The sequence below is a fragment of the Myotis myotis genome, unplaced genomic scaffold, assembly GCF_014108235.1.
Source record: "Myotis myotis isolate mMyoMyo1 unplaced genomic scaffold, mMyoMyo1.p scaffold_m19_p_1, whole genome shotgun sequence".
Lineage (NCBI taxonomy): Eukaryota > Metazoa > Chordata > Mammalia > Chiroptera > Vespertilionidae > Myotis > Myotis myotis.
The window spans coordinates 109,052,065-109,124,153 of record NW_023416313.1 but is presented as its reverse complement, the minus strand read 5'-3'; the positions used below and the strand labels follow the sequence as shown (position 1 = coordinate 109,124,153).

The 72,089-nt window shown below is 38.8% G+C and overlaps 1 pseudogene; it reads right to left on the bottom strand.

Moving 5' to 3' along the window:
- Window positions 1-49,956: 49,956 nt before the first annotated feature.
- On the bottom strand, window positions 49,957-59,243 carry LOC118668126 (annotated as a pseudogene).
- Between the last annotated feature and the right edge of the window lie 12,846 nt (window positions 59,244-72,089).

The following is a 72,089-nucleotide window of genomic DNA, read 5'->3' as shown; positions in this document are numbered from 1 at the left end:
AAGGTGGAAGAGAGCATAGAGGGGATGAATGGTGATGGGAAAATTATATTAAAATATAAGAAATAAAAAAGAAATACTATTCAAAATTAAAATGCAATAAATGGAAAATGCATTATTCAACTCCACTATTAACATTTTCAAATATTTGTGACTGCTCATGGGTAAAAAGGAAAAGGATACTAAAGGAAGATAATAGAGAAAAAAAATAAAAGAGATTCTGACCAACATTATATCATAGGAAATTATTCTGTATAAAAATTAACATTGGCAATTTTCAAAAGCATATTTAATAGAACAAACATATTGACACTATAAGAATCGATCATAAATTTGCTCATCTAGAAAAATTGCCATTCAGATACTCTCACAATGCCAAAGAAATGTATTTTGAAAGGAAAAAGAGAAATGTTGATAGCTAGTAATAAAGAACAACTGTCATGTATAACTATAAAAATATGAACAGGAGAGAAATATTAAATAAGAGATATTAATAATAACTCTATTAGAGGTACATTTATTTAAATAATATTAATATGTTTTAATTCATAATTCACAAATGTTATCAAAGCATGAGAAATAAATACAGAAACTATAAATTAATTTTAGTCAAAACTGAATTTATTTGAAAACACATAAATAAAAAAAATACTAAACTTCAGTTATTCCAACATCAAACCCTTCTCAGAGGAGCATTCTCTCAAGCCACAGCATCACCTGGGCAGGCTTAGACATCAGGTTCATCAATGGGACAACTAAGGCAAGAGCAGAATTTCCACCTTTAAACCACAAAGCAAATTCAGCTATATCACTAAGCTACATAAATTTTAATGAGAATGCACAGTCTTCTCTAATTTATGACAGTTTATAGACTCAATCACATATGTTAGTACACATTATAACACACACACACACACACACACACACACACAATGCCTCCAAAAGTGAGTAAAAGAGAAGTAGGGAAGTAGTTGCTTAAGAGTAAGGTAGGAAACTCATGATAGAATTTTTAGAATTTCCTTATGCTCTTACTTGGTACAAATTGTTACCTCTGAATTGACTTTTCATTACTTACTATCAATAAATTTTTAAAAAGCATATTTTGCAGTGTTGATGACAGAACCCAGTGTGCAAATTCTTTTCGTTAAAACAACAACTTTCAGAGTCGTCTATTTTATGGATGGCTAAGTGAGCAGAATCAAATTTCTGAACTTAATGACAATGTCATTGTAGATTATGAAACCATAACATTGTAAGAAGAGACATCTGGTGTGCACCATGCATGTTACATATGTGTAGCTTCAGTGAGTTTTCTGAGTTCTCCTTGCACTATAATATATGTGTGGCAGAGTGCCACTCAAACTAAGTAGAATCATTAAACTGTCTTGACTATGAAGTAAAGAATGCAATGCTTGACTAGGCAACATAACCACAGGTTTTTTGTTACATTCCAGTCAGTACACTGGAGCTGATGTCTACAAGCGACAAGCTACAATCAATACAAACAAAATAAGATGTGGAATAATATATATGCATACATACACACACAAATATATGCACATATAATCATAAATATTTGGAAAAATATATGTATGTAATAATAAATATGTCTAATGTCTGTGCATATACATACTTGCATACATGTTTGAAATAACACCACATTATTTACACAGTTCCCAAAGAGGAAAAAGGCACATGCCCAGACTTTGAGTAAAATGCTATTGTTTTTAAAAAATATATTACTTGATTGTAACATGCAGTTTTTCCTATCTTATATTTTTTCTTCCTAATCTTTGGGACAATGGTCATCTTGATTTTTCTCACATCCCTCCCTCTATGATATGCCTTCTTTTCTAGAACAAGGAAGCTACTGACTATTGGTGGGTGGGTAATAAGGTCTAGGGCTCCATGGGAATCCCAGTAAGGAAAGATGGCTAAAGCACTTTCTTCCCTATATGTCAACCAATAATTGATAGAGAACATCCCATTACTAATGAAATCCTATCTAATAAAAAAGAAACATGGTAATTAGCATACAACCGCTACCCTTCCCATTGGCTAATCAGGGTGATATGCAAATTAACTGCCAGCCAAGATGGCGGCTGGCAGCCAGGCAGCTGGAAGCGAACATGAGGCTTGCTTGCTTCAGTGACGGAGGACTCCAACATTCCCCGACTGCCTTGCCGGCCTCTGAGCTTGCAGTTCCAAACATTGTAACAAATATAGAAGCTAAACAAAACCCCAGAAGCCTGCTTTCAGCCCGCTAGGATCTCAGAGCTGGAGTTATACATTGTTTCGATTATAGAACCCAAACAAACCAGATACCTGCTTTCAGCAGCAGAGGCCTCAGAGCTGGAGCCAGAGCTAAAGCATGCCCAGAATAAAAAAAGAAAAGAAAAAAAGGAGCAGTTGGGAGCTTCAGTCAACTGTCAGCCTGAAAACGGCCCTCAGCCCCTCACCCAGACTGGCCAGGCACCCCAGTGGGGACCCCCCACCCTGAAGGGTGTGTGACCAGCTGCAAACAGCCATCATCCCCTCACCCAGGCTGGCCAGGCACCCCAGTGGGGACCCCCACCCTGATCCAGGACACCCTACAGGGCAAACCAGCTAGCCCCACCCATGCACCAGGCCTCTATCCTATATAGTAAAAGGGTAATATGCCTCCCAGCACCGGGATGAGCGGAGCCGAGAGGCCTCCTGGCACCGGCATCAGCGTGACAGGGGGCAGCGCCCAAACCCCCTGATCAGCCCTGCAGCTCTGTGTGTGACAGGGGGCAGGGCCACAACCGCCCTATCCGCCCTGCTCTGTTCATGACAGGGGAAGGCGCCCCAACCTACTGATCAGCCCTGCTCTGTTCCTGATACGGGGGAGCTCCCCAACCCCCTGATCGCCCTGCAGCTCTGTGTGTGACAGGCTGTGGAGCCCCAACCCCCTGATCGGCCCTGCTCTGTGTGTGACAGGGTGCGGCACCCCAACCCTCCCCACCCCCCCACGGGCCCTGCTCTGTGTGTGACAGGGTAGAGTCATAACCTCCCCATCAGCCCTGCCCTGAGTGTGAGAGTGGTGGCGCCCCAACCCCCTGATGGGCCCTGCTCTGTGTGTGACAGGGGGCGGTACCCCAACTCCCCTATTGGCGCTACTCTGTGAGTGACAGGGGGGAGCTCCCCAACTCCCTGATGGGCCCTGCTCTGTGTGTGACAAGGGGGAGCTCCCCAGCCCCCTGATCGCCCTGTAGCTCTGTGTGTGACAGGCTGTGGAGCCCCAACCCCCTGATCAGTCCTGCTCTGTGTGTGACAGGGTGCGGCACCCCAACCCTCCCCCCCCCACGGGCCCTGCTCTGTGTGTGACAGGGGGCGGTACCCCAACTCCCCTATCGGCCCTACTCTGTGAGTGACAGGGGGGAGCTCCCCAACCCCCTGATGGGTCCTGCTCTGTGTGTGACAATGGGGAGCTCCCCAACCCCCTGATGGGCCCTGCTCTGTGCGTGACAGGGTATGGAGCCCCAACCCCTCTGATGGGCCCTGCTCTGTGCATGACAGGGAGCGGTTCCCCAAACCCCCAATCGGCCCTGCCCTGAGCGTGACTGAGGGTGGCATCGCAACCTCACAATCCGCCCTGCTCTGTGTATGACAGGGGGCGGCGCCCCAACTTCCTAATCAGCCCTGCTCTGAGCCCGACCAGGGGCTGCACCTAGGGATTGGGCCTGCCCTCTGCCACCCGGAAGCAGGCCTAAGCCAGCAGGGCATTATCTCCTGAGGGGTCCCAGACTGCGAGAGGGCACAGGCTGGGCTAAGGGACCCCCCTGCCCCCCGAGTGCACAAATTTTTGTGCACCGGGCCTCTAGTTTTATATAAATCAGAATGCTGGGGATTATGGAAAGAGTTTGGCCTATAAAACCATCATCCTTTTTGGGTAAGGTTGGCACTGCCCAACATGAATGGGTCTGATTTCATAGACTACCAAGAACCCAAGGAAGGTCTGAAAAGTGGAGCTAGGGTTCTGCTAGGGGAAGTTAGGGAGCTGGGGAAGTCCCAGAAAGCTGGGAAGCAGTATGACTTCCTCCTGGTGCCTTCATGGAGGAATAGCAGCATGGATTCCCTTCATTTTTAGTCATCTACAAGACCTGACTAAATGAATAGTGTTGGCATTATTGATAACTCATCTTGGGGAAAAAGTTGGGTCCATCTTCCACATGATGTACAAAAATAACTTTAACATCAATAAAAGAAGGTTTGGAAAACAGTAGAAAACTATAGGAAAAATAATTGGCATATATTAGGTGAAGTACATGGATTTCCATGAGGTTTTTAAAAATTGATTTTAGAGTGAGAGGCAGAGAGAGAGAGAGAGAGAGAGAGAGAGAGAGAGAGAGACCAATGTCAGAAACATCCATCAGTTGCCTCTCATGTACTCCCCAACCAACCAAAGATAGAACCCACAACCTAAGTATGTGCCCTGACTGGGAATGAAACCAACAACCATTGTAGTCTACAGGATGGCACTCCAACCAATTGAGCTGCTCAGCCATGGCAATTACATTTTGGGTGAGAAAAATAAAATGTAGAACAACATATATTGATTCATTTTGTCAAATACTGACCCACAAATCATTAAACTTATAGAAGCTTTAATAGGATTAAAATAGTGAGTAGAAAAATACATAATGACAGATACTAGATTATTAGCATGAGCTACTTTATGTGGGTGGAGGGAAATTAAAGATAAAGGTGAGAGAAAGGAAAAAATAAAAAATAATTCTTTACCAAAATTACTTCAAATCTGTTTTAGATTTTATATACTTAAAATTTTAAATTGTGTATACATAATGACACTAAAATAAGTACAGAAAATGGCAATACTGAATGAAGTATTACAATGCCTTCATGATTTTTAACTACTAAAAATAATGTATATATGTAAGTAAGATTTACTAAGAAAATATTAATCAAATCACATCATTAAAAATAAAAAACCTCAAAATGTAATTGTGCTACTGATGAATACTAGTACATAAGATAATATCTAAATTAATAAATACAAGAAATATCTAAAATCTTTCAAGGTGCATTATGGGTTTAAGTTCAGAGCAGAAAATCTTTAAACAGTTAACTTCAAAATAAGCATTAAGAAGAAAATATTGCAAGGAGAAAAATGCCGGAAGCCGGTCCACCCTTGCTGCTTGACACAATCACTGCAGGGAAAAAACATCTGCACAGCTTATTTTTCAAGGGACCTGGTGTATATGGCATATGTTTGCTCCCCCTCTTAGCGCTATGTGTTTTAAACAGGACCACCTTCCCGGGAAAGGTTGTTTCCCCAAGTGAGGATTTTTCCCTGGAGTTAGGGATTAACAGTACTAAGGAAGAGAATACATCAGTAAAAGCCCCTAGTGTTACAGAAATACCATGTACTACTTATGAAGAACTTGGACTAAGACTGTTGGCAATAAATTTGGGATTTGTTGGGCCCACATCCCCAGGGGTCTGCCCACCAGGGAAAGCACCAAAGCCTATACCCCTAGAGACCCACCGACACAGGGCAGTCCCAGGGAAGGCAAGCAGTGAGGCTGGGAGGTCATAACCTTTAGTGGGTAGGATAATCTCCTTTGGTCACTTCCTTGTAGCTTATCAGTAGATCAGTGACCTTGGGATAGCCCTTATAATGGAACACAGAGATTAACCTAGATAAGATTAAAATCAACAGAACTAGATAGAGACAGGATTTTTGGCAAAGGCCAGATAAGAAATTATGGAAATAAAACAAGGAACTGTAGAAGGTTACCCAAAACATACCATGATGTGACTATGGAGGCATGCTTATAGGATCAAATGGTATAAATACAGATGTAACAGTACAATAAAGAGAGAATCGGGCTATGTTGATCAACTGAACGCTGTCTCCGTGTCCTTCCTTCTTCGTTGTCTCCATCCACACCTTTGGGAACCCCTGGACCTGCTGGGGCAGGACCCCAACAGAAAAGAGCAATAAAGATAAAAACATGAAAGCAGTCAGAGAGATCTTAAAGGCACATATTATTGCCCCATTTATACCTCTGAATGTGGGAAGTATATTCTAGATTTTTGAAAGCCTATTGCATTTTCTCCAGCTTCTTTGGCAGTGCCAACATTGGTAGATATATATGAAAAAAAATTGCCTCACCATCATTTATTCTACCTCTAAAATTTAAAATAACTATTTTGAAAATGTTCAGTCAAAAATTCTTTGCTAATTTCTTTCTGAGAAATCACCTACATGACTGATGACTTTAAATGTAATTAAGATGAACTTTCAACAATGTGTTTCTTTGTTTGTTTTTCCCTATAGAAATCCTAGGCACTTTGTTCTTTATTTAAATAAAATTATCAAAACAACAGAACAATTTCCAGTACTGATTATGGAAAGGAGTTTGGCCTCTCTTCTCGTTTTTTTCAGAAGTTTAAAATAATTTTAAATAAAGGTAATTATGATTCTAATAGGTTCTAAGGCTAAACACAAAAGATATATTTGTTCATACTTTACCTAAACTCTAATGAGAGAAGAGTGAATAATAGACCTTTGGACTCAGAGAGCTTAAATCACAGTTAAAAAATACAGAAATAATGGTAATTCCAATGAAAGATTATTTTAAAAATAAAAGAGTTGTTATGATGAAATATAATGGGATGCATGTAGTGGATTTCATTTAACGGGTTATTAAGTAGTAATGGTAGCCTTAGCCAGATTGGTTCAGTGGGTAGAGTGTAGGTCTGCAGACTGAAAGGTCAAGGGCACAGGCTTGTGTTGCGGGCTCAATCCCCAATAGAGGCCCAGTGCATGAATTCGTGCATGGGTGGGGTCCAGCGGGCCTGCTCCAATGGGAGCCTATTGGGCCGGCCAACAGGGAGAGAGGCTGTGGGCAGTCGGCCAGCTGGCCCTGCCCCTGATCATGGTGGGGGTGGAGGAGATTGGGGGCGGGCTGGCAGGTAGGGAGGGGCTGTTAAAGGTTTGGGGGAGCAATTAGGGTCCCAATCGAGCCAGTTGACCACTGCAGTTTCATAACAACTGGTCATTCCAAAAATACCTGTTGCTCAGGTCGCTCCATCGTTCAGGTCGCTTGGCTTTTATATACCATCTATATATCTATATATATCTATACCTATCCACAGATAGATGATATAGATATAGATATAGGTATAGATATAGATAGATATAGATATAGATATAGATATAGATATAGATATAGATATAGATAGAGATAGAGATAGAGATAGAGATAGAGATAGAGATAGATAGATAGATATAGATATAGATATAGATATAGATATAGATATAGATATAGATATAGATATAGATATAGATAGATATAGATATAGATATAGATATAGATATAGATATAGATATAGATATAGATATAGATATAGATATAGATATAGATATAGATATAGATATAGATATAGATATAGATATAGATATAGATATAGATATAGATATAGATATAGATATAGATATAGATATAGATATAGATATAGATATGAAGAAGTAATGGTAGCCCAAAGTGGTAGGGAATATCAGGAATATCCAAAGTCATAATATTAGATAGAATATCATGAAAATAAAACTGTTGTACCAAGATTAAATGGCACCAGACTTTAATTCCTTTTTGTAAAAGTCCCTTAATCTCTATCCACATAAAATTAAAGGGTTTGAAACTAGGAATATGAAATATAATATTAATATTTTCCATATTAGTGGATAAAATGTACCTTTAAGATTGCTCTGAGACTCAGAAATTAGCATAGCAGCACATACAATATGATTGATAATAATGTGTTAATACTCTTGATATCAAAAAGCTTATTTTTGGTTATTTGTGTAAGTTTGAACTGTAATATAATTCTAATAAGAAAAATATATTTTAAAAGTTGGCATATTTCTACATTTACCCCTGTTTTATAACATTTATAGAAAAAACACTATTTTTTCTTAAATTCAATAAAGTGTTAATATTTGATTTGGTTTAATTCAAATGTTTAAAAATAGGAAGTTTCTGCAAACATTTAATTTTAATCATCATTTTGTAGGCTCTAAATTATTCATATAAGGGAACTAATAGTCTTTAAATTCATAAACTTAACATAAAAATTATTCATTTCCAAGGAGAATCATCAAAGAAATATTTAATAGATTCATGACAAAAGAAAACATACTCATGAATATAATATATGTAAATTATGTTTCTCTCTCTCTCCTACACACATATAGATATTTATTTACTAGGGGCCTGGTGCACAAAACTCGTGCACTGGGTGGGGGAGGGGGAGTAGAGTGTCCCTCAGCCCAGCCTGCCCCCTCTCACATACTGGGAGCTCTCAGGCTTTGACCCCCATCACCCTCTGATCGCCTGATCGGCCCCTTGCCCAGGCCTGACGCCTCCGCCAGAGGTGTCAGGCTTGGACAGGGGACCCCCATCTCCCCCCGATCACTGACTCTGGCCCCCGCCCAGGCCTGAGGCCTCTGGCCCAGGAATCATGCCTGGGCAGGGGACCCCCAGCTCCCCGCGGTTGCAGGCTCCGCCCCTGCCCAGGCCTAACGCCTCTGGCCTAGGCGTCCGGCCCGGGTAGCGGGGACCCACAGTGGCAACGGGGGGCGCCGTGATTGTGGGCTTCGCTTTAGGCCCAGGCAAGGGACCCCTAGCTCCCAGGACTGCCAGCTTCGACCATGCCCAGCTCCCATAGCTGGCTCCACCCCTACTTCCTGCTATCACTGGCCAGGGCGGCAAAGGCGCCTGATTCTCCGATCATGGCTGGGGGGCAGGGCAAAGGCGGCCCCAGGGCCGCCTTTGCCCTGCCCCCCAGCTCTTAGCTCCCCCCTGGGTTTCCGATCACTGTCAGTGGCAGGGGGCTTCTTCCTGCTTTCCCTTTCGCCTCCCTGCATTGTGCCTACATATGCAAATTAGCCGCCATCTTGTTGGCAGTTAACTGCCAATCTTAGTTGGCAGTTAACTGCCAATCTTAGTTGGCAGTTAATTTGCATATAGCCCTGATTAGCCAATGAAAAGGGTATCGCTGTACACCAATTACCATTTTTCTCTTTTATTAGTGTAGATATATATATTCATCTATATTTATTTATATATATATCCATTTATTTATTTATATATATTCTCATTTTATATATGTCATAAATAAAATTTTTAAATGTGCAATAGACACTATTCTCTGAACACTACATATATATTATGCACTGGTTGGGGGGTTCCCTCAGCACAGCCTGCACCCTCTCCAATCTGGGACCCCTCAAGGGATGTCCGACTGCTGGTCTAGGCCCGATCCTGTGGGCCTAGACCAGCAGTCGGACATCCCTCTCACAATCTGGGACTGCTGGCTCCCAACCGCTCACCTACCTGCCTGCCTGATTGCCCCTAACCACTTCTGCCTGCCAGCCTCATCATCCCCTAACCACTCCCCAGCCAGCCTGATTGACGCCTAACTGCTCCCCTACCGGCCAGATTGGCCCCAACTGCCCTCCCCTGCTGGCCTGATCTCACCCCCAAGTGCCCTCCCCTGACAGCCTGGTCTCCCCCAACTGCCCTCCCCTGCCGGCCTGGTCTCCCCCAACTGCCCTCCCCTGACAGCCTGGTTGCTCCCAACTGCCCTCCCCTGGCAGCCTGGTCTCCCCCAAGTGCCCTCCCCTGCCGGACTGGTTGCTCCCAACTGCCCTCCCCTGCTGGCCTGATATCGCCCCCAAACACCCTCCCCTGCCAGCCTGATCACCCCTAATGGCCTCTGCCTCAGCCCCCACCACCATGGCTTTGTCCCGAAGGAAGTCAGACATCCAGAAGATGGCCGGTCAACCTGGTTTAATTAGTATATTGCCCTTTTATTAGTATAGATAGATTATATGGTATAGGATTGCTTAAATGGGGTGGGGGGAGCCTTTTTCAGCAGGAGGAGACGCTCTTGGCAGACAAAAATACATAATCCCTATACGGACTGATAGCCAGCCATATGCACTATACTGCCAAACTGGTCATTAAAAAATTGAACCGCTTTCTTACACCTTACACCATTCCCATTTTACAATTTCTGGTTAAATTTTGTCATTGTCAATTTCTACTCCTCCCTTTATATCCAGTGTATTTGTTAAATAATATTTGTTAAATATGGTTTTTTGAAAATATGTAAAATTTAATTATATGCATATTTTTCTTTATTTTACTGTAAATTATAAAATACATACAAAATTATTAAAAGGCACAATTCATTGGGCCAATATAACTATAAAATTATGTTAATAAAATAAATGTCCTGAATATATCTAACAAAATTTATAGAAGTATAGTGACTATTCAACAAATCTGTCACTGTTTTTAGTGTTTTCCACAGTTATTTCAATTTTTGTTTCTTTAAGCATATAGGAGAAAATATATAGAGAATGAACTATGTAATTAAGCAATTTAATAGGCATTTATAAAACCCTGAATCCAAATACTAGATAATATAACTTTGTCCAAAAGCACATAGAACATTTAAAAATAGTCATGATATAAGAATACTTGGTTTCTGATATTGAAATATAGGAACCTAAAAGACTTCACACAATCTCTTTAAATAGAAACTGAATTAACACCTAGGACACACGTTAAGAAAATGACCAAAAAAATAAAAATAATAAAATTGATAGTTCCCTTGAGGATTTGTATTAAGAAAATAACATGATCTGTGAATCATGACAATTTTGTTACTTCTTTTCCAAATTTTGTCTTTTATTTAATATTCCTAAATTATTACTTGGCTAGATCTACCAATACATGTTCAAAAGGAACTATGTTGGATATTGACTTTTTCCTGATTATGAAAGAAAACATAATATTTCACATTAAGAATAATAACTGTTGTAGGTTTTGGTAGCTACCCTTATCAGATTAAGAATGTCACCTTCTAATAGTTTTCTAAGTTTTCATTTGTTTATTTTCAAGATTCAAGGGTGAAATTTATCAAATGCCTTTTCTAAATCTATCAGACTAATTTTTCCCTTTAAGCTTGCCATATAATCAGTTACAATTTTGTAATTGTTTTATTGGTTTTTGAAAGTAATACTACATTGGGTGATAAAAGTTTTCCATCTATATCATTAGTGAAATTAATTTATAATTTTGTTTGTTTTTTAACTCAAGATTATTTTAGCTTAGAAAGAGTTGAGATAAAGTTCCTAATTTTCTTTCCTATGTAGAAGAGTTGGTTTAAGATTAGAACTGTATCTTTTCGGATATTTTGCTAGACTTCCTCTCCAAACCCACCTCAGTTTTTACTAATTCATTAATGTCTCTGTAATTGCTATTTATGATTTCTAATTCTTTATATGATTTTTGAGAAATTTGTTCTTTTCATATGTTTTTAAATTTCTTGACTCAGGTTTTTATAATATTGTCCATCAGAATTGTTTATCTTTGAAAACTTTTCATTTTCAACTTTGTTTATTTGTTCCTTCAATCATTCATCAATACACCTGATATTGAGCTTCATATCTTGTTTTTAAGAAAACAATCCATATATGTTTTTATCATCTCAAGTGTAACATTTTTTCTCCATTAATATCTACTCCATTCTTTAATTTTCTTTACTTAAAGACAAACTCAACCATCCTTTTAAAAAGTAATGGTTCAATTATTTATAAGAAAATATCTTATCCTCAAAATATCACTTACTTGGAATTCATACTTTTGATTTTTTTATTTTAATTTTATTCAGTACAAAATATTTTAACACATGAGCTATTTAAACATTAATGTTTAATTTTCCAAAACTATGGTTATAATTTTTGACTTTCATTTGATATTAAATTTGATGTCATTGTGTATTAAAGTGTGTATTACACATTTCAAAATTTTATTTATTATTTTATTTACAGGAACTTAGTAGATCAATGGGGCCAGATTTTTAAAGATGACTTATTAATTATAACTTTTCTCATATTGATGTTTCTTTCTCCCTCTCTATTCCTCTTTCTCTACAAAGAAAAATAAATTAAAAAAGAAGAACCTTGTTCAAAATCTTAATAGCATATTGTATCTGGATTTTAATTTACAATAAGCAAATATTGGAAACAATAATTTCTACAGGGATTTAAGAGGACTATTGAGAAATATGTCCAAGAACATAAGAATACTATAAAACTTTTAATGACATTTAAAATAGTATATTTAATTATGTTTTTTAATGTCTTTGTTGGTGTTTAGATATGTAAAATAGAAATATTGGTCTTACATTAAATAACTAATAAAAGTACTATCATTTCTAATCAGCTGCCTCCTGCATGCCCCGTACTGGGGATCTTGTCTGAAACTAGGGCATGCGCTATGACTACGAACTGAACACGAAACCTTTAAATGCACAGGACACGCCAAGGTTTTTATGGTTTAGTTAGCCTGTGAAAGTTTAATTCTCCTTTATGGAAATTATAATCCTATAAAGCATTGTCTTTTTCTAAAATGTTATATAGGATGATTAAACTTTCTAACAGCCAGTAGCTCTACACTTATAAAACACTATAAGTCCCTTTCTAGGGAGCCAAGCCTGCCACCAGAACTGTTATGGAAATAATAATTTGCCCAGGAGCCCATTCAATATTGGTCCATGACACTTTGGTTCATTCCAAATATACTATACAGTGGGGCCTTGACTTACGAGTTTAATTTGTTCCGTGACGGAGCTCCTAACTCAAATTACTCATATGTCAAATCAATTTTCACCATTACAATGACACGTGATGCTGGGCTGATGTTGTGGCGTTCACTATGACGTTCGCTGCGCCAACTAGCGGTGGGGTATCTGAAGCTGGCTCGTAACCTGAATTTTAGCTTGCAACTCAAAGCAAAAAATCGGCCGAGAGACGGCTCGTATCTCGAAAAACTCATTAGTCGGGACACTCATAAGTCAAGGCCCCACTGTATATCAATCCCAATTTCAGAGATAGTTACCCTCAAGCTTATTCAGCCTATACTTTACTGTTCTATTCTGAATTCATATTCTTCATTCCCTAAGCAGTCATAATTAAAAATAAAAAAGAACCAGAGTGCTCCATATGGGTAGTTCTTGCCTAATGTTACCATAGATGTCATTTCAATTCCAGTATCAAGGAGAGCTCACATTCATTCTTAAAGGATTTTAAAATGTGCTCCAGCCTTCCACAGATCACATTTAGAAGAATAAAATGAAAAAGAGTCTTGGCGAACTCCAGCTCACTCCAACTCAATGTTTAAAAGTTGTACTGACCCATCCATACCAAAACCCAGTGTGTGGGCACCATGTAAAAAGCTATCCTGTAATATACATTTGTTGAATGAATGACTCAGACTGCTCAATCAGACTGATACCTTGCCCTTGTTCCTATGTCCTTACATTCCAGTGCACTGATCTCACTGCTTATTCAGCTGTTTGCTTCCCCTCTAGACCTCTGCACGTAACTGTCTGCTGATTCGGAACACAGAAATTCTTTTGAATATAGCCTTGTGTTTTTGTTTCAAAAATATACTCTTGATTTTATTTTGGGATGCTGCTGCATAGCTGACTTTATCCATTGTGAACCTCCAAAATCAAAAGAGACCCAGAGGCCCATTGAGCTGAATTTCGATCCTCAGAGAAAAATCCTAAGTAGAGAAGAGCATTGCAGCTAGCGTGAACACAGGTAACTACTAATCAGGAAAGCTTGTGAGCAAGCGAATCAACCATTTGATGTCTATTTCTTGTCTTGAGAAGTAACTTAAAGTTTAACCCTGATAGTAATAAGATTAATAGGGTTTTTGAAAGATGTAGAATTACTTAATCAGACATTTTTATAAACCAAGTCAATCTAGAGGTGGCTTGAGAAATAAATTAGAAGAGAAATGAAGAAAAATGAAATCAGAAAGATTAATCTGTACAAAAGAAATGCTTCTGCTCATGAAGGCACTGAGAGACTGAAAATAAATTAGAAAAATGTAATTTTCCCAAATTATATTTTAGAGAATGCTACAGTAATAATGTGTTTCTGTGGACTATACATGTCATTATTTTTAAAAATATAAACAAATTGCACTGGATATTTCCACTTATTAAAAACTAGAGGCTCAGTGCATGAATTCGTGCATGGGTGGGGTCCGGCCAGTCTGGACCCAATCTTGGCAGATTGGGGCCGGAGCTGTCAGGAGGCGGAGATGGTTGGAGGTTGGCCAGCCGGCCCGCCCCATTCAGGGCCTGATCAGGGAGGGGCTGCAGGTGATTGGCCAGCAGGTCCTGCCCCCGATTGGGGTGGGGGGTAATTGGTGGTGGGGCCAGCCATGAGGAGGGGCTTTGGGAGGTTGGCCAACCAGCCTCACCCCCGATTGGTGTGTGGGGGAGATCGGGGCAAAGCTGGTTGGGGGGAGGGGCCCTGGGTGGATTGGGGTGGTGGGGGCCCATCGGGGATGGGGCCAGCTAGGGGGAGGCGCTTCAGGAGGTTGGCCACACCCCCTATTGGGGTAAGGGGGGAGATAAAGGGTAGGGCTGGCTCTGGAGAGGGGCCACGGGAGGTTGGCGGGCTGGCCCCACCCCCCCATCGGGCCGGTTCGCTCACCACAGCGAGCATCATAGAGACCGGTCATTCTGGTCGTTCCAGCTTTCCAGTTGCTGACTTTTTAAATATATATAGGTACTGTATATGGAAATAAAATGAAAGTCAATCTTAAGGTGTGTGATAATTTTGAAGATGTAAAAATAAAAGATGGAGTGTTATTAGTATATGATCTCCCAATATACCGTGTAATTTTTCATTATCAAGACAATGATTACTTGAGTATTAACCAACTCAGCTTTGGTATCCAAAAGAAGATAAGTAGAACTGCATTGCTGGAGGAAAAAATGAGAAACAAATACTGTCATGTCAACTAATAGCTAAGAGAGATTCCTGTCACAGAGAAGTGATAAGCCAGCAATTACTGGCTTTACTCATTCACCAAAGTACACCCAGACTCTAAAATTATATTCTAAAGTAGAGTTTTTTTTCTTTCACCAAAGACAGGAATAAGAGAATCTATTGCAAAAAGAAAAAAAATAGATGGTGATTTAGTTATTATTATTATTATTATTATTATTATTATTATTATTATTGCAACAATGTTTTAAATACCTCTATGCAAATCTAATTTCATCTATGTGTATAATACACACACATATATATATATACATGTCTGTAAACATATGTGTCTGTGTATACATTTTTAAATGTGTAATTCTGAGAAGTCTTGTAATTATAAGTCTCAACCCAGCTAATCAACATATTTGCATAAGGATCAACAAATGTGTCTTTAAAAGTCAATGTTTACAACACCAAGAGTGAACCAACCATACACTATGCACTTCAGATGATTATTTTTTTGTCAATGGAGGTTCATCAATTGTAACAAATGTAACACTTTAGTAGGGATATTGACAATGGGGAGGCTAAGCATATGATGAGGGCAGAGGGCATATGAGAAACTTCTGTACTTTTTTCTCAATTTGGCTGTAAACTACTATAAAAATTAAGTCTTTATAAAAAATTAAAAAGGAAAAAACTGTTTTTAAGGACAGTTTAAAAACTGTTTAAAAACAGTTTAAAAACTGTTTTTAAGTAGCTGTATACCAGCTACTCAGCAATCAGTAGATCATTTAATCATTTAAGCATATTGAATGTCTGATCTCGTTTTAAGCACTATGTTAGGTATCTGGATTGCACAGATCAATAACTTGATGACTTTACAATCTCTTCTATATAGTGGTTCACTGTGGTACTAAAGTTCAATGAACAACACTGATGTCATGACTTTGAGTGAATACATTCAAAAAGAAAAACAGCAGATTGCTTGACATTATGGATATTGAAGCAGACAGCCTGGATATGATTCCCACCAGCAATATAAACAGATTTTAGCACTTCAGCCCTAATTCATCTTTTTACACTTGTATTTTCCTATCAGTAAAATGCTGATGAAACATTAATATTTCTTCAGCTTGTATTAGTATTTAATTAGATAATCTAGGTAAAATTCTAAAAATAATACATGCTGCATTCTAATAATGAAGGTTTATCATAGCTCTTAGATCTATTGTGTTCTATTTTAGATACATTTTTGTACAAAAGTCTAACTGTAATGATAAAAAAATGGATATCCTGTTGACAAATATCCATGTTGTGATTAATAATTCTTATAACATATCTCTGCTGTGCATACCAAGTGGTCATCAGATATAGTAAAATTCATAACTTTATAACCCATCTGCTTTGGTGTTTATTACTTAGCACCAAGTAAAATGTACTCAAGACCAAAGACAGAATATTACACATCTGCATCTGCTTGTTTACACACACAAAGCAAAATATGTCCTACTGGTAACATATGTTAGGGTGAACACCAATCTGTTATGGTAGTAATTTCATTGTTGGCTGTACTGCAGAGGCTTGGTCTATAATGTATTTTATCAAGATGGATGTGCTTTAGTTTTTTCAACCAGTCATGGTAAAATATTTGGCTGGTGTTATTATTGCATGCCATCTGTGTGGGCTGTAAGGTTGTCTAATAACACATGAAATGTCACTGTTTTGAATAGACATCGAATTGAGATTTAATCTGATGGATATTTTACATTAATTAAATGCCAGCTGATGAATGAAAACGTATTTTTGATATTTAATGACTATGTAAAAAAGGAATGCGATTAGCTCAAAATTTTATAAATTATGCACAAAATGTCAGCTTTCTCATGAATACATGCATGTAGACCAATGTGGTAGAATCTAGATGAACTTAAATAGCATTAAAATTAATATCACCCTGCTATTTAGTAAACAGCAAGCCCTATGTGTTTGGAAATGATTCTCGTTAATATCTGGAACTCTTTGACCCCTTTTTGTACTGTCATAAAGCAGCACTTTTTTTCCCCACAGTCAGGAAAAATCAAATATACCTACTACTCCCACTGTGACAAATAATCAGTTCCTTATATGCAAACCCAGAAGCAGTGCTAATTATCAAAACTATTGTGAGAATCACAGGAGAACAAAATCAGGCAGATATTTTGAAAACAAAACAGTTTGTTGAAATTTAGCTTCTATCAAGAAAATTCAGAGAAATGAATCAGCTAAATTTTCCATTTTTCTTTCCTTATCACTTCCCATCTTATATACTGGCAAAGCCGTTTTTATCAGTCTGACTACATTTCACTGTAGGTACCCATCTCCAATTCACTCAGAAATGACTGTGTATGGGCCGTGTCCCTGTTCCCTGGAAGGTGTTTCCTCACTTGAGTCTATTAGAAAATTCTGTGCAGAAGAAAGGACAGCTCTTACCTGCCATTCTCTTGTCACTTGTATCAAGAAAATTCATTTCTCTCCTCTTTCTGGGATTTTCCCCTGGAGATTAAAGAGAAATCAAGGTATAGGATCAAAAATTGGATGTGTCTTAGAAGCAGCCCCAGGACTTTCCCTAGAGTGGAGCCAGATTGCTAGTGCCTCAGAGCATTCTTTCCCAAAGATACTAGATAAAAGGCAATTTGGGGCTTTTACATTTAGTCTTCACCTGGTCATGGTTGAAGCCATAAAAAAGAAAAAGGGAGCGATGTAATATATACCTGGGTATTTGCCTCATTTAACGTCTAATTGTTTGACCTTTGAGAACCAGAGCTGTTTTTTATTTGTTGTCTGTCTTCAGTAACTAACACACCAAATGGAGATTAAATACACTATTGTCTAAATACTCATTGTTCTCCCAACCTTTAAGATTTACTTCCCTTTCCATGTATTTATGATGTGGTGATAAAATTATCGAGGGGGAGGGTCCCTCCGCCCAGCCTGCACCCTCTCGCAATCCGGGACCCCTCAGGGGATGTCCAACTGCTGGTTTAAAGGTTAGAAAAAAACCTGGTGAGAGAAAAAACAACAAAACAAAACAAAACAAAACAAAACAAAACAAAACAAAACAAAAGAAAACAGAGGCCACTCCAGAAAGGGTGGATTCTGAGGAGATAGGGTGAACTTTCTGCATGAGATTCGCCAGGCCAGGGAAGAGGGGAGGAAGGAGTGAGTGAGTGAGTGTGTGTGTGTGTGTGTGTGTGTGTGAGAGAGAGAGACAGAGAGACAGAGAGACAGAGAGACATCCCCCCCCCCCAAGACTCCAGACTCTCTTGTTCTAAAGCACAACACTTTGCTTTCCCCACGTTTATCGCATGTTTAAATACAAACCATCGTGAACTTCAAGCAACATGTATTAGGGAAGGAGGCTGCAGCCTTAAAGCAAAGGGTGGGGTGTCAGAAGTGAGTAACTCATCTTTTCCTCCCAGATGAAGCTCCTCAGGGGCCTGCCCCTCTGCGAATCCACATTTATCTCTTGGCGCATGGGAGGTTATGGAGCGCAGCATTATCCTGGGAGGGGAAGGTCACAGGGACCCATGGTGCTCGCCCCAAGTTTCATGTCCTCACCCTCCCAGGTTGCTTTCCACCCCACCAATGATCCAGTTAATGGGGTTGGAGGTCTTCAGGGGACACCTCCAGGCGGAGAGCACGCTGGGGGCGGGCGGTCCAGCTCCAAGGCCCCTGTGTCCACGCCCCACTCCGGCTTTCCGGCAACAGCTGGGGATGTTCTGCCCCAGCTCCAGACTCAGTCCTACGGGGTAGGGGAAAGATTGGGTGGCTCCACAAGGGTCGTCTCCGTGGCTCTCACCTTTGAATTGCGCGCTGCTGAGGGGAAAAGAAAAGCCTCCCCAGAAAGAGGTTTTTCAAAAGCCTTCAGGGACCAGGAGGTTGGGGGCCAGGGCCTTCCTTCCCGGGCTGCTGGCTGCTGGCCCCACCCCCGCACCCTGTCCGCACCTGCCTTGGCCTGGCGCTGCCCACGTCTGCTGCCACCCACCCCTGGTTCCCCACTTCCCATCGCGAGATTGGCACCTGATGGCCAGGGGGAAGGACCAGGAGGTTGGCCAGCAGGCCCCGATCAGGAGATCTGGGTGGTCAGTGTGCTTCATAGCGACCAGTGATTCTGGTCGTTGGGTGGTTTCCGCAGTAAGAAGAGTCAGTTAGACTTTTATATATATGTAGATGACCATATAAATAAATTTCTTAATGGTGTCCTGTTTCTCATCAATTATTCATCTTGCCCAGGGAAATTACAAGGTTTACAAGGTTTAAGAATTTTCAAGCATCCCCAACTTTGTTTAAAAACTAATTCATGAATAATTTCATTGTTTTTGAACCTATATTTTTAACCTTCAATAGCACTGATTTCAGTGTGAGATTTTAGTTCTGTGTGTGTGTGTATACTCATGCATGTGTGTAAACACATTTGACAATGACTTATAACATTAAATCTGTCATCTAATCTCCAAAACTTTTTAAGTTATTTTATACCTGGGAGCTTTACTATTTGTAACCTATTTTTTTATTAATGTTTAAAAATAGAGATAACACAAGAAAACATGATTTGCAGTGAAGCCTCATGGTTGACACTTTGTCATCTAGATGTATGAACTCTTTTGTAAATCCTGTCTCTAAGGAATACAAATGATAAAAATGCCCCTAATAGAAATATTTCATAATCTTTGGCAGAAGAGCATGTCAAAAGACTTTTGAAATTCTACATAAATTAATTTAAAATTAAAAGGTTGAGTAAGGTATATTTTTGATTATAGAATTCAAATTGCTTCTGCAAAACATAAAAACCCATCATTTATTCCATCAGCTTGAACAACAAAGAATCAAATCTCAACAATTGTGTATATGGTGTCTTCTAGATATCAGTCACATTGGAGGCTTTTTATTCATCAACACTGCAGTTTTTGCTCCAACAGGTAATGCACTTTAGCTAACAATTTCACAATTTCACCCATGAGTTCTTTCAAATCTCTTTGGGGAAATTCTATCTGGTTCTGGGGATTTATTTACTTCTAGTTTGAAGAATTTTTTTGTGATTTTTGTTACTTTTTAAAAATTTAATTTGAAAGAGAGAAGCATTGACTTGTTATTCCACTTACTTATGCATTTATTGGTTGATTCTTGCATATGCCCTGATGGGGGATTGAACCCCCAACCTTGGCATTTTGGGATGATGCTCCAGCCAACTGAGCAACCTGGCCAGGGTGTTACTTTTTAACTAATCTTTTCTCCTGTGTGTGTTTTCTTTCTTTAATAGCCATTTATTAGGAAGTACTACTGAGAAACAGATGATGAGAATATAAAAATAATAACTTCCAAAACATAACTTATTATAGCATCATGAATGTAAAAAGTGGCTCACTTGTCCAGATTTCAAATGATGGACTAGGAAACAGAAGCATGGCAAAAATGCGACTTTTAATAACACTCTCGAGAACAGGCACCCATTTTACAGGAACACACATGGGGCAAGGATTATAGCCTAGTTTTTAAGACCCTCCTCAAGTTCCTCATTGGTTGAGTACGATTTGATCTCCTGTTTCCTAACAGGTCGCCTAGGTCTGCTGTCTCCCCTTGGGTTATTACAAAAAAGAAAGGTCTGGGCTGGGTCCTTCTCTAGTTGACTGCACCTCCCTTTGTCTAGGACATGTGTTATCAGCCACGTGTACGGCTCTCATTCTCTCTTTCCACCCCCACTGCCGATTTGCTCTGGGGAAACTCAGCTACTGCCTGGCCACATGCTGTATCTATGAAGATAAATCAGAGGCATAATTCTTACCTGAAGCACTTCAAACTTAAAGCATATTACTAGTATGTTTTCAAATGTTTGAATTATACTAGCAGAAATAGAAAATGCACACATATTTTGGTAAAAAAAAAAAAAGGCATTTCTTCCCCCACATATAGATATGAGCACACACAAAGAAATATACACAAATTCAACATAGTTTTTAAAGAAAGTGTATAGTAGACATAATATATTTGATAGAAATTAGAAAAAATAAATTTTAATATAATTAATGTAACAACTCTTCAATTTTTAAGTACTTTTCTACATCTTATTCAGTATTTTTAAACAAAGTACATATCAAAGCTCACTTATGTATTAAACCTAGAAAATTATTCTTAAAATTAGAGTTAAAAATAACATTAATTGTTAAACTTTTTAGATCTAGAGTAATTTTGATCATCAATGATCTTTATTTTTTTTCTTATATATTTTTATTGATTTCAGGGAGGAAGGGAGAGGAAGAGATAGATAGAAACATCAATGATGAGCGAGAATCACTGGTCAGCTGCCTCCTACATGCCCCCCACTGGGGATTGAGCCCACATCCAGAGCATATGTCCTTGACTGGAATTGAATCTGGGACCCTTCAGCCCACAGGCCGATGCTCTATCCACTGAGCCAAACCAGCTAGGGCATCAATGATCTTTATTAATACATCCTTTAACAATTTCCCTGTATTGTTAAGAAAGATTAAAAGGCCTCTATCAGAATGTTCTTCTTCAAAAATGGCATTTAATAGTAAGATTCTAAACTAAGTCAGTCATACTTTAAATAAAAAAGTGAAAATTAAGTAAAAACACAATGATATTAATATTGTGATAAACAATAAATTTTTCAAAACATTGACTTAGAATTTTGTTAGCCCAACAATTATGTTATAAATGTTCCAATTAGATTATTTTTCACTTTACTATAATTAAATGTAAGATATTCATTTAATTTCACCAACCTACTAATTCTAAGATTTATTTAATACTAGAGACCTGGTGCACAAATTTGTGCACAATGAAAAGAATTAATTAGAAGAAATATTTTAATATCGCTATTTGCCCTTTCTTTATAATAGAAGTGTCAACCAAATTCACAATCGACAATGACAGATTGAAACACACACATGCGACTGGCACCAGCAAGAGCTTTATATGTATTGCGCATGCACGAGGCAATTTAGCCTTTTATATATATATATATATAAACTTGCTTAATTAGACCTGTTTTCTGATGTAGCTAAACTTTTTCCAGCCCAGTGAAGCACCCCAACTTCTCTTTCAGGTATTTATCAGCAACACAGCAGTAATATCAACATGAAGCAGGTTATTATTGTAGATCATGCAGGGAAAACAAAAGGTAAAATATTTAACTGCAGCAGTGTTTGACTATAATCTGTGCAGTGAAAAAACCTGAAGTCATTTTCAAGGTCCACCATTTCTTACTTCTTTTAAGTTGGGTCAAGTTTATAAGCTTTCTAAATCTCTGTTTTCTGGATAATGAAAAGAAAATAGGATTCCACTGAGTCTCCTATCTACTTACTCCAGGACTTCTGTGAGGATCAAATGAGATGAGGCATGGGAAAACAGTTCACAGACATTTGGTTAAAGTGTGAAATGTTCGCACCTGGCTATAACGTAAGTTGTGTTCCTGGGCTGAAGAAACTTCAAGGAGGCCAGTCATTGCTAGGCAGAGAAAGCGGGCATTGTTATGTAATCTCATCACCCAGCACTCACAGCCACGGTTTCCTGGCTGGGCTGGGCTGGGCTATGGGCCACATTTTGTGCCATGGGGTCTTAGCAGCATCAGCTGCGATTTGGTGGACTATTGCTCCAGGGTGGTGGTGGGGCCTGTGTGGGTGGTGGGGCTTCCCCACTGGGGGAAGCCAAGTGTTGCTTTGTGGGTGCCAGGTCCGTGGTGCTGCTTCTCTGTGCACGTCATGACAGCTCCTGTGTTGAGCATCTGCCTCCTGGTGGTCAGTGCGCTTCATAGCAACTGGTCGGACAGTCGGACAGTCGGACACTTCATATATTAGCCTTTATATAAATAGATTAATTTAATTTTACTCACGAGAAAACCAATGTTAACGATCACCTTCACACAGCCACTAAGATCTAGAACAATGATTTTCAAACTTTTCCATCTCATGGCACACATAAACTAATTACTAAAATGCTGTGGTACACCAAAAAATATTTTTTTAATGATCAGAAAAAATATAGGTATAATTTTGATTCATGCACACAGATGGCTATTGTGTTTGCTTATTGTCATTATTTTATTTGACAATATAAGGAAAAAGAGGTCAGTGGCCCTAAGTGGTCAGACAGTGCATGTTTTAAAAATTCTTCCGGCACAGCAATTGAATATTACTGATCTAGACCCTATATTGGAACTCAGCTAGGACTAATGCTGAGTTCCACACTTTGCATCGTGACACATTGCCTCCCTCTATTAACCTCACACTTTCTTTGCAGTCATTTACTGCACTAGAGGCCCCTTATCTTCAGGTATGCGTGGAACACGTGGAGCAGGAGGCAGCAAGAAAATTAGAAATTAGGTAAGATGAACTGCTTTTTTCTCACAAGTAGAATTAGAACAAACAAAATTGCTTTTGTATTGGGTGGGGATGAGTGTGGACTAAGGTGGCCAGTAGAACTGTACTGAAAGAAAAATTAAAAGACCCCTATCAGAATGTGTTCTTCAGGCAGGGAAATAAATCAGTAACCAGGATGAACAATTGATCTCATCATCCCTTTCACTTTTCAGTCCATTTTGAACACTCTATTTCATGTATAATTTTCAATCTCATGTTCCGTTTATCAGATCCCCTCCCCAGATTAGAGCCATGCATAACTGAAAGACTGATGACTTGTCTCTGGAAAATCTATTTTAGTTATAGAATCCCCTTGAAATGTTGAACAAGAGGCTGTCATAAAGAGCTTGGTTAGATTATTTAAGTCATCAGCTGTGAAATTAGTGTATTTGGTTTAAACCACTCAGTTCCTAAGAGGCTCTCGTCTCCATTCATGAAGATTTTTGTAAATCATGAACATAATGTCACTGGTCCCTCAGAGATCTAAGTCGATTGGCTCTATTGGACCAGTGTAACAAATATCAGAACATCATTTAAGAAGAAAATGTAACCAAGATATCAAACTGGAATTACTAGTTTGTTGAGGTAATTAAGGAAAATGTTATGTGTTTCTAAATTATGTTCTTCCTCCTCTTATATTTTTCATCTCAGTGAATCATAAAACCATTCAACCCTCAAAAAACAACACAGAAATAAAAAAGGAAAAGCCTGTGAATCTGACCTCATTTCTCCCAGGCCTTGTCCTCCTACATGTAATCAAGCCCAGTAGTTTAAATCTTTTAATAGTACTCAAATTTTCACCATTTGCCACTTTGTTTCAACTACTACTTAGTCAGCTTCTTGCTTTGCCTTCTGCAAAGTATTTTGTTTTTAAGTGCAATCTAAAGTATCTTTGACAGTCTAGCCGGTAACTGTTAAATTACATTACTAATAACATCAATTTGAAAATATTTCCAGTTTCTTATGACTTTTGGATAAATTTCTAGTTTTTAAAGATGACCTGGTGCTATTATCTGCTGCTTAGTCTCTTATCACAGAAACTTATATTTTCCTTGCACTTCCCCATAACCTCCAACCCACTTTATTTTAAACATATAGAACTTGCTATTTAATAAATCTATGACATACCAGGAATTCTTGTTAATTAGTGATAGAGCAAAAATTATAAAACAAAATTGTGTAATTTAGAAGCCTCCCCAATCTATTCTCTCCAAAATGTTATTGACTTATAAATTAAATATAGTTATCATGCATTATTTTATTAGTTTCAATTGTAACAATATAGTGACTTAACATTATATACACCTTAAGACGTGATCGTCATGATAAATCTAGTAATTATCTGTCACCATACAAAGTCATTTGATATTATTGCCTGTATTCCATATGCTGTATATTACATCCCCACGACTTCTTTACTTTATAAGAAGTTTGTACCTCTCAATCCCCTTTACCTTTTTGGCCCTTATCCAGCTTTTGTTCTCTGTCTCTATGAGACTTCTTCTGTTTGTTTGTTTGGTTAGTTTTTCAGAATCCAAATGTAAGTAAAATTATACAATATTTGTCTGACTTATTTCACTTACCATAATACCATTTAAGTCCATTCATGTTGTCTCAAGTGACAATATTTAATTCTTTTTTATGGTGCATTAATAGTCCACATATAATGTTCCATATGTATTATAATATACTAGAGGCCCGGTGTATGAATTCATGCACAAGTGGGGTCCTTCAGCCTGGCCGACGATCAGGGCCTTGGGAGGTTGGCTGGGGGGGAGGGGCCATGGGAGGTTGGCTGTGGGAGCGTACTGACCACCAGGGGGCAGCTGCTGTGCTGTGTTGAGCGTCTGCCCCCTGGTGGTCAGTGTGCATCATAGCAACCAGTTGACTGGTCTTTTGGTCATTAGGTCTCTTAGGCTTAGATAGATAGATAGATAGATAGATAGATAGATAGATAGATAGATAGATATAGATAGATAGATGATATATAGATATAGATATAGATATAGATATAGATATAGATATAGATATAGATATAGATATAGATATAGATATAGATATAGATATAGATATAGATATAGATATAGATATAGATATAGATATAGATATATACCACATCTTCTTTAACCATTCACACATTCATAGCTACCTTGGTTGCTGCCATGTCTTGGATAGTGTAAATAATGCTACAATGAACATGGGGTGAATATATCTTTTTGATTAGTGTTCCCCTTTTCTTCAGACAAAAGTCCAAGGATGGAATTATTGGGTCAAATGGTAGGTATACTTTCAAATTTAAGTTATATTGCCTCTATACTCACTTTGGTGAGGGTTTTATCATAAATGAAACTGAATTTTGCCATGTTCTGCATGTGTTATGATGATATGATTTTTATCCTTTGTTTTGTTAATGTGGTATATTACATTGATTGGTTTGCGGCTATCAAACCATGCTTGTATCTCTGGAATAAATTCCACTTGATCATGGTATATAATCTTTTTAATGTTTTCTGAATTGAGTCTGCTAATATTTTATTGAGAATTTTTGCATCGATGTTTATCAGAAATATTGGTCTGTGGTTTTAAATTTTTTGGAGTGTCTTTGTCTAGTGATGTTATAAATGTAATGCTCATTAAATGAGTTTGGAAGAATTCCTTTCTTTTCCATTTTTTGTAATAATTTAACAAGGATAGATATAAATTCTTTTTACGTGTTTAGTAAAACTGAGCTACAAAGACATTTGATCCTGGACTTTTATTTGTTGGGAAATTTTTATTACTGATTCAATTTTGTTACTGGTAATGAGTATGTTCAGATTTTCTGTTTCTTCTGATTTAATCTTGTATGTTTCAAGGAATGTATCCATTTTTTCTAGGTTGCCTAATTTGTTGAGGTACAAATGTTCAAAATATTCTCTGATAATCCTTGGTATTTCTATGGTACCAGGTGTCACTTCTCCTCTTTTATTTCTAACTTTATTAACTTGGGCTCTCGCTCTTTTTGTCTTGATAAATCTAGCTAAAGGATTACCAATTTTCTTTCTTTCTTTTTCTTTTGTTTAAATTATTTTTTCTTTATTGATTAAAGTATTATATATGTGTCCTTATCCCCCTGGTGTCTGTGTCCATTGGTTAGGCTTATATGCATGCACACAAGTCCTTTGGTTGATCTCTCCCCCTTATCCCCACCCTCCCCTACCTTCCCTCTGAGGTTTGACGGTCTGATCGATGCTTCTCTGCCTCTGGATCTGTTTTTGTTCATAGGTTTATGTTGTTCATTTTATTCTATAAATGAGTGAGATCCTGTCATATTTATCTTTCTCTGACTGGCTTATTTCGCTTAGCATAATGCTCTCCAGTTCCATCCATGTTGTTGCAAATGATAAGAATTCCTTCTTTTTTACCATAGCATAATATTCCATTGTGTAGATGTACCACTGTTTTCTAATCTACTCATCTGCTGATGGGCACTTAGGCTGTTTCCAAATCTTAGCTATTGTAAATTGTGCTGCTATGAACATAGGGGTGCATATATCCTTTCTTAGTGGTGTTTCTTGGGATATATTCCTAGTAGTGGGATCACTGGGTCAAATGGGAGTTCCATTTTCACCTTTTTGAGGAAACTCCGTACTGTTTTCCACAGTGGCTGTGCCAGTCTGCATTACCACCAGCAGTGCATGAGGGTTCCTTTTTCTCCACATCCTCACCAGTGCTTGTTGTTTGTCAATTTGTTGATGGTAGCCATTCTGACAGGTGTGAGATGGTACTGCATTGTCATTTTGATTTGCATCTCTCGGATGATTAGTGACTTTGAGCATGTTTTCATATGTCTCTTGGCCTTCCTTATGTCTTCTTTCAAAAAGTATCTATTTAGGCCCATTGCCCATTTTTTGATTGGGTTGTTTATCTTCCTTTTGTTAAGTTGTATGAGTTCACTGTAAATGTTGGAGATTAAACCCTTATCAGTGATAACATTGACAAATATGTTCTCCCTTGCAGTGGACTTTCTTCTTGTTTTGTTTATGGTTTCTTTGCTGTGCAAAAGCTTTATATTTTGATGTAGTCTCATTTGTTTATTTTCTCTTTAATTTACATTGCTCTAGGAGCACCAATTTTCTTCATCTTAAAAAAAAAAAACTAACAAACAACTTTTAGTCTCATTAATCATCTCTGTTGTCTTTTCATTCTCTATTTATTTCCTGTATGTGCTTTATTATTTCCTTCCTTCTACTAATTTAGCAGTTTGTTCTTATTTTTCTAGTTCCTTTAGGTGTAAGGTTTACTTATTTTTCAATTTGAAAATGTTCTTGTCTCTTGAGGTAGGCCTATAGAATTATAAACTTCCCTCTTATAGGCCTACCTATGCCCTATAGATTTTGAAATTTTGTGTTTTAATTTTCATTTGTCTTAAGATATTTTTTTTCTTCTTTGATTTCTTTGTTCCACTTTTGGTTTGTTTAATCTCCACATGTTTGTGTTTGTCCGTTTTCTTCTTATAATTGACTTTTAGGTTCATATCATTGTATTCAGAAAGGAAGCTTAATATGATTTCAGCCTTCTTAAAATTATGTGAGACATTTTGTGGCCTAATATTCGATCTATTCTAGCTCTATGTGTACTTGAGAAGAATGTGTAATGTGTAATGATACATAGTTATTTTATGACTAGTATATGTATGTATAAATACACACACACACATACAAATACATGTGTGTGCATCTCAAATATATTTTAAGCATAGTTCTCAAAGAGGTTAACTAATTTATCTAGGTTAATATGAACATATTAAACAGCTAAATATCACAAGTGTAAGGAATTAAATCCCACATATTCTTGCTCCAAACTCATTACTTCCACTATTTAATATTTTATCTATGATTTTTTATAAAAATGCTGTTTTCCATGTATGATATTTGTTTCATAATAGCTTTTCCAGAGTTATTAATTCCCCAGAATTTTTCTGAAACCAGTTCAACCCTTTTTACTGCTTAGCTTTATTTTAGGCATTGTTGGAATCTAATGGCCAGGGTGATCCACATGCAAGTGGAAAGCTGCCATCTATCATTACACCCTGCTATTTATCAGTAAACCAGCCATAAGGTAAAGCAGTAGACATTTGATGGTACATTTATGAGCATGAACCAAAGCTAGGCATTCACTATATCTTACTTTCAAATCACATGAGGAGTATAATTTAATACAACCAATAAGCTGATATATTTCAGGTACACTTACCATGATAATCATAATCATACTTCATTAGATGCTTCTAATTAGAAAATAAAGGACACTCATGCATCTTTATAAAAAAAATCAGATGAGTTATAATTGCATTTGCAACCCTGATACAGTGAGCATGTTACAGCTAAACACCTGTTTAACCAGGTGTGACAAAATATGGTAAACCTGAGGGAATAAGATGATTGCTTCACAAGATGGATGCTGATGGTGAAAGACAAAAAAAAGCAATAAAGCTGGGATTTCCAATTTAAATGCATACAATGTCCACACAGTTATCAATCATAAAAGGCCAAAGCAGGTTGTTTTGGGTTTACAATAAGGAGTAGTAGAGAATGTAGTGAACTGTGGAGCTCATTCCTTCATTTATGTAGCAGTTACAACTCATGGTCAAATGTTGCTTTTATTGTGAAAATTCTAAATTTTGTGAGAAAAATAGAAATCCATATTTCTGAGAAATCTCCCAATTTTTTGAATTTTGGAAGTGGATTAAATGTCTCCTAGAAAAAACTGAAGAGACCAAGTCTGACAATTGTGATCCTTATACCAGAGCAGTGTTTTGAGGGCACCAAAAAGTGTAAAACATGGACAGGTGTTTTTTTTTCCAAAACCCCACAAATTTCCACAAACACATTGAAGGTTTATATAACAGAAATAAACTTGAAGTAAATCATAATGCTTATAGTCACATCTGATTTTTCTCATTGTAAACTTTGTGCAATAGGAGTTATAAACTGAAATACTGATTATATACATGGTAGATGTATTGGGAAAATGTTTTTTTTTAATAGAATAAATAGTAGCTAGACATTTCTTTAGAGAATTCAAACATCCTATAGTAAAAATTTAAGCACTTATATTAAAAATAATCATAGCAACATGATCAGCAGAACACTCAAAATAAAATATTCCAATATAAGAAATTCAACTATATATATAACATATAAAACCTATATTGTATATGAAACTTTATATTATTTTACTAATGTATTTAAAGTAATATTTTCCATTGCATAAAAATAAACTCAAATGATATACACCAATTATTTACAATCTGTATATGTAGTGTTTGGTGTGTGCATTTTAATTATTTTTTTTATCTACATTTGTTATTTTCTCTACAACATTGCAGAGATTTTAAAACTCTCAAATTGCTCATTTTTTCTACTTTAATTCTAATTACATATATTTTAAAAGAGAGAAAAAATAAATGATTTAAATTATATATCAAGTGCTTCCAAACTGAAAATAAATACTTAGCAAGAGACAAAGAACAAATTATTTGGGAGTTTGGGAGACATTTTTATTTTAAATAAAGTTAATCATACAAACTAAAAGTTATATCATATTACAAAATACACTTCATAGATACTAAGACAAAATGTTACATTCAGCATAAAAGGGAACTGAATTAAACTCATATATATGTAAGACAATTTATCATTGCTCTCTCTCAGGTTACCAAAGATCAAAGTGAAAAATGGTAAGAAGAATCAATTAGAAAATATCTGAAGAGCCAGACCTTCAGCAGAGCTCAGCTTTGGGGAATTTCACAAATAAGTGCTAGAAAGAAAGTTTAATTAAATTATTTATGAAATAATAGGACAGATATTTCCCAGTTTCCTCATGGAGAAAGAGAAGAATCCTGATTTCTATTACCCATATTTTCAGAGCTCTTCATAGTATGGGCCTGTGGTCAGCAGTGAAGTTGAGACCCCTTCTCCATTAATTGTGGAATAATGAGCCCAGAAATCATGGGAATCTTCTGGAAAAGCAGTTCTTCCACTTATATACAGATTCTCCAAGTGCTGTTTAATAAGGGAAGATACTCAAAATCTATGGTCTTTCTATATCAGATAGATTTTTTTTAGTTTTATTTTTCAATTATAGTTTACATTCAGTGTTATTTTATACTAGTTTCAGGTATACAGCATAGTGGCTAGCAACCATATAATTTACAAAGTGATCCCCCCACACCCTATATCTCAACTACCCACCTGGCACCACACGTAGCCATAACAACACTATTGACTATAGTTTCTGTGCTGTACCCAACATCCCTGTGACTATTTTATAACTACCAATTTGTACTTCTTAATCCCTTCACTTTTTTTATCCAGACTTCCAACTGCCCTCCCTTCTAGCAACTATCAGATAGTTTTCAAAACACAGAGATACCAATAAAGATATTGGATGGTGAATAATGATAAAATACAACACTACCTGGCCAGTGAGGTTCAGTGGTTTAGTGTCAACCCCATAAACCAGGAGATCACCAGTTTGATTCCCAGTCAGGGCACATGCCTGGATTGAGGGCTCAATCCCTGGTAGGGGTGTGGAGGAGGCAGCCAATCAATAGTTCTCTCTCATCATTGATGTTATCTTTGCCTCTCCCTTCCTCTCTCTGAAATCAATAAAAACATATTAAAAAATAAACACAACACTATAGCCATTTATGTGGCCTATATGGACTGAACATATCATGAATCTTCAGAACAGATCTTGAAGTAACTAGAAAATTTTCTATCTGATATCCTATTGTGTTTTCTTTGCTGGCTTGCACAAGGTATATTTTACTGAGAAATAGACATAGAGTTTTAGGGATTAGATAGGATGGGGAATTAGGTCTTAAAATTCATCATCCCTAAATCTTTTACTCCTATATCTCTACTGAGAATTTGGGTAAATTTTGATAATAAACAGTAAGTTCAAAAGTATTTATAGCCCTAGCTGTTTTGGCTAGAGAGGTGGTCGGCAAACTGCAGCTCGCGAGCCACATGCGGCTCTTTGGCCTCTTGAGTGTGGCTCTTCCACAAAATACCACATGCGGGTGCGCATGTACAGTGCGATTGAAACTTCGTGGCCCATGCGCAGAAGTCGGTATCTTGTGGAAGAGCCACACTCAAGGGACCAAAGAGCCATATGTGGCTTGCGAGCAGCAGTTTGCCAACCACTGGGCTAGAGCATTGGTCACAGGTTCAATTCTGGTCAAGGGCACATACCTGGGTTGCATACTTGGATCTTCGGTCCAGGTCAGGGCATGTGCAGGAGGAAACCAATCAATGTGTCTCTCTCACCTCAGTATTTCTCTGTCTCTCCCCCTCCCACGCTTTCTAAAACTCAATGGAAAAATATCCTCGGGTGAGAATTAACAAACAAAAAAAATCTTTACAGTAAAAAATAAATGCTGCAAAATAAAATAATAACAAAAATAAAATCAGTGCACAAAAATTAAAATCTAACAAGTTTAAAGAAATACAACAGTACCTCCAAAACGGTTATGAGGGGTTTGTTTTTGTTGTTGTTGTTGTTGTTTTTTAAGGAAATGGAAGAAATGAGATGATGATGTTACAGAATGAAAAAATATGACAAATGGACTATAGCATTTGGGAGAAAAAAAAATGGTGGCCAAATAGGCAGACCTTTCTTCAACCTCCTCCCAGAGCCAGACTAGAAATAAAATTAAAGTGCGGAACATACACCAGGAATTACCAAGGTCCAACTGAAAAGGACACATATATCAATGGAGGACAGAAAACACCTGGAAACTGGTAGGAAGGGTGAGGCTGTGATACGGGCTAAGAGTGAGGAGGGAGCTCTGGGATATGGGAGGGTCTGTTCCCTCAGAAGATAGAGGCCTGGACCCAGGCGGGGATCCATAGCCCTGAGACCCAGAGCCGAGACCAGAGGCCCCCTTAACATCCAGCCATGAAGGGCCGCAGGGCTGTTGGCCACCGGGGAGTCTGGAGTCAGTAGACTGGAGCTGGTTGGAGAGAAAGCTTTAGTTTCTGGGTGGGGGGGAGAGGATGTCTGTTTTATAAACCCAGAACACAGGAGTTTTATTTGTAGCTACTCACCCGAGGCTTTGGTGCAGGGAGGGCTGTGGGGATTTAAGGTGCCTAAAAGGAGAGGCTGGTGTGGGAAGCATTGTGGGGAGACATGGGAAAGCAGTAGCCAGGAGACCTGCATTCCGGCGTATGCCCCCAAACTGAAAAGGCTATTATTCCTAAGAGGGGATAGCTGCTCCCAGAAGCCACAGCTCAGAAAAAAGAAAAATACCCCACCCTAGCTGATACAGACAGCCCTATCCTCAGGAGCCCTGCCTACCAAGCACTGCCTTTTGAACTTTGCAGAGGAAAGAATAGCAGAGCCAAGCCTTTGAACAACCTTAGGAAGCATCAGTGACTGGACTGGCGGAGGGGCGGTCTGTCCCACTCTCTAAGGAACATGACTAGTGGTTCCCCCACACAGGAGAGCTGATAGAAACTTCAGGTTTCCAGCTGATCTTAATGGACTGCATGTGAGGATATCTGCGCAGCCAGGGGCAGAGTTATATTCAGGACCACACACAGAGTTATCACCACCAAACCAGCAATGCAAGAAATGCTAAAGGGTCTGCTGTAAAAAGAAAAAATAGGAAACGAAGAAGGAACACAGGGGTAAAGAATAAAAAAATGGCCACAAACAAGTATCTATCAATAATAACTTTAAGTGTAAATGGATTAAATGCCCCAATCAAAAGACATAGGGTAACTGAGTGGATAAGAAAACATGACCCATATATCTGCTGTCTACAGGAAACCCACCTCAGAAAAAAAGATGCACACAGACTGATGATGAAGGGATGGAGAAAGGTTTTTCAGGCGAATGGAAAAAAAAAAAAAGCTGGGGTAGCAATACTTATATCTGACAACTTAGATCTCAAAGTGAAGGACATAGCAAAAGATAAGGAAGGCCACTTCATAATACTAAAGGGAGCAATCCAACAAGAAGAAATAACTCTGGTAAACATATACGCACCCAATATAGGAGCACCCAAACACATAAAAAAAACTTCTGGAGGATATCAATGGAGAGATTGACAGCAATAAAATCATACTAGGGGACTTTAATACCCCACTATCACCATTGGACAAATCCTCTAAACAAAAAAATCAGCAAAGAAACATCAATCCACAATGACTCACTAAATCAGATGTAATTAATTGACACCTTCAGAACATTTCACCCCAAAGCCACAGAATATACATTCTTCTCAAGTGCACATGGGTCATTTTCAAAGATAGACCATCTATTAGGTCACAGGCAAAGTCTGTTCAAAGCCATTCAAATGGAAATCAATAAAAAACTGGAAATCAACATATAGATCAATGGGATAGAATAGAGTACCCAGAAATTGACCCAAATCACTGTGCTCAATTAATATTTGACAAAGGAGGAAAGAGCATACAATGAAGTCAAGACAGTCTCTTTAATAAATGGTGTTGGAAAAATTGGACAGATACATACAAAAATGAAACTAGACCACCAACTTACACCATACACAAAAATAAACTCAAAATGGATGAAGGACTTAAATGTAAGATGGGAAACCATAAAAATACTGGAGGAATTCAAAGGCAACAAATATCAGACATGCTGAAGCAATTTCTTCACTGATACAGCTCCTAGGGCAATGAAAACTAAAGAGAAAATAAACAAATGGGACTACATCAAAATAAAAAGCTTCTGCAAAGCAAAAGAAACCATCAACAAAACAACAAGAAAGCCCACAGCATGGGAGAACATATTTGCCAATGTTACCACCGATAAGTGTTTAGTCTCCAACATTTATAGGGAACTCATACAACTTAACAAAAGGAAGATAAAAAATCCAATCCAAAAATGGGCAAAGGACCTAAATAGAAACTTTTCAAAAGAGGACATTCAGAAAGCCAAGAGACATATGAAAACATGCTCAAAGTCACTAATCATCCGAGAGATGCTAATCAAAACAACAATGAGACACCATCTCACACCTGTCAGAATGGCTATCTTCAACAAATCAACAAAGGACAAGTGCTGGAGAGGATGAGGAGAAAATGGAACCCTCTTGCACTGCTGGTGGGAATGCAGACTGGTGCAGCCACTGTGGAAAACAGTATGGAGTTTCCGCAAAAATTTAAAAATGGAACTGCCATTTGACCCAGTGATCCCACTTCTAGGAATATATCCCAAGAAATCAGAAACACCAATCAGAAAGGATATATGTATACCTATGTTCATAGCAGGCCAATTTACCATAGCTAAGATTTGGAAACAGCCTAAGTGCCCATCAGCAGATTAAAGGATTAGAAAACCGTGGTACATCTCCACAATGGAATACTATGCTGCTGTAAAAAAGAAGGAATTCTTACCATTTGCAACAGCATGGATGGAATTGGAGAGCATTATGCTAAGTGAAATAAGCCAGTCAATGAAAGAAAAATACCACATGATCTCACTCATTTATGGATAATAAAGACCATTATAAACTGATGAACAAAAATAGGTACAGAGGCAGAGCAGCCTCGAACAAACTGTCAAACTACAGTGGAAAGGCCAGGGAGAGTTGAAGGGGGGTAAGAGATCAACCGAAGGACTTGTATGCATGCATATAAGCATCACCAATGGACACGAGACACTGGGGGGTAGGGGAGACCGGGGGAAGGTCAAGGGGGAAAAAATGAGATATATGTAAAACTCTTTGTAATACTTTAAGCAATAAAAAAATTTTTTTAAAAAAATGAAGAAATAAAGAGAAGAACAGTGGCATAAAGAATAACCTTAAATGTAAATGGCTTAAATTCTCCAATCAAAAAATATAGGGTAGCTGAAAAGACAAGAAAACTTGACCCATATATTTGCTTTCAGAACAGAAGACTCACATAGAATGAAAGTGCAGGGATGGGAAAATAATCCAGGCAAATAAAAATGGAAAAAAAAAAAAGAGTAGCAATACTAAGATCTGATAAAATGGACTTCAAAATGAAGACCATAACAAAAAAAACAAAGAAAGCCACTTCATAATACTAAAGGGATTGCTATAACCAGAGGATATAACTCTGGTAAACATATATACATGCAATACAAGAGTACCAAAATATATTTAGAAAACTCCTGGAGGAGTTTAAGGGAGAGAGGGACAGCAATACAATCATAGTAGGGAGATTAATACCCTACTGACGTCACTGGATAAATCTAGACAAAAAAAATGAATAAGGAAACAGAAACCATAAATTACACACCAGAAAGATGGATTTAATGGATATTTACTGAGTAGTTCACCACAAAGCTACAGAATATACTTTCTTTTCAAGTGTACATGGATCATTCTCAACAATAGAACACATGTTAGGACACAAAATAAGTCTCTATAAGTTCAAAAAAATTGAAACCATATCAAGAATCTTCCTGGATCACAATGGCATGAAATTAGAAATTAACTACAATAAAAACACTCAAAAACATTCAAACATGTGGAGGCTAAATAGCATGTTATTAAACAATGAGTGGGTTACAAATAGATGGAGGAAGAAATGAAAAAAAAAAAAATTCTGGATACAAATGAAAATAAACACAAAACAACCCAGAATCTATGGGATACAGTGAAAGCAGTCCTGAGAAGGAAGTTTATAACATTGGAGGCCAACCTTAAAAAAAAAAACAAGAAAAGCTTCTAATGAACTATCTAACCATACAACTTAAAAAATTAGAAAGAGAACAAGAAAAGCCTAGAATGAGTAGAAGGAAGGAAATGATAAATATCAGAGCAGAAATAAATGACATAGAGACTAAAAAAGCAATACAAAATATGAATGAAACCAAAAACTGATTATTGTAAAAGATAAACAAGATTGATGAACAAGAAACAAAGAGAGAGGACCCAAATAAACAATATCAGAAACAAAAGAAGTAAAGTAATAACTGACCCCAGAAATACTAAGGATCATAAAATTATTATGAATAACTATATTCTAAAAAGCTGAAAAACCTGGATGAAATGGACATCTATATATATAAAAGCCTAAGCGACTATTAGGACCAGATGACTGGCTGATAGCTATGGGGAACACTGACCACCAGAGGGCAGATTCTCAATGCAGGAGCTGCCCCCTGGTGGTCAGTGTGCTCCCACAGCCAACCTTCTGCAGCTAGCCAACCTCCCATGGTCCCTCCTTCTGGCCAGCTGGCACTGATCAGCCCTAATCAGGACTGGATGAGATAGTCCTAAAGGGCCCTGATTGCTGGCCAGGCAGAGAGACCCCACCTGTGCAAAAATTTGTGCCCTCGGCTTCTAGTATTCCTATAAAAATACAGTCTTCCAAAACTGAATTAATCAGGAAGAATCAAAAAACCTGAATAGGCCAATAACAACTGATGAAATTGAAGCAGTAATCAAAAAACTCCCAATAAACAAAAGCTCTGGTCCAGATGAATTCACAGGAGAGATTTACCAAACAATTAAAGAAGAACTAACACCTATCCTCCTCAAACTATTCAAAAAAAATCCAAGGGGAAAGAATACTTCCAAGCTCTTTTTACAAGACTAGTATTAGCCTACTTCCAAAACCAGAAAAAGGCACTACAAAGAAAGAGAATTACAGGCCAATATACCTGATGAACACAGACATTAAAATCCTCAGCAAAACTTTAGCAAATTGGATCCAGCAATACATTAAAAAGATCATACCCCATGACCAAGTGGGATTTATTACAGGATGCAAGGTCAGTATAATATTCACAAATAAATAAATTTGATACATCACATAAAAAAAATTAGAAGATAAAAATCATATGATCATATCAATTGATACAGAGAAAGCATTCAATGAAATTCAACACTCTTTTTTGAAAAAAACTCTCAGCAAAGTAGGAATAGAGGGATCACACCTCAATATGATAAAGGCCATATGTTACAAACCTATAACCAACATCCTACTCAATGGGCAAAACCTAAAACCATTTCCCCTGAGAACAGCAACAGGACACACATGTCCACTTTCACCACTCTTATTAAACCTAGTACTGGAAATTCTAACCACAGCTATCAGATAGGAAGAAAAAAAAAGTAAAAGGCATCCAAATAGGGAAGGAAGAAGTAAACTGTCATTATTTGCAGATGACATAATATATATATTGAAAACCCTAATGACACTACTAGATTTAATAAATGAATTAGGCAATGTAGCAGGATACAAAATCAACATCCAGAAATCGATGACATTTTTATACACTAATAATTAACTCTCAAAAAGAGAAACTAAAAAAAAAAAGAAAGAAAAGAAAAAAATTCCTATTTACTGTTGTAAAAATAATTAAGATACTTAGGAATAAACTTAACCAAAAAGGTAAAAGACCTGTACTCAGAAAACTACAGGATGTTGAAAAAAAAAAAAAAGATAGAGGAATATATAAATAAATGGAAGAATATACCATGTTCATGGATCAGTAGAATCAACATCATCAAAATATCCATACTACCCAAAACAATCTATAGATTCAATGCAATCCCTATTAAAAGATCACCGGTATATTTCACATATCTAGAACAAGCATTCCAAAAATTTATATTGTACCAAAAAAGACACTGAATAGCTGTAGCAATCTTGAGACAGAAGAACAAAGTAGGAGGGATCACAATACCAGATATCAGGTTACACTACAAAGCCTCTGTAGTCAAAACAGCCTGGTACTGGCACAAGATCAATGGAATAGAACAAAGAACCCAGAAATTGACCCAAGTCATTACACTCAATTAATATTTTGCAAAGGAGGCAAGAACATACAATAGAGTCAAGACAGTCTCTTCAATAAATTGTGTGGGGAAAATTGGACAGCTATATGCAAAAAAAAAAAAAAACACAAATGAAATTAGACCACCAACTTACACCATACACAAAAATAAACTCAAAATGGATAAAATACTTAAATGCAAGTTGTGAAAGTATAATAATCTTAGAAGAAACCATAGGCAGCAAAATATCAGACATCTCTGGTAGCAATATGTTTGCTGATAAATCTCCTAGGGCAAGGCAAACTAAGGAGAAAGTAAACAAAGGGGATTACATCAAAATAAAAGGCTTCTGCACAGCAAAAGAAACCATTAGCAAAATGAAGAGGAAGTCCACTGCATGGGAGAACATATTTGCCAATCAGAAATCTAATAATGGGTTGATTTAAAAATATATAAGGAACACATACAACTTAACAACAGGAAGACAAACAATTCAATTAAAAATGGGCAAAGATGGCTAAGAGATATACGAAAAAATGCTCAAAATCACTAATTATCAGAGAGATGCAAATTCAAACAACAGTGAGGTATTGCTTCACACCTGTCAGAATGGCTGTCAGCAACTAATCAACAAAGGGCAAGTAATGGCAAGGATACGGAAAAAAAGGAAATCCTAGTACACTGCTATGCACCCTTATGTTCATACCAGCACAATTAACAATAGCTGAGATCTGGAAACAGCCCAAACGCCCATCAGTAGATGAGTGAATAAAAACTGTGATACATTTACACCATGAAATACTGGGAAGCTGTAAAAAAAAAAAAAAAAAAAAAAAAAAAAAAAAAAAAAGGATCCTTACCATTTGAGACAGACTGGAGGGACCTGGAGAATATTATGCTAAATGAAATAAGCCAGTCAGAGAAACATAAGTATCACATGATCTCACTCATATGTGGAATCTAATGAACAAAATAAACTCATGAATAAAATAGATGCAGAGATATAGAAGCATAGAATAGACTGATGAATCTCAGAAGGAAGGCAGGGGTTGGGGTTAGGGCGAGATTAACCGGGGAACATACCTGCATATATACATAGGCCATGGACACAGACCCTAGTGTGGTAAAGACCTAGGAGTGGTGGATGCGAGTAAAAGGGGTTGATGGGGGGGGGGGGGGGGAGGTACATCTGCAATACTTTCAACAATAAAGATAAATTTTAAAACATGGACTAAATATTAAGAATTAAATCAAAACAAGAGTAAAAACATTTTAAATACATTTTAACAAGAATAAAAAAATATACTAGTTTATAAAGTTTAAACAATTGCTAGGGAAATATTACAAATTTAAAATCATGTGACCTCTTAAGAAATGTTTAAGGTATCACAAAATAAATATTAGCTAACATTACAGTGTGCTTCTTTTGTATCAGGTGGTATACTTGGTGATCATTTTATATACTTCATATAGCTCTCACTAACAAAGTCCTAATGATATTGGAATTTTTTACCCATGCATTTTAGATTAGCAGTAGACTCATAGAGTATGACTGAAGGTCACAAAGTGAATACATGTCAGAGCCAATAGCTTGGTCTCTCTTCCTCACAGTGGTTCTCAACCTTCTGGCCCTTTAAATACAGTTCCTCATGTTGTGACCCAATCATAAAATTATTTTCGTTGCTACTTCATAACTGTAATATTGCTACTGTTATGAATCGTAATGTAAATATCTGATATGCAGGATGGTCTTAGGCGACCCCTGTGAAAGTGTCTTTCGACCGCCAAAGGGGTCGCGACCCACAGGTTGAGAACCGCTGCTCTAAAACATGGATATTTTTACAGCAGTATATTGAAGAAATATGGGGGGAGGTCTTAGCTATAAAGAAAACATTGAAAATTCATATCAACCATACAATATTTAGATGAGGATGTCATTGTTGATTAGTTATTTATATGTGCTTAGACTTATTATTAAAACCTTTCATGCTAGTCATCTTTACTTTGCAGCACTTAACAAATTTCAGTATGACAAGAACAATGACATTGGCATAGCAGACACTGTCTTGGTGCCCTACTTCCTTCACATGGTCTTAATTTGCCTTCTAGTTTTATAGTCCATCTAGTACACTTCCTCATTTCAATTTCATATTTTCAACATTTTTAATAATTTTGCTTTACTTCATGTTTTCTACTCATTTGAAAGTTCTCTTGAGGCTTATTTTACCCCTTAGCTTCCTCCAAAAAGTTTTATATTCCCTCTACATGTGTGTATATGGGAGTATGTACTTATAGAGTCCCTAGTCAGATTTATGCAAATGCATATGACAACCAATGAATCCACCTACTCCCTTATTTTTAAAACCATTACAATTAATTGAAGAGGAAAAACAACTCTTTCTGTTATGGGGAAGAGAAATGTAGCATCAGGAATAGCATTCTTATATTTAGCTTTATATTAAGAAATATTTGGAATGGAATTCCATTTAATACATTTTCATTGAGGTCCCAATTTTTATACAGAGACTTTTCTATTAAAGAGTGGCAATACTTTCAAAATATGATATGTCAGTTTTTAAACAGATTGATTGTTTTTTTGCCCCATATGAAGAGGTTTTATCTATGATCTATTTATCTATGTTTACTTAGTAGCAGTTCTGTAGATATGTTTGTGTCCAAAGAAACCGTAAGAAACATTTGTGAGAGTTTCTAGCAGCCTTACCATCTCCTAGCTCCTACAAGAAAAGAGATCTAGTGGGTAGGGAAGGCATTTCATATGGGAAGAGAAGTAATACCTCATATAGAGTCCAGAGCTAGACTGAAGTGAACATTTTGATTTTTTAAAATGTCATCAAATCTCTGGATTAGTCTTTTCTGTTTACTGTAAAGCAAAAAAAATGGCTTTCATATTAATGACTAGATGTTTCTGAGCCATTTATATTCACTCTTTATAAATTAAAACCATTCTCTTTGCTACTCTGTTCATTAATTCATTATCTACCAAATAACACTATGAGGAGCACCACAATACTCCCCACAGTGCTTTTCAATAAATAATGAAAGTAACCAGATAACTTTCAAACACCTCCAAGGAGTGAGGAGCTGAGAATTTGAGGAAACCACAGGAATATTTTTTGAAAAAAATTGGGCTACCTTATTTTCCCTCATGGGGTTCCATAAGCTTTTAGCTCTAAAGTTTTATTGAGAAATACAACTGGGAAATTCTCAGGGATCTGAATTGATCCTTTCAACTGCCTGGTGGTAAAATTAGTGAGGGGAAAAGGATAGGAAGGCTGTCAGTTAAAAACAAAGACAAGATATGTTTGAATTAAAGGAACAGTGTTTGTGACTAATATATTCCTAGACTGATTTTCTATCTTTTTCATAGCAAGAAATAGTTGTTTATATTGATTAGGGTCCATTTGCAATTCATTCTGCAAAAGAGTGTCAGATTTTCTGGTTAGCATTTTAATACTGGTTTATATTCTCTAATGATATCACCCTATCTAATAAAAGAGAAACATGGTAATTAGCATAAGACTGCTACCCTTCCCATTGGCTAATCAGGGTGATATGCAAATTAACTGCCAGCCAAGATGGCGGCCGGCAGCCAGGCAGCTGGAAGCGAACATGAGGCTTGCTTGCTTCAGTGACGGATGACTCCAACATTCCCCGTCTGCCGCTGCTGGCCTCTGAGCTGCAACTCTAAGCAACTATGTTACAAATATAGAAGCTAAACAAAACCCCAGAAACCTGCTTAAGTTGGCCGGGCTTCAGCCAGCAGGATCGCAACATTGTTTCAAATACAGAAGGTAAATAAAGGCCAGAAACCTGCTTTCAGTAGCGGAGGCCTAGAGCTGGAGCCAAGCCTGAGAGCTAAAGCTGGGCCAGAATAATAAAAAAAAAAAAAAAAAAAAAAAAAAAAGGAGCGGTTTGGAGCTTCAGTCACCTGCCAGCCTGAAAACAGCCCTCAGCCCCTCACCCAGACTGGCCAGGCACCCCAGTGGGGACCCCCACACTGATCCAGGACACCCTTCAGGGCAAACCAGCCGGCCCCCACCCGTGCACCAGGCCTCTATTCTATATAGTAAAAGGGTAATATGCCTCCCAGCACTGGGATCAGCGGAGCCACGAGGCCTCCCAGCACCGGGATCAGCATGACAGGGGGCAGCGCCCAAACCCCCTGATCGCTCTGCGGCTCTGTGTGTGACAAGACGTGGCGCCCCAACCCCCCCGCCCCCACGGGCCCTGCTCTGTGCGTGACGGGGTAGAGCCATAACCACCCCATTGGCCCTGCCCTGAGTGTGACAGGGTGCGGCACCCCAACCCCCTGATCCGCCCTGCTCTGTGTGTGACAGGGGGCGGTGCCCCAACTCCCCTATCGTCCCTACTCTTTGAGTGACAGGGGTGAGCTCCCCAACACCCTGAACGACCCTGCTCTGTGCATGACAGGGTACGGAGCCCCAAACCCCCTGATGGGCGCTGCTCTGTGAGTGACAGGGGGCAGCGCCCCAACCCCCTGATTGGCCCTGCTCTGTGCATGACAGGAGGTGGCGCCTCAACCTGCCCATCGACCCTGCCTTCAGTGTGACAGGGGGCGATTCCCCAACCCCCCAATCAGCCCTACCCTGGGCGTGACTGAGGGTGGCATCTCAACCTCCCAATCCGCCCTGCTCTGTGCATGACAGGGGCGGCGCCCCAACTCCCCAATCAGACCTGCTCTGAGCCCGACCAGGGGCTGCACCTAGGGATTGGGCCTGCCCTCTGCCACCCGGGAGCAGGCCTAAACCAGCAGGTCGTTATCTCCCGAGGGGTCCCAGACTGCGAGAGGGCACAGGCCGGGCTGAGGGACCCCTCCTTCCCCCCGAGTGCACAAATTTTTGTGCACCAGGCCTCTAGTCCTATATAATAAAAGCCTAATATGCAAATCGACTGAACGGTGGAACGACCAGCGGAATGACTGGTCACTATGATGCACACTTATTACCACGGGGCAGATGCTCAACACAGGAGCTTCCCCCAGCCTATAGGCCCAGGCCAGCCAAGTCAGGTGCCATTGGGTCCCACCCTAATCAACCCACCAGTAGCCTTGCAGAGCTTGGCAATCAGTGGCAGTAGCGGGGGCGGGGCCTGCCGGCAAGCAGCCAGTGTCAAGCCGGACAAGGCAGGTGTCAGCAGTGGCCCCCCCAATCATCCCAATGGTCACCCCACAAGTTGGCCCTGATTGCTGGCCAGACCTAGGGACCCTACCCGTACACAAATTTCATCCACCAGACCTCTAGTTCTGCTGATAAAAAAATGAGATCCTAATCTGTACAGGCTTAATCAGAATATAATCCAATGTATTAAACTCAATATACAAAATACATATTCATCATATTTTACATCTCTAAAACTTCACCAGAATCTAAATAATAATTAAATAAATAACTTGATAGAGAAAAACTAAAGGATCTTCTGTATTTTCAAATTCTTATAATTCTACACAGCATCTACTCACCTTTTCATGTTTTATTAATAATATTCTATTCATCAAAAGATAAAAGAAAGACACAGTAAGAAATTTTGAGAATAATACTAAAGGAGTTGTAATATATACCTTGTTTTGAATTAGGACTGCATTTAAAACTTACTGAGGAAAAAGATAGCTACTCACTTATTCTGAAAAATAAGAAACAATTAAGACCTATCTGTAATTTCCTTTTGCTCTTTATCATAGCATCTTGCAACCCTTAAAATCATGGTTTGCTTCCTAAAGCTATCAAATAATTTAATGAGTTAAATAGAGAATCTAGTTTTTTACCTTGGTTTTTGGTTGAATTAAAATAGCAACCAATATTTAGATTTTCATATGAGAGCTACTCTGTAAGTCTTGGTAGATCATCCTGGAAGCCAAATCACTACCACCACCATCACCTTCTACTCATCACCCCTGTAACTTGGGTGTCCATAGAAAGAGATATTTGCAAGGAATGAAGTCACACATCAGCATAACTTAGGGAATTTAGAATACCTTTGGGTCATACAAGATATTAAATGTTTCCCTGAGAACTCTGCCCATATTTCTGAATAAAACTCGAAGTACTCATGTTGGAAAACATTCGATTCATCTTAGTCTTACAATCATTTTTCTAAATTAATGTGAATGGGAGAATATGGGAGAAGGAAGGTGAAGAGTGACTATTCTGTTTAATTATGATTTAATGTCATCTTCTGAGATTACACAGTGGTAAACATGGGTTTTTGAAGATGCAGACTTGAGTTTGAAGTCACCTTTCCTGTGTTCCTCGGGTAAATTACTTAAATTCTAAGTTTAAATTACCACAATTTAAATGAAGCTAAATCCATCTATCTTGCACAATTCCTATTAGTATTAGGAATAATCATATCAAATGCCTAGCACAGATCTTGTCATTAAATATTAAGTAAATATTTAATAAATTATAGCTAACATTATTGCTATTCTTTTAAAATCCCTTTATAATGTTACTAGAGGCCCAATGCACAAAAATTTGTACACTCGGTGGGGAGGGGGGTCCCTCAGCCCAGCCTGTGCCCTCTTGCAGTCTGGGAGCCCTCGGGAGATAACGACCTGCTGGCTTAGGCCTGATCCCAGTTGGCAGAGAGCAGGCCCAATCCCTAGGTGCAGCCCCTGGTCGGGCTCAAAGCAGGGCCGATTGGGGGGTTGGGGCACCGCCCCCTGTCACACTCATGGCAGGGTCGATGGGGAGGTTGCGGCGCCACGCCCTGTCACGCACAGAGCAAGGTCAATCAGGGGGTTGGGACGCTCGCTGCTCCCTGTCATGCACAGAGCAGTTCCCATAAGGGGGGTTGGGGCTCCGTACCCTGTCACGCACAAAGCAGGGTCAATCAGGGGGTTGGGGAGCTCCCCCCTGTCACACACAGAGCAGGGCCCATCAGGGGGTTGAGGAACTCCCCCCTGTCACTCACTGAGTAGGGCCAATAGGGGAGTTGGGGCACCGCTCCCTGTCACACACAGAGCAGGGCCGATCAGGGTATTGGGGCACCGCCACTGTCACACTTAGGGTAGGGCTGATGGGGAGGTCATGGCTCTACCCATCACACACAGAGCAGGGCTGATCAGGGCGTTGGGGCGCCGCACCCTGTCACGAACAGAGCAGCGCGGATAGGGAGGTTGTGGCCCCGCCCCCTGTCACACACAGAGCAGGGCTGATCAGGGGGGTTGGGCACTGCCCCCTGTCATGCTGATCCCGGTGCTGGGAGGCCTCGTGGCTCCGCTGATCCCGGTGCTGGGAGGCATATTACCCTTTTACTATATAGGATAGAGGCCTGGTGCACGGGTCAGGGCCAGCTGGTTTGCCCTGAAGGGTGTCCTGGATCAGGGTGGGGATCCCCACTGGGGTGCCTGGCCAGTCTGGGTGAGGGGATGAGAGCTGTTTTCAAGCTGGCGGGTGACTGAAGCTCCCAACTTCTCCTTTTTTCCTTTTCTTTTTTATTCTGGGCCAGCTTTAGCTCTGGCTCCAGCTCTTAGGCCTCATCTGCTGAAAGCAGGTATCTGGTTTGTTTGGGTTCTATAATTGAAACACTGTATCAACTCCAGCTCTGAGATCCTGGCTGCCTGAAAGCAGGTTTCTGGGGTTTTGTTTGTAACAATGGTTCAAACTGCAAGCTCAGAGGCCGGCAAGGCAGGCGGGGAGCCTTGGTTTCCTCCGTCACTGAAGCAAGCAAGCCTCATGTTAGCTTCAAGCTGCCTGGCTGCCGGCCGCCATCTTGCTGGCAGTTAATTTGCATATCTCCCTGATTAGCCATTGGGAATGGTAACGGACCTATGGCTAATTACCATGTTTCTCTTTTATTAGATAGGATTAATTTACTTAATTTTAGCTAACAATTTGAAATATGTAGACACCTTTTTAAAATGTATTAAAAAATATACATAGGGTGTCCCAAAAAATGTATGCAAGCACTTTGAGTAATTTTAAAGGCGATGTTTGTTAAAATACATTTTATTTTCAAAATTGAGCTATCTGCTATTAAAGTGTGTGTATATTTTTGGGGACACCATATTTATGTATGTATTTTTAAAATAACTGAAGCAGTGATTTCTTTATTTTTAAAATGCCTGCCTCCATAATTGATATTTTCTCAAACAGCAACTTGTAAGAAAAAACTTCGAGATATATCTGCCTTTTCTCTAAGCATTTATTACATTTGTCTACTTCAACATTTAGCCAGAAATATATTTTATATAAGTTGAAAGTTAAAAGAAAACCTCAGAGGGAAGGTAGGGGAGGGTGGGATTAAGGGAGAGACATCAACCAAAGAACTTGTATGCATGCATATAAGCCTAGCCAATGGACAGAGACACCAGGGAGGTGAGGGCATGATTGGGGGGTAGGGCAATGAGGGAAATTGGACTTATATGTAATACTTTAATCAATAAAAATAAAATAATAAAATAAATTTTTTAAAAAGCAGTGGCTTAATTTCTTAAAATTAATCATTCAAATCTATGCAAATTGAAATGTCCAAATGTAATAGATGTAAAATGCTAACTGCAAGTGATTTTAATAAATTAAAAACTAATGCTATTATCATTAACAATAAACATTTAAGAACAGATTTTTCCACACTTTATTTGTCTATCTAATCCTGGATAAAGTGTTATAGTGACTAGCCCAATTTAGTTCCCACCACATTGCTTCAAATGGCAGTCATCAAGATATGAAAAAGACCCTGTAAAAAAGAACAAATGTTGCAATCATCTGTATATTCTTGTATTTTTAAATACAATTTTATTTTTTATTTTTTTTTTAACTAGAAAAATGTCTTTATTTCAAATACATGATAACAAGCTTGCCTCAAATTTTATTGAGGCTTTGGTCTTTTTTGCACTCAATTATATCTTGTAACAGTACATGAAGACATATACTCTCATAAAGTGTTAACAGCATTCATAATGTTCATCCCTTATGATTTTAATATTTTACAATTACTTTTCAATTATTTTTTAAAATTCTCTTTTATATAGAAAATATATATTTTGTTCAGGAAGACCAGAACAAGAATTTTCCAATAAGATTATACGGAGACACAACAAATGCAAACATTTATACCAAAATACCAAAAGTGATTCAGCTATTGAAAATCCTGCCATAATCTAATTATCAGTTTGCTAAAGAATAGTACTCTTTCTTATTGGTCTTCTGAATAATGATTAGACAAAGAGAAGTAACTTTAAGGTTAAAAAATAAATTTTAGAAATGATTCTCCCCACCCTAATCCTATATAATAAAGAGGTAATATGCAAATTGACCCTCATGCACTCACATCACAAGATGGTCACCCTACATCATCAAAAGATGGCCACCCCCATGTTCTCACAAGATGGCTGGCAAGGGAGGGCAGTTGAGAGTCACCAAGATATGGAAAAGACCCTGTAAAAAAGAACAAATGTTGCAATCATCTGTATATTCTTGTATTTTTAAATACGATTTTATTTTTTATTTTTTTAAACTAGAAAAATGTCTTTATTTCAAATACATGATAACAAGTTTGCCTCAAATTTTATCAGGCCAGCAGGGGAGCAGTTAGGTGTCAATCAGGCCAGCATGGGAGTGGTTAGGGGGAAATCAGGCTGGCAGGCAGAAGCGGTTAGGAGCAATCAGGTAGGCAGGCAGGCAAGTGGGTAGGAGCCAGCAGTCCCGGATTGTGAGAGGGATGTCCGACTCCTAAACCGGATCCCTGTGGGATCGGGCCTAAACCAGCAGTCAGACAGCCCCCAAGGGGTCCCAGATTGGAGAGAGTGCAGGCTGGGCTGAAGGACACCCGTTCAGTGCACAAATTTCTTGCACCAAGACTCTAGTATTATATAGAAAATGCAATTTCAACATACATCTCTTCCAGAAAATAATTTTAAAAATCTGTGCAAAATGAGTTGGATACATAATTGGCATGCAGTGAAGTCAAAATCTATAAAATAAGGCCTGGCCAGTGTTTCTTGGCGGTTAGAATGTCAGCCATCACACCAAAGGGTGCAGGTTCAATTACTGGGTTGAAAGTTTGATCCCCCACCCTGGTTGGGGTGTGTGCGGGAGGTAACCAATCATGTCTCTTTCACATCAATGTTTGTCTCTCTCTCTCCCTGCCCCATCCCTCCTTCCCACTTAATTTCTTTAATTACATTTTATTAATTTTTTTAAAAAAGAAAAAGAGAAAAAAAATCTATAAAATAAACTCAGGTATCATGAACAATGAAGTCCAAAGCATTAGCTGAGATAAAATCCTTATATGAGGTAAAGGCAAGTAAGAGCTCCCAGGAGTTTAAGATGTTCATTATCACTAAAATGATGAACTATTGTCCTAAGGTGCAAATTTATCACTCAGTGATCTACATGATGTTTGGCCGTTTATCTCCTTTTTAAATAAAATACCATGCAGGTTATCATGTACATATCAAAAATGAAAGCACATATATTTGAATGAGACAAATTAATTTACTAATGATGTAGGAATCCTAGAATGCTATCTGGTCAATTCAATTAGATGCTCATATATTTGGTCAAGAATATCCACATTCATATCAGCCTAAGGCAGACGTGAACTACCGTATATTTAATCTACACTAATAAAAGACAAACATGCAAATTGACCGTACCATCGCTATGCCTTAAGTCATGCCCACCAGCCAATCAGAGCGACTATATGCAAATTAACCCAACCAGGATGGCAGTCGGCAGCCACGGAGCTGGAGCAAGCAGGAGGCTTGGTTGCCCCAATGATGGAGTAAGCCAAGCTTCCTGCCTCCTGCTGCAGCTCTGAGCTCCACTCAAACCAACAAAGTTTTAATTATAGAAGGTAAATAAACTCCAGATACCTGCTTTCAGCCGGCCGTGGCCATAGAGCTGGAGTGAATAGGAGGCTTGGGTTGCCCCTGGCGAAGGAGGAAGCCAAGCTTCCCTCCCACCTGCTCTGGCTGGCTCTGAGCTCCTCTCAAGGCTACAGTTTCAATTATAGAAGGTAAATAAATCCCAGAATTTAAAAAACAAGGGGGAGACTGGGAGCTTCCGTCGCCGGGAGGTCTTGGCCAGCCTGAAAACGGCCCTCAGCCCCTCACCCAGGCTGGCCAGGCACCCCAGCGGGACCCCCACCCTGATCCGGGACACCCTTCAGGGCAAACCAGCCAGCCCCCACCCATGCACCAGGCCTCTATCCCACATAATAAAAGGGTAATATGCAAACTGACCCTAACAGCAGAAAGACTGGGAATGACTGGTCACTATGACATACACTGACCACCAGGGGCAGACGCTCAATGCAGGAACTTCCCCCTGGTGGTCAGTGCACTCCCACAGGGGGAGTTCTGCTCAGCCACAAGCCAGGCTGACGGCTGCCAGTACAGCGGTGGTGGTGGGAGCCTCTCCCGCCTCCTCAGCAGCACTAAAGATGTCCAACTACAGCTTAGGCCTGCTACCCGCTGGCAAGTGGACATCCCCTGAGGGCTCCCAGGCTGCCAGAGGGATGTCTGATTGCCTGCTTAGGCCCAATCCCCCAGGGAGCGGGCCTAAACCAGCAGGTGGTCATCCCCTGAGGGGTCCCAGACTGCAAGAGGGCACAGGCCGGGCTGAGGTACCCCTTCCCCCCCAAGTGCACAAATTTTTGTGCACCAGGCCTCTAGTTTGATTATAAGCAGAAATATAAACAGTGTATGTTATTGTTTTATACTACCGGAATGCTCTCAATTAAAACTTACATGATAACAAATGTGTCTTTCTAACCTGGGTGATAACCCTAAAAAAATATAAATCTACAAGTAACAGTCTATAACTCAGAGTAGTAGATAACGTGGTGGCAGATTGTCATACATGTCTACCTCCAGAACATTTCATGGATCTCACCAGCAGAAGTAACGGACAAGAGTCTGTTGGTTGAACTCACTGTGCCATCCTGGCCCCTCTGATTCCGCCCAATAAGCAAGCCTCAACGTATGACAATGCGCAGTCTTCTTTGCTTTTGTCCTTCTCACTCCTTCCCCTCGTCTCTTCTTTACCCCAAATGGGAGTCCCCTGACTCTCTTGCTGGTGCCAAGTCATCGTTTTCTAGACTAGCGCTACCTAAAACCTTTCTGACTCCCTGGCTTGGACACTCGGACATCACACAGCCCCCTGTACCTTCTGTTTGCGAGGCAGTGCTAATGTCCTCGGAGGGACGTTCATGTCCGAGCCCGGCGCTGCTAGGCACCTCTTCATTCTCCAGGTGATGGCTGGGAGCAGCACCGGCTCCTTAGGCAGCAGCTTTCACAGCTCCTTCCTCTGATCCCTCAGCACAGGCTCTGCAGCCTGAAGCCTGCATGGTATCACCTTCAAACCGTTCTCCACCAGCTCTTCCTTTCCCCACCTCTGCGTTTACATCACCATCTTCGTGGTTCAGTTTTCCAGCCAACTCCATCTGAGGGTCTTCTGGAAAGCCCCGGTTGTCACTGCTTCCGGCCATAGTGCTCTGTTTTGGATTTCCAGTGACCTCATTTTGTGTTTCCACACCTGATTTTTCATCAGGAGATTTTACCTGCTTTTCTTCCTTAACTTCACTTAGATCTGGGATCTGACATGTTAACACTTTCTTAACATCCTTAGGGGTTTCTACAGGTGCTGGTGACGTTTTCTTCTTGTTTTTCTTTTTTCTTGTTTTTCGTCTTCTTTTGGGATGAATCCAATCCCTCTCCCTGAGGGCCTTTCTTTTCTTCACTGGGTTCTCTCTTGGCCTTTACTGTATGTCCACCTGCTGCCTCCTGAGCACCGGCTGCTGGAGAAGAGGGACTGGCCGGGGTTTCTGTCTGGATGGTTTCTCTTCCAGGAACCCCATTCCCTCATCCTCTTCCTCACTGTTCCCCTCCACCCCCGCCCCGCTCCTGTGCTTAGAACTGGGACCTTCCTGGGTTCAATCTCGTCCTGGTTGGTGAGCTTTCTCTAAACTTGGGCCCAACTCTGTGGGGACATCTACCACACATGTGTCATGACTTGCTGTGTCATCACTATACCTTGGAAGACATGAGGCCACTGTGCCTGCTTGCTCCTCCAATCCAGCTAGCCCTGCCTCCACCGCACCCTAGGAGCTGCTCACCTTTCCAATTTCAGGTATTTGCACAGGAGCAGATTCCTGATGTGGTTTTGTGCTAACCTCTCCCAAACTGATTTGAAAATCTTGCTCTTCTTGTTCCTGTTTTTCTGCAGCTTCTTCACTTTGGTTTTTGATATCCAAGGCATTCCAGCTGCCCTGCCCAGTCGCAGAACCTGGGGTTTCACCATCTGGTTCACTCAAACTCTTAGACTGCTCAAGGGGAGCCCCAGTCCTAGCATCCGGGGTGCTTGTGAGCTCCCTGGACTCAACCTGCTCTGCATGTTCAAGGAAGGACGTGCTCTCTAGAACTGGGCATTGAACCTGTCCCTCATCTGTAGCTAATGGTCTTAGGGAGGGGGCACTCTCACCAGGAGGCAAGACCTCCGTGTCTACCCAATCCTCTATGGGGTCCTCTTTGTGCTGTTCCTGCTCAGTATTTTGCAAGATTTCTCTTTTCCCCACATTCTCCACAATTTCACTTTCCACCTCCACTGCAGGGGCTTTTCCTAGGGCCCCGTCCCCTGTTGCCTTGAGAGCATTCAACTCTTCTTTAGTCATCTTGGTGGGACCTGGGTATCCAACACTATATGGGTTGTCTGAAGTCTCTCCATTGGTAGCTGGTTCTGAATTTAGTATTATTCCGTGTTTCTCAAGCCTCTCCTCTCTCTGCTGCAGGGCGTTTCACTTGGGCGGGCTGGAACTGCAGCGGGCTGTGGGTGTGCTTCTCCCGCTCAAATTCTTTGCTTTTCTCCTCATACTGCCGCCTAGACTCCGCTAGCTGTTCTTCCAACTCCAGCAGTGTGTCCGTCGGGTATGGACCTGGTACGGGTAGCTCATCTTATCATTGTCCAGCTGGGCTCTGGCAACCATCGCCTTCTTATACTTCTCTTCCGCTTCTGCTAACGAGTCCTTCATCTCCCTAATGGACACCTTGGTGTAGATGGAGATGGAGGTGCCCCCACTCCCTCTCCGGCGAGGCCAGTGTGGTGGCAGACAGGCCGGGCAGGTTACAAGACCCCTTCTCAGTGAAATCTTTTTCTGGTCTCTCTTCAACCCCGCCAGATCTTCTGCTCAGGGGCTGTGGTGCCTATAACTCTCCATCCTAACCATTTGTCTCCTTCTGCTGCCTCTCCAGTGCCTTCACCTTGATCTCTCATAAGCATGGTATATCTCGCCACTTATTTTGGTCTTCTTTATATTTCTAAGAGCACTATGATAAAGGTTAACATATAAATTAGACACAGTAAGAGATTAACAACAATAACTAATAATAAAGTAGAACAATTTTAACAATATACTGTACTAAAACTTATGTCTCTTTCAAAATATCTCGTTGTACTGTACTCACCTTTCTTCTTATGATAATGTGAGATAATACAATGCCTTTACGATGAAGTTAGGTAAATGACATAGGTATTGTGACATACTAGTAGTGTTAGGCTACTATAACTATTACTTGAACACGAACACTGTGATACCAAGGACAGTCAATCTGATAACCAAGAAGCCTGCTAAGTGACTAGTGGGCAGGTAGGCTACACGGAGTGGTGTTAGACAAAGTGATGATTCACATCCTAGGCAGAATGGAGCAGGATGGCACAAGATTTCAACATGCTACTCAAAATGGCACCCATTTTAAATCTTATTAATTGTCTATTTCTGGAATTATCCATATAATATTTTCAGACCACAGTTGACCATGTTAACTAAAACCTTGAAAATTAAACTACAGCTAAGAGGGAAAGGGTGGTTATTGTATTAAATAACACATTTTCTCCTATTGCATATTCATTGTCTAACTATATCTGTAAAATAGATTTTTCTAAAGTTGTTTGCTTAATTCAGGGCATCCATTTGATGAAAATTGACAGAAATATTAAATTTAGCAAACAAGGACATTTAAAAATTTATTAGAACTAAATTCCATATATTCAAAAGTAAGGTAAAGATATAAATAGAAGAGTCCAATCAAATTTCTACAGTTTAAAATTGTAGTGTATAGAATAAAAATGAATTGAGTGGGGTTTATTACAACTAGAAATGATGAATAAAAGATTAGTAAATTATAAAACAACAATACAAACTAGGAAAAAATAAACACTGAGAGAGTTAAAAGTGAAATATGCTTTTGTGAGTTGTGCAACAGGAGTTGTGAAGGGGAAGCAAAAGTATTCAAAGAAATAAAGGTTGAGAAATGTTCAAATTTGAGAAAAATATAAACCAAACTATCACAGGATATATGAAGAGAGATATATCAGAGTCAAATTGTTCAAAACCAGCAACAAAGAGAAAATCTGTAAAGCAGTAGGAGATGACACATTTACAAAGGAATAAAGATGTAGATGACAACATATTTCTCATTGGAAACATTGTGAGTGAGAAAACAACAGCATTACAGAAAATATTAAAGTAACACAACCTAAAGAACAGATAAAGCAATCTTTTTTATAAACTTCAAAATCGCAGGATATTTTCATAACATATTATTGTACTTTTCCCTCTTATTAAAACCTAGATTAATTTTAACATTAAAATGTCTAACATTCCCAATAAAACCATAAAAAAAAGATTAAGAGTACCTAATACTCAAAACAAACAAAATAGGGCACAATAAGTATACATGCAAAAGTTTTCCAATTGTGAATTAAAAACAACAGGGTAGTAGTTATAGAAACTATCAAAGACAAAGAGTGAAAATGAACAGAAATTATTCATGAATAAAACTCTCCCATAAATCATTAAGAAATGTTAATTTCTTAATAAACATGAGAAAAGGACATAAAGAAACATTACACAAAAAATGAAATAAAAAACTGGTTCAAAAAGAAAATTTCTCAATCTTCATTTTAAGCATATAATATAAAAATGGCATGTAGATATTAAAGATTTTTACATTATAATGGAAGAATATAAATTGTGTTTAAATGTGTGTTATATACAGATTATGGTAGTGAAAATTGAACAATTTGAGGGTAAAGCATTTGGCAATATGAATGAAGAAACTTAAAACCATTTATTTATTTTACCCAGTAAATCTAATTCTGAAAAGACTAGCCTAAGAAAATAAATACAGCCACCAAACCTGAGAAACAATTGTGAAGTTCACAGTTCAGAAGTACTGATCACAGGACTCCCACACCTCACCACCATAAAACTAAAGACCTATTTACAGTGGTTCTTTTTACTCAGTACACCATGTCCAGCTATGAAGAAAAAATTATAAGGAATATTAAAATGCAAAAAACAATCTGAAGACAAATAAGAATCAGAACCAGACATGAGAAGGATGTTGGAATAGTCAGGCAAAGAATTTGGCACAACTATATAATCTAATAAAAGACAAACATGCAAATTGAACATACCTTCGCTACACCTTAAGCCACGCCCGCCAGCAAATCAGAGCGACTATACGCAAATTAACCCAACCAAGATGGCGGCTGGCAGCCACGGAGCTGGAGTGAGTAGGAGGCTAGGTTGCCCCAGTGATGGAGGAAGCCAAGCTTGCCGCAGCTGGCTCTGAGCTCCACTGAAGGCAACAAAGTTTCAATTCTAGAAGGTAAATAAATCCCAGAATAAAAAGAAAAAGAAAAAAAAGGAGAGGCTGGGAGCTTCCATCTCCAGGGGGCTTGGCCAGCCTGAAAACGGCCCTCAGCCCCTCACCCAGACTGGCCAGGCACCCCAGTGGGGACCACCCACTGTAAAGGGTGTGTGGCCAGCCTGAAAACAGCTATCAGCCCCTCACCCAGGCTGGCCAGGCACCCCAGTGGGGACCCCCACCATGAAGGGGGTGTGACCAGCTGCAAAAACCCATCAGCCCCTCACCCAGGCTGGCCAGGCACCCCAGCAGGGACCCTCACCCTGATCTGAGACACCCTTCAGGGCAAACCAGCCAGCCCCCACCCACGCACCAGGCCTCTATTCTATATAATAAAAGGGTAATATGCAAACTGACCCTAACAGCAGAATGACTGGGAATGACTGGTCACTATGACATACACTGACCACCAGGGGGCAGACGCTCAATGCAGGAGCTTCCCCCTGGTGGTCAGTGCACTCCCACAGTTGGAGCTCTGCTCAGCCACAAGCCAACCTGATGGCTGCCAGTACAGCGGTGGTGGTGGGAGCCTCTCCTGCCTCCTCAGCAGCGCTAAGGATGTCCAACTGCAACTTAAGCCTTCACTCTGCTGGCAAGTGGACATCCCCTGAGGGCTCCCAGGCTGCCTGAGGGATGTCTGATTGCCAGCTTAGGCCCAATCCCCTGGGGAGCGGGCCTAAGCCATCAGGTGGTCATCCCCCAAAGGGTCCCAGACTGTGAGAGGGCACAAGCCAGGCTGAGGCACTGCCCCCACAAGTGCACAAATTTTTGTGCACCGGGCCTCTAGTCCTATATAATAAAAGGCTAATATGCAAATAGACTGAATGGCAAACAACTGAATCAACCGAACAACCAAACAACCAGTTGCTATGACATGTGTTGACCACCAGGAGGTATACATGGAACATGGCGGGCATTGGCTGCAGTAGGATGGTGGAGCAGGTGAGCGGGGGTGCCAGACCAAGGCAGGGTGCCTGTCACTGTCATCAGGGCGAGCCTCTGGTAGTTACTGAAACTTCTTTGCTCCTGCACACCATGGTCCCACCCGGCACTTGCACCTGCAGCCAGCGCTGGAGCCACTGCTCACAACTGCTGCCAGTGCCCGGTGCCAGTCCCAATCACTCATTGCCATCAGCAGGTGTGAGCAGCAACTGCTGGCCCTGATCACTCCTGAGGGCTTCTCCACCTCCCCCTTCTCCTGAGGGGCAATCTGGGCAGCAGCTGTCGCTCTCACCCACTGACCAGCCCCAATAGCTTTGTGCATTCAGCGGGTGTGAGTGGTGGTGGCAGGAGCGGGACTGCCAGCAGACAAGTGACTGGCGGCTGAGGCGGGAGGTGCTGGATAGGGGCACAGAGGATGAGCCAACACCCACACCTGTGCCTATTGCAGCCTCACAGCCCACAGTTCCTTTCAAGGTGCATGAATTCGTGCACTGGGTCCCTAGTCCTATATAATAAAAGCCTAATATGCTAAGTGTCTGGTCGTCCTGTAGTTTGTTCAACCAATGAAAACGTATTATGCTAGTGATATGCTAAGGCCGTTCAACCACTTGGTATGATATGCACTTACCACCAGGGGGAAGATGCTCCAACCAGTAGGTGAGCTTTCTGCTAGGGTCCAGCTTATTAGGACTGAGCTAGATGGGATGGATACGCCCTGGAGCCCTTCCACGGTCCCTCTCTAGCTGTCAACTTCCCGCATCCCTCCCCGGCCCTAATCATGCACTGGTGGGGTCCCTCAGCTTGGCCTGCACCCTCTCGCAATCTGGGACCCCTCGGGGGATGTCAGAGAGCCAGTTTCAGCCTGATCAACAAGCCAGGCCAAGGGACCCCACTGGTGCACAAATTCGTGCACTGGGCCTCTAGTAATTAATATGCGAAGGTTTCTATTGGATAAAGTATACAGCATGCAACAATGTATGTACAATGTAAGCAGAGGGAAAGAAATTTAAGAAAAAAAAAAGTGGAAGATTAAAAAAAAACTGCAATAGAAAAGAAGAATGCCTTTAATGGACCTTCTAGTAGACTGGACATAGCTGAGGATAGAATTTCTGAGCTTGAAATCTTCAAAACTTAAAAGCAAAGAGATAGGCCTCCCCCAGCACCACCACCACCAAAAAAAAAAAAAAAAAAAAAAAAAGAAAATAGAACAGAATATTCAAGGACTGTGGAAAAGCTACAAAGATCTAACATAAGTATAAAGATAATACCAGAAGATGCAAAAGAGAAAGGAGCAGAAAACATATTTGAAACAATAATGACTGAGACTTTCTCAAGTTAATGTCAGACATTAAACCATAGATCTAGAAAGCTCAAATAATACCAAGTCAGATAAATGTGAAGAACATTATACCTAGTCATATCAGTTTTAAATTACATAAACTCAAAGACAGAAAAAAAATTTCTGAAAGAAGTCAGCGTGAAGTTATAGCTTACTGATAAAGGAGCAAAGATAAAAGTTACAGCTGACTTATTCTCAGAAACCACACAAGCAAAAGAGAGTAGAGTAATATATTTAAAATGTTGAGAAAAGCAACAACAACAAAAACACCATCAGCCTAGAATTTTGTACCCTTGGAAATTATCCTTCAAAACTAAAGGAAAAATAAAGATTTTCTCAGACAAAGAAAAATTCAGGAAATTTGTGGCCAGTGAACCTGCCTTGGAAGAAATGTTAATTCTTTAGGAAGAAGGAAAACAATATGAGTCAAAAACTCAGGTCTACACAAAGAAAGGAAGAGCATAAAAAAGGAGTAAGAGAAAGTAAAAATTAAAACTTATTTTTTTAAACAGATAAACAGTTTGTTCTGCTTATGATGTGTGTATATATATATATATATATATATATATATATATATATATATATATCTTCCTCTCCATTTTGACTTGACTCCTCCAACATCCTCAAGGCTTTTTAAGGCGCCTAAAAAATAGACCAATAGATTTACTTCTTAGTTGTAATTAAAAATTCTCATCCACAGCTGGGGCTGACCAGCAGACCCTGAGCCATAGTTGAATGATTACTCTGACACAGGATTTCTGTGAAAGAGAGGCCTGAGGGACTGCCTGGCTAGAGAAACCAAAGAGCCTCTTTTGCCTGCCTCTTCAGGCTTTTTTACAATAGCTCTTTTAGATAGGGTAAGCATTCTTGGGAGGACACATGCGTCTGCAGTGTCCTTTAAGCAAGGGTGTCTAAAGATTAAACATAAAGATTCCAGTAAATGCCCGATGGTCTTCACATACACAGACCAGTTTGGAAAGGTCAAGGAACAATTAGGGGCAGTTGCCTTCAGCCAACTCCCCTAGGGGGTTCTGATAAACAGGGGTTTCTGCCTTCAGTCAACTCCCCTAGGTCAGAATTTCCTCCTTACAAACTTTCCAACCAAGTCTCCTGTGCTCCCCCACAATCCACTTTCATGTATGTATGTTGTCCCAAATTGTAGAGGACTTCCCAGTTCCCTCAAGTCTTTAATTTCCTCCCAGCTTTCTGCTGCCCTCTCCTGGTCTACTATGGTATATAAACATTTATAAATACTGAGTTTTAGAGAGGGAAGTAAAACAATGATTTTAAAAATTTAATGTGCACCCAAATCTCCTGAGAAGCTTGTGAATAAAATATATGCTCCAAAAGCTCTCACTCAGAGAAAATTTTTCTGTATATGTGAGGCAGGAATCATGAATGTTCACTTCTAATAGACAATTAATGTTATTCTGATTCATGTAAACTATAAACACAATTCAAGAAATGCTGAAATTGCCAAGCCGACATGGTTCAGTGGATGTGTCAATCTATGAACCAGGAGGTCGTGGTTTGATTCCCAGTCAGGGTATACGCCTGGGTTGCTCAATCTCCAGTACGTAACATGCAGGAGGCAGCTGATCAATGATTCTTTCTCATCATTGATGTTTCTATCTCTTTCTCCCTCCCTCTTCCTCTCTGAAATCAGTAAAAATATTTATAGATATTTTAAATTAAAAAAAGGAATGCTGAAATAAGCAAATCTGGCTCAAACTCTTGATTATAAACTTTTAATTAAAAGAACAAGTCTTGAAGAGATTATGCTAATTTAGAAAAACTGATATTTGCATCAATTTCAATTAAATTATTTATTTTATATTTAAATAACTATGCAAAAACATTAATTTTTAGAATTATGTATTTTATATTCAAAATGAGAGAAAAATTTAAAGGAAAATAAATACCTAGATACAAGGAGGTGCAGTGGCCTCTAACTTTTATATATTGACTAATTCTGCTTATTCCTAAAGTATCTCCTCCTGCCCAATTTTTAATTTGGCTAGTCATTATGACATGTCAGCTTTTTCTCGCTATAATAAAATAATTCTAATAAATCTCACTGATCTTACCTGTAAACATTGGGTCATTATTCTTTAAGGACTGAGTCAATCTAATAAATAAAAGACAAAAGCTGCTCAAGTAAGCAAATAATAGGCATGGTATCAAATGTGTCTCTCACTGATGCTTATTACAACATTTCTTTACCTCATTACCTAAATCCATGATTCATAACCTAAACCCCATATTAGAATTATCTGGGAAATTTAAGAATATATCCCACTTGCCCTAGCTGGTTTGGCTCAGTGGATAGGCAGACAGCCTGCCAACTGAAGGGTCGTAGGTTTGATTCTGGTCAAGGGCACGTGCCTTAATTGTGGTTGCAGGCTTGATCCCCAGCCCAGGTCAAGGAGCATATGGGAGGCAAACAATCCATATGTCTCTTTCACATTGATGTTTCTCTCCCCCCCTCCCCACTTCTACTCTCGCTAAAAATCAATGGACAAATATCTTCAGGTGAATATATATATGTATTCACTCATATGTGGAATTTAATGAACAAAATAAACTAACAAACAAAATGGAAACAGATTTAGATAGAGAACAGACCTATAGTGTCAGAGAGGAGTGGAATTGCAGGGCTGGATGAAAAAGATGAAGGGATTAAGCAACAACAACAAGAAGAAAACAAAAAAAGAAACCTTATAGACACAGACAATAGCATGGTGGTTACCAGAGAGGAATGGAGCCAAGTGGGGGGTTAGAAGAGGATATGGGGGATAAATAGTAATAGTAATGGAAGGAGACTTGACTTGGGGTGATGAACACAATATAATATACAGATGATGTGCTATAGAATTATACACGTAAAACCTATATGATTTTATTAATGAATGTTACCCCCCCCCCCACACACACACAGATATATAGTCACACTTGGTTCTCATTCCCAGAAATTTGATTTAATTGATCTAGGTGCAATATGGATATCAAGACTTTTTAAAGCTCCATAGGTTAGTTTAATATGCTCTAAAACTTTAATTTTATGTAAAATTCTGGTCAGAACACTGGTTGCTGTAAATCTGTTTTCCCAGGCTCTTGGGCATCCCCTATGTCTCACCTCCATTTACTGTCATTCTTATCCTAAAACTACTGATAGAATATATAACCTCTCAGTACACTGTAAAACTGACTGGAGGATTTCATGGTTTTGACATAGCTGGTTGGCTCAGTATTAAAGGGGGAAAAAAGCTCATTAAAAAAGTCTTCTATTCTTTTATCTTTACTCATTAGAAACCTAATGTTTTTTTTTTTAAATATTGCCATTCAAAGGATCTTTGAGTCCCTTCTTTTTCCAAAAGCAGTTGAAAAATAAAACAGATAATATAATGTGCTTCTCTGTATTGATGGCTTCACTAATAACAATTTACTTTCTTAATTCTGATTCTGGCAATGAAATCTATTTCTATTTAGTCCTAACTTACATAACAACCAATTTGTAACCATACTATACAAAGGATTAGAGATAAATACAGTATCTTCTGAAATAAATGGAAATCTAAACTAATATAATACAACTCAAGAACTCAAGTCTTGAATGCATTATGAATGGGATATAAAATTACTTTAGGTCACATGTGAAGAAATATGCTATTTGAGTTTGGACTCATCAGTATGAATTTGTCTAAAATATTGGGATTTACCTTTTAAAAATAAAATAGTACTCTAATAGCCATCCGTCTCTATAGCTAGAATCAAGTTATAGTCTACAAACCAAACAACTGGGTACATTTTTGTTTCCCATTGTACTTAGGTAATATTAAACTGCAATGCAAGTCATATGAAGGACAATACATACCTCAATCTACAACTTGGAACTGTTGAAGGAACTTGAAATTACTTCATTAATTCTTTAAATAATTTAAGTTGTAAAAGAAAGAAGAAAATTTAGGCAGACTTGTGAGTTTGAACCTAAGTATTTAATGTGCATATTTAATTGAAAGAGACAAATTTAAGCATAAATCTGGACTGCATTTTAAATAAGGTCAACATCTGGCTGCAAGAAAAGCACTTGTCATAAATTCTATGGCCAATCTTTTCTAGAGAAGAATGCATACAAATGTAACAAGATAGAGAAGTTGTTATGCTCTTAGTAGTTTGCACAACCTCCTCTCTTAGAAAGATGAAATGCACAGTTGTGGGAGATATTTCAAAAAATTCTAGTCTTGTCTCAAGTCAATTGAAAAAGTAGGCTTTTACCACCCGAGAGTCAGAGAGTCTATGAAGAGAAAAGGAGAGTAGATTGAATAAAAAGTGGTAGAAAAAGGTCATTATTTTTAGGAAAGTAATACAATCATAAAATTCTTGATGCAAGACATCTTCTATGGAAAACAGTGAAGCAGCTGATTTCCCACAGGCTGGAAGAAAGCAGGATAGTGACAGAAGACAACATAGGACATGTTAACTTTAGGCAATTTTCCAGAAACTATGGCTAGGCCTCACAAAGTAACAAAACAAAACAAAAAACATTTAGATTTCATGAAATTCATTTACTATAGATTGAATGCAATCCCTATTAAAATACCAACGGCATACTTCAAAGACCTAGAGCAAACTTTCCAAAAAGTCATCTGGAATACAAAGAGACCCCAAATAGCTGCAGCAATCTTGAGAAAGAAGAACAAAGTTGGAGGGATTATAATACAAGATATCAAGCTATACTACAATGATACTGTTCTCAAAACTGCTTGGTACTGACACAAGAACAGACATATAGACCAATGGTACAGTACAGATAACCCAGAGATCGACCCAAGCCATTTTGATCAATTAATATTTGACAAAGGAGGCAAGAGCATATAGTGGAGTCAAGACAGTCTCTTAAATAAGTGGTTTTGGGGAAATTGGACAGATACATGCAAAAGAAAAAGAAAAAAAAAAGAAAAGAAACTAGGCCACCAATTTACACCATACACAAAAATAAACTGAAAATGAATAAAGGACTTAAACGTAAGACAGGAAACCATAAAAATCCTAAAAGAAGCTATAGGCAGTAAAATAGCAGACATTTGCCCTAACAATATATTTACCGATACAGCTCCTAGGGCAGTGATGGCGAACCTTTTGAACTCGGCGTGTCAGCATTTTGAAAAACCCTAATTTAACTCTGGTGCCGTGTCACATATAGAAATTTTTTGATATTTTCAACCATAGTAAAACAAAGACTTATATTTTTGATATTTATTTTATATATTTAAATGCCATTTAACAAAGAAAAATCAAACAAAAAATGAGTTCGCGTGTCAGAGGTTTGTCATCACTGTCCTAGGGCAACGGAAACTAAGGAGAAAATAAACAAATGGGACTACATCAAAATAAAAAGCTTCTGCACAGTGAATGAAACCATCAACAAAACAAGAAAGTTCACTGCATGGGAGAGCATATTTGCCAATATTATCTCCAATAAGGGTTTAATCTCCAAAATTTATGGGGCACTCATAAAAATTAACAAAAGGAAGATAAACAAAAAATGGGCAAAAGACCTAAATGGACACTTTTTGAAAGAAAAAATACAGAAGGCCAAGAGACATATGAAAGCATGCTCAGTCAGTAATAATCTGATAGATGCAAATCAAAACAACAATGAGCTACCATCTCACACCTGTCAGAATGGCTATCATCAACAAATCAACAAACAAGTGCTGGCCAGGATGCGGAGAAAATGGAATCCTCTTGTACTGCTGGTGGGAATGCAGACTGGCACAGCCACTGTTGAAAACAGTATTGTGTTTCCTCAAAAAATTAAAAATGGAACTTCCATTTGATCCAGTAATCCCACTTCTGGGAATATATCCCAAAGAAACAGAAACACCAAACAGAAAGGACATATGCATCCTTATGTTCATAGCAGCACAATTCACCATAGCTAAGATTTGGAAACAGCCTAAGTGCCCATCAGCAGATGAGTGGATTAGAAAATGTGGCACATCCACACAATTGATTACTACCCTGCTGTAAAATAGAAGGAATTCTTACCATTTCCAACAGCATGGATGGAACTGGAGAGCATTATGCTAAGCGAAATAAGCCAGTCAGAGAAAGATAAATATCACATGATCTCACTCATTTGTGGAATATAGAGAACAACAAAACTGATGAACAAAAATAGAACCAGAGTCATAGAAGCATCGAACAGACTGTCCAACCTATGAGGGAAGGTGGGGGGTGAGGGTTAAGAGATCAGCAAAAGGACTTGTATGCATGTATATGAGCATAACGAATGGACACAGATGGGGAGGGGGGTTGAGGGCATGTGCTGGGGGGTGGGGGTAGCTGGGGAGAGGTCAATGGGGGAAAAAGGAAACTTCTTTAATACTTTAAACAATAAAGAATTTAAATTAAAAATAATAATAAAAATAAAATAAAATGTTTCACCTTTAATAACAAAATAATAATAATAATTAATATATAAATGAAAAATAATTCTTTATTGTTTAAAGTATTGCATATGTCTCCTTTTCCCCCCATTGACCCCTAACCTCCTGACCCAGGCCTTCAGCACCCTATTGTCTGTGTCCACCCACCCCTAACCTCCTGACCCAGGCCTTCAGCACCCTATTGTCTGTGTCCACCCACCCTCCCCTACCTTCCCTCTGAGATTCAGCACTCTGTTCCATGTTTCCATGTCTTTGGATCCTCTCCTTTCATCAGTTTATTTTGTTACTCAGATTGACCATATGAGTGCATCACGTGATACTTGTCTTTCTCTGACTTATTTCACTTAGCATGATTCTCTCCAGGTCCCTCCATGCTGTCTTCATAGTATTCTATGGTATAAGTGTACCACAGCTTCTTTTTTCTACTCATCTACCTACGGGCACTTGGGCTGTTTCCAAATCTTAGCTATTGTACATTGTGCTGCTATGAACATAGGGATGCATACAGTTTTTCTGATTGATGATTCAGGTTTCTTGGGGTATATTCCTAGAAGTGGGATCACTGGGCCAAATGGCAGCTCCATACTTAATTTTTTGAGGAAACTCCGTACTGTTTTCCATAATGGCTGCACCAGTCTGCATTCCCACCAGCAGTGTACTAGGGTTCCCTTTTCTCCACATTTTCGCCATCACTGGTCCTTTGTTGATTTGTTGATGATAGCCATTCTGACAGGTGTGAGATGGTACCTCATTGTTGTTTTGATTTGCATCTGTCAGATGATCAGTGATTTTGAGCATTTTTTCATATGTCTCTTGGCCATCTCTATGTCCACTTTGGAGAAGTGTCTATTTAGGTCATTTGCCCATTTTTAAATTGGATTGTTAGTCTTCCTTTTGTTAAGTTGTATGACTTCTTTATATATTTGGAATATTAACCCTTTATCAGATGTATCATTAGAAAATATGTTCTCCCATAGAGTGGACTCTCATCATTTTGTTGATGGTTTCTTTTGCTGTGCAGAAGCTTTTCATTTTGAGGTAGTGTCATTTGTTTACTTTCTCCTTAGTTTCCATTACCTTAGGAGATGCATCTGTAATCATATTGCTACAAGATTTTGCTGTGTATGATTTCTTCTAGGATTTTTATGGTTTCACAACTTACATTTAATTATTTTAGCCATTTGAGTTTATACTTGTGTATGGTGTAAGTTGGTGATCTAGTTTCATTTTTTGGAATGTATCTGTCCAATTTTCCCAACACCATTTATTAAAGAAACTGTCTTGATTCCAATGTATGCTCTTGCCTCCTTTGTCAAATAGTAATTGAGTGTAATGGCTTGGGTCGATTTCTAGGTTCTTGGTTCTGTTTGATTGATCTATATACATGTTTTTGTGCCAGAACCAAGCTATTTTGATTATGGTGGCTTTGTAGTATAACTTGTGATCTGGTATTGTGATTCCTCCTTCCTCTGGGATTTTCTGAAATAGTTTGAGGAGGATAGGTGTTATTTCTTTTTTTAAAAAAAATATATATTCTATTGATTTTTTTACAGAGAAGAAGGGAGAGGGATAGAGAGTTAGAAACATCGATCAGCTGCCTCCTGCACACCCCCTACTGGGGATGTGCCCGCAATCAAGGTACATGCCCTTGACCAGAATCGAACCTGGGACCTTTCCGTCCGCAGGCCGATGCTCTATCCACTGAGTCAAACCAGTTAGGGCTTATTTCTTCTTTGAATGTTTGTTAGGACTCTCCTGTGAAACTGTCTGAACCTGGGCTTTTGTTTGCTGGGATTTTTTTTTTTTTAATTATTATTACTACTTCTATTTCATCAGTTGTTCTTGGCCTATTCAATTTTTCTGATTCTTCCTGATTGAGTTTTGGGAGATTGTATTTTTCTAGGATTTTGTCCATTTCTTCCACATTGTCCAGTTTACTGGCATATAGTTATTTATGCTATTTTCTTACAATACTTTGCATTTCTGTGGTGTCGGTGACTTTTCCACTTTTATTTCTGATTTTATTTATTTTGGTCCTCTCTCTTTGTTTCTTGATGAGACTGGCTAATGGTTTATCAATTTTGTTTATCCTGTCAGAGAACCAACTCTTGGTTTATTTGAGCTTTTTGTATATATATATATATATTTTTTAGTATCTATGTTATTTATTTCTGCTCTAATCTTTATTATTTTTTTCATTCTATTTACTCTGGGCTTTTCTTGTCGTTCTCTTTCTAGGTCTTAGGGTTAAAGAGTTTATTGCTGATTTTTCTTGGGGTTTTTTTTGCGTTATGCCTCTAGTGCCTCTCAGGACTGCTTTTCTGTGTCTCAGAGATTTGGGGTCCTTGTGTGTTCATTTTCATTGTTTCCAGGAAGTTTTTAATTTCTTTCTTGATCTCTTAGTAACCAATTCATTGATTAATAACATGCTATTTAGCCTCCCTGTGTTTGAATGTTGTTGTTTTTTTTTTTGTTTGTTTTTTTTTTTTTTTTTTTTTGTGTGTGTGTGTGTGTGTGTGTGTGTGTGTGTGTGTTTGGGGGGGGGCATTACTGTAATTGATTTCTAATTTCACTCCACTGTGATCTGAGAATATGCTTGATATAATTTCAATCTTCTTGAACTTGTAGACTTCTTTAGTGTCCTAACATGTGGTCTATCTTTGTGAATGATCCATGTGCACTTGAGAAGAATGTATATTCTGCTGCTTTGGCATGAAATATTCTATAAATGTCAATGAAATTCATCTGATCCAGTGTGTCCTTTAGAGTCACTGTTTCCTTATTAAGTTTTTGTCTGGAAGATCTATCCAGTGAAGTCAGAAGTAGTTAAAACAATGACTGTATTGTTGTCGATCTTTCCACTAAAGTCCTCTAGAAGTTTGTTTGTTTTTTATTTAATATATTTTATTGGTTTTTCACAGAGAGGAAGGGAGAGAGATAGAGAGTCAGAAACATCGATGAGGGAGAAACATCGATCAGCCGCCTCCTGCACATCTCCCATTGGAGATGTGCCCGCAACCCAGGCACATGCCCCCGACCGGAATCGAACCCGGGACCCTTCAGTCCGCAGGCCGACGCTCTATCCACCGAGCCAAACCGGTTTTGGCTAGAAGTTTTTTTTAATGTATTTAGGTGCTCCTATATTGGGTGCATATTAGTTTACCAGGATTATATCCACTTTTTTGATCAATTCCTTTAGTATTATGTAGTGACCTTTGTTTTCTCTTATAATGGCCTTCATTTTAAACTCTATTTTGTAGGATATGAGTATTGCTATTCCAGATTTTTTTCTTTTTCCTTTGCATAAAATTTTTTTTTCCATCCCTTCACTCTCATTCTGTGTGTGTGTGTTTTGTTATGAGGTGGGTCTCATAAACAGCATATGGTTGCGCCATGTTTTTGTATCCATTAAGCTACCTTATGCCTTTTGATTAGAGCATCTAATCCATTTACATTTAGGGTTATTATTGATAGGTACTTATTTATTGCCATTTTAATTCTGTATGCTTAGGTTTCTCTCTCTGTTTCTTCTCATTACAGCAGTCCCTTTAGCATTTCTTGTAATGTTGGCTTGATGCTGATGAACTCAGTTATCCTTTTTTTTTTTTTTTTTTTGGTCTGGGAAGCTCTTTATTTGACAGTCTATTTTGAATGATAGCCTTGCTGGATATAGTAATCTTGGTCTCAGATCCTTGCTTTTCATTACCTTGAGTACTTCATGCCATTCTCTTCTGGCCTGTAGAGTTTCTGATGAGAAATCACATGTCAGCCTTATTGAAGCTCCTTGGTAGATAACAGTTTCTTTTCTCTTGCTGCCTTTAATATTATCTCTTTGTCTTTAATTTTTGGGATTTTAATTATGATGTGTCTGGGCATGGGCCTGTTTAGTTTCTTCTTGTTGGAATTCTCTGTGCCTCCTGAACTTGTATTAATTTTTTCTTTACCAGGTTAAGGAGATTTCTGCCATTATTTCTTCAAAGGTGTTCTCTATCCCTTTCTCCTTTTTTGCCTCTTCTGGCACACCTGCTATTCCAATATTGTTAAGTTTCAGTTCCCTTAAGCTATCCTCCTGCTTTTTAATTATTATTATTTTTTTTTTTTTGGTTCTCTGATTGACTGATTTTTTCAACCCCGTCTTCTATTTCAGTGATTCAATCCTCAGCTTCCCCTAATCTACTGTGTGTTCCTTCCAATGTGTTCTTTATTTGTGTTATGTCATTCTTTATTTCCGACTTTTCTTTTTTCATAGTTATTATATCTTTTTTTACGATGTTAAGCATCTTTACCATCATTACTCTCAACTCTGTTTCAGATAAATGTCTTATCTCTGCTTCATTTATTTCTTCTGTAGAATTCTCTTATTTGTCTCCTCATTTTGGCTATCTGTTTGGGTTTGTGTGTATGTATTAGGTAGATCCTCTACGTATATATATTCTATAGTATTGTCACTAGTAGAGTATATAATCACTGAAAGAAAGATTTCCCAACTCACGCATTCTCTAAAGAACTGTGTTTCTAAAATGGCCTCCACTTCCTGATGATGAATAAGGTTTGAAAAAGAGCTGTGTCCAACCTTGACATTGTAATCTGCAGGCAGCACCACCAACTGCAGAAGCCTCTGCCTTAAACTAGTCAGCACAAAATGAAGAAGTGAGCTTGAACTAGAGAGTACAAATATGTGACTGTTATACAATCTTGATATAAAATGAGATGCCTGAATGTCTATTTTACATTCACTTTTAGAAAACTCTTAAAATAGTTATCTATTTATAGTGCCTATTTCTCTCCTTTTCCACTCTTTCTTCAATGCATTGCAATTTTTTGCTCAACTATACCTTTAAAATAAATTTTAACAAGGTGGTCAATGACTAACATGTGGTTGAATGCAGTAGAATTTTTTTAATAGTCATAATTTTGTTTTAGAATTCTCTCTTCTGTCTGTTTTTTTGACACAATCCTCAATTGATTATTTCCCTCCCTCCCTCCATTTATTTTTTTCTGATTTATCAATTTAATTTACTTGATATTTAGATTCAGGATCCTAGTATTGTGTCAGCAAATGATGGCTGTGAGTCAAATATCAGCTTGCTTCCAGATTTTATAAAGAAAGTCTTATCAGAGAATGGCATGTTTATTCACTTATATATTGTCTATGGCCAATTATACATAATGATGGCAAAGTGTGTAGTTGTGAGAGAAACCACATAACCTACAAATGTATACACACTAATTTCTATGACTTCTTTTAAATTTTGAAAAAAAAAACCTTTATGTTAATCAACACTGACTTTATCATCATTCAAAGTGTATACATTTTTAGGGTTCACCCTGTGTATATATACCTTCACAGAAAAAAAAAATTGTTGACCCCAATCCTAACTATGGATCTTAAATAATTTTTCTTATATTTTTCTAATTATTATTTTTTGTGAGAGATCACACTGTCTCCCCTGCTTTCCGTTTTTACCTCTGAACAGAATGACTTTCAAATGTATGTATTCAGGCTTTCAGAACTTTATATCGCTGCATATAGTTCTAATAGAATGTCTCCCACCCTATATAATAAAAGCGCAATATGCAAATCAACCGAACGGCCAAACAGCGGAATGACTGTCCAGATGACCATCTGTGAACACGCTATAATACCCACTGGTGCCAAGCCAGCAAAGGGGCGATGTGATTGTTCAAGGGCCCAGCATTGCCCCATGATTGCACTGCAGAGGGAGGCCCAGGCCACAAACCGGCAGGCTGCAGCAGGTGGGCGGGGCCACCATCTGGGAGGGAAACCTGGGTCCAGGATACCAGAGGGAAGCCTACTCTTGCATGAATTTTGTGCATCGGGCCTCTAGTATATCATAAACTGAGGTTCCAAACTGAATTTAAAATCTTACACTCACAAACCTGCAGTTCGTTCCCTTAGTGAACAGCACCACCATTGATTAAATACTTAAATCAGAAACCTGCATCCATAATGCCTCCCTCTCTTTATACCAGCCTAAGGCAAACTGTATGAATTCTACTCAGTTCTAGTTTTTAGTATCTTTAAAAGCTATCTAGTTATATCCATATCTATCTATTCAGCCTTATTTAATCACCCCTCATCTTTCATGTCAACAATTGCAATAAGCTTCTAATTGATCTCCCTGAATCCACTACTTTCTTTCTATAGAACAAAGGGATTTTTTTCAAAATGTATACCTAAGCATTAACTGCACATTGTAAGATGTGGTTGTAATTAATATGTTTATGGTATGCAGGCCTTCATGCACTGCAATGTGATTTTTCATTTTGCTTCCACTCTGGCTTATAGGCTGAGATACTTAGGCATTCTCTTAAATAAATACACACTGATAATAAACCTTTAAACAACTATCTAAGTGGTATTGTGATATATAGCTACATACTGAGTTTAAGTTCTGTGCATAGTTTGCACTCCATTCACAGTACATGCTTTATTTATAAAGCCAAACACCACTTTAATAGACTTATTGCATTCACATGCAATAAAAAGTAACTGTACTTTCATACCTGTGCTTTTGCAATAAGCTATTTTATATTGAATGTGAATATAAAGGACTTAAAGCCTCCCCTGCCCCAAATTCTGTCCACAGCTTCAGGCCAGAGTTTTAAGTAAATTAAGTCTGGTATTTATCAATCCAACCACCCCCTCTGTCCCCATGAATTCAGGCATATAACTTTATCTGTGTCAACCTGTTCCTGAAATCCCACATCATTTTCAGAAAATAGCAGGTTCTAAATCCCACACCGAGATGTAGGAAAGCCTCTCCAGCAATACCACAAACTAACATTCCTGTCTATGTCTACAATGCCAAGTAAGAAATCTGTGAGTTAGAAAATGAGTTTACACATGTATCTTTTGTTAACTATGCAGCAGCATCCAACACCATTTCCCTTTTGTCTTTGCCTCCAAATGTACACAAGTTCTCACCAGTCCCCTAGGGACACGAGCTATAATATTTAAAGGGCACAAGCCTATTTCTATACTTTGAGCAATCAGGTCACCTGCCCCTCCAATTGCCTGACTTAATACACAGGCCTGATGTTGGGTTATACTATCTATGTGTCAAACACTTTTCTAAATCTGAGGAATAGAGCAATGAAAAGGAAATACAGAGAGTTAAAAAATTCCCAATTTTATGTTGGAAAGAAACATAAAATTAATACATAAATTGAACATACAGGATGAACACTTTAGTGATTGATTTGGAGAAACAATAACAAGAAAGGGGATAAGGAGTGCCTACTCTTAAATAGTGTATTAAGAATGAAGGGGACAAGAGATATTATTAAGTGGGATAGCAGACACTGGTCAGCAAAACACAGGCTATGACCATTTTAAAATGTTCAGGAATATCATTGCGACTAGCAAGTTTAGAGCAGATTGAGCAAGGGGGAAACTAATAAAAGGCATCAGCAGAGGCAAACAAGGGAAGAAAGACTATGCAGAGCAGTGTAGGGCATTATAGGGACACTGGCCTTTCTTTTTAGTAAGATTGGAAGTTATGGGGATTTTAAACAGAATACTTTAAATAGGATATATATATATATATATATTAGTATTACTGTAGATTCTACATAGAGAAGAGCTTGCAGAAAGATAATACTGGAACCAACAAGACCAGCTAAGGTGCTCTTTAAGGTGTCCAGATGGCCATGTGATATAAGGCACCAGACTCAAGTGACCAAATAAAATTTGACTTTGGGTGATGGGCAAACATTGAAATACACAGATGATGTGTTATAGAATTGTGTACTTGAAACCTATATAATTTTATTAACAAACTAGAGGCCCAGTGCACAAATTAGTGCACTGGTGGGGTCCAGTTGGCCCACCTCATTGGGGGCTGATTGGGTGCAGAGCCGGCTAGGGCGAGGGGCCACAGTTGTTCTAATTGTTTTGATCATTCTGCCATTTGGTTTCTGGGCTTTTATTATATAGGATTAGTCAGCTCAGACAGCCATAACAAAATATCATAATTTGTGTGGCTTAAACAACAGAAATGTATTTTTCTCACAGTTCTGGAGGCTGGAATTTGGGGTCAGGATACCAGCATAGTATTGTCCCATACATCAGAAAGTGGTGGATCAATTGCCAATCAGGGCACATGCCCAGGTTGCAGATTCAATACCCTGTCCAGTAAGTGTGGGGAAACAACGGAACAGTGTTTCTCTCTCTCTCCCTTCTTCTCTCTGAGATCAATTAAAATGAATGATAGCTAAATAATGTTCTATAAGTATGGTTTTAACAGGAAAGACATTAGTGATCTATGAAGTGAAAATCTCGTTATAATGCATATATACAACATGACCCCATTTTTTAAAAAAAATATGTATTGATTTCAGAGGAAGGGAGATAGATAGAAACTTCAATGATGAGAATGCCTCCTGCACCCCCCTGCTGAGGATTGAGCCTGAAACCTGACCAGTAATCATATTGTGACCTCCTGGTTCATAGATTGATGCTCCACCACTGAGCCCCACCAGCCGGGCCCCATTTTTATCAATACCAAGCACATGAGGTACATTCGCAAGCTCTTATTCCTAGACGAAAATCTGAAATTGTCCAGACTCCTCCGCAGCTAGGTTTCTGCATATGAATTC